This window comes from Aulonocara sp. 'chitande type north' Nkhata Bay, linkage group LG9, assembly GCF_057382095.1.
Source record: "Aulonocara sp. 'chitande type north' Nkhata Bay isolate Kocher_YH1m ecotype deep benthic linkage group LG9, A_spYH_male_GT1.1, whole genome shotgun sequence".
Classification (NCBI taxonomy): Eukaryota; Metazoa; Chordata; class Actinopteri; order Cichliformes; family Cichlidae; genus Aulonocara; species Aulonocara sp. 'chitande type north' Nkhata Bay.
In genome coordinates, this window is record NC_141352.1 from 6169014 (window position 1) to 6241102 (window position 72089).

The 72089-nt window shown below is 37.3% G+C and overlaps 1 long non-coding RNA gene across 9 annotated transcripts; it reads right to left on the reverse strand.

Annotated features, from left to right (window-relative positions):
- Positions 1-25084: 25084 nt before the first annotated feature.
- Positions 25085-35175, reverse strand: LOC147321495 (uncharacterized). Of its 9 annotated transcripts, none has more exons than XR_015130948.1 (9): positions 34806-35169; positions 32720-33582; positions 32359-32467; positions 32134-32253; positions 31830-31991; positions 27837-27950; positions 26952-27109; positions 26467-26524; positions 25085-25527 (listed from the first exon to the last, which is right to left on the reverse strand). It is a non-coding gene; the product is annotated as an uncharacterized LOC147321495 (long non-coding RNA). The 9 variants fall into 9 exon arrangements; XR_015130947.1 differs by having other exon boundaries at positions 25086-25527; positions 32720-34886; positions 35092-35175; XR_015130953.1 differs by having other exon boundaries at positions 25095-25527; positions 32720-32876; positions 33422-35169.
- Between the last annotated feature and the right edge of the window lie 36914 nt (positions 35176-72089).

Consider the following 72089-nt stretch of genomic DNA (forward strand, 5'->3'; position numbering starts at 1 on the left):
TAAGTCTTCTATCAAAAGTTACAGCGATTTATATGAAGTTGTTCAAAAACGCTTTATTTCGCCAAGACAATGCGTTTCTCACTGTTACATGCATTTGAATGGGAAACTCGCCTGAAACAAAGTATAGGTTTTCATCATGTGAATAATTTTAAAATCTTAGCTCAAACGGCTGCAAAACCTGTTTGCCCAGCTCGGGGATATTGAGTTCTATAAGATAAAGCCATAAACATGTTTGTCTGAGTCTTCTATCAAAAGTTACAGCGATTTATATGAAGTTGTTCAAAAACGCTTTATTTCGCCAAGACAGTGTGTTTCTCACTGTTACATGCATTTGAATGGGAAACTCGCCTGAAACAAAGTATAGGTTTTCATTATGTGAATAATTTTAAAATCTTAGCTCAAACGGCTGCAAAACCTGTTTGCCCAGCACGGGGATATTGAGTTCTATAAGATAAAGCCATAAACATGTTTGTCTGAGTCTTCTATCAAAAGTTACAGCGATTTATATGAAGTTGTTCAAAAACGCTTTATTTCGCCAAGACAATGCGTTTCTCACTGTTACATGCATTTGAATGGGAAACTCGCCTGAAACAAAGTATAGGTTTTCATTATGTGAATAATTTTAAAATCTTAGCTCAAACGGCTGCAAAACCTGTTCTGTTTGCCCAGCACGGGGATATTGAGTTCTATAAGATAAAGCCATAAACATGTTTGTCTGAGTCTTCTATCAAAAGTTACAGCGATTTATATGAAGTTGTACAAAAACGCTTTATTTCGCCAAGACAGTGTGTTTCTCACTGTTACATGCATTTGAATGGGAAACTCGCCTGAGACAAAGTATAGGTTTTCATTATGTGAATAATTTTAAAATCTTAGCTCAAACGGCTGCAAAACCTGTTTGCCCAGCACGGGGATATTGAGTTCTATAAGATAAAGCCATAAACATGTTTGTCTAAGTCTTCTATCAAAAGTTACAGCGATTTATATGAAGTTGTTCAAAAACGCTTTATTTCGCCAAGACAATGCGTTTCTCACTGTTACATGCATTTGAATGGGAAACTCGCCTGAAACAAAGTATAGGTTTTCATCATGTGAATAATTTTAAAATCTTAGCTCAAACGGCTGAAAAACCTGTTTGCCCAGCTCGGGGATATTGAGTTCTATAAGATAAAGCCATAAACATGTTTGTCTGAGTCTTCTATCAAAAGTTACAGCGATTTATATGAAGTTGTTCAAAAACGCTTTATTTCGCCAAGACAGTGTGTTTCTCACTGTTACATGCATTTGAATGGGAAACTCGCCTGAAACAAAGTATAGGTTTTCATTATGTGAATAATTTTAAAATCTTAGCTCAAACGGCTGCAAAACCTGTTTGCCCAGCACGGGGATATTGAGTTCTATAAGATAAAGCCATAAACATGTTTGTCTAAGTCTTCTATCAAAAGTTACAGCGATTTATATGAAGTTGTTCAAAAACGCTTTATTTCGCCAAGACAATGCGTTTCTCACTGTTACATGCATTTGAATGGGAAACTCGCCTGAAACAAAGTATAGGTTTTCATCATGTGAATAATTTTAAAATCTTAGCTCAAACGGCTGCAAAACCTGTTTGCCCAGCTCGGGGATATTGAGTTCTATAAGATAAAGTCATAAACATGTTTGTCTGAGTCTTCTATCAAAAGTTACAGCGATTTATATGAAGTTGTTCAAAAACGCTTTATTTCGCCAAGACAATGCGTTTCTCACTGTTACATGCATTTGAATGGGAAACTCGCCTGAAACAAAGTATAGGTTTTCATTATGTGAATAATTTTAAAATCTTAGCTCAAACGGCTGCAAAACCTGTTCTGTTTGCCCAGCACGGGGATATTGAGTTCTATAAGATAAAGCCATAAACATGTTTGTCTGAGTCTTCTATCAAAAGTTACAGCGATTTATATGAAGTTGTTCAAAAACGCTTTATTTCGCCAAGACAATGCGTTTCTCACTGTTACATGCATTTGAATGGGAAACTCGCCTGAAACAAAGTATAGGTTTTCATTATGTGAATAATTTTAAAATCTTAGCTCAAACGGCTGCAAAACCTGTTTGCCCAGCACGGGGATATTGAGTTCTATAAGATAAAGCCATAAACATGTTTGTCTAAGTCTTCTATCAAAAGTTACAGCGATTTATATGAAGTTGTTCAAAAACGCTTTATTTCGCCAAGACAATGCGTTTCTCACTGTTACATGCATTTGAATGGGAAACTCGCCTGAAACAAAGTATAGGTTTTCATTATGTGAATAATTTTAAAATCTTAGCTCAAACGGCTGCAAAACCTGTTCTGTTTGCCCAGCACGGGGATATTGAGTTCTATAAGATAAAGCCATAAACATGTTTGTCTGAGTCTTCTATCAAAAGTTACAGCGATTTATATGAAGTTGTTCAAAAACGCTTTATTTCGCCAAGACAATGCGTTTCTCACTGTTACATGCATTTGAATGGGAAACTCGCCTGAAACAAAGTATAGGTTTTCATCATGTGAATAATTTTAAAATCTTAGCTCAAACGGCTGCAAAACCTGTTTGCCCAGCTCGGGGATATTGAGTTCTATAAGATAAAGCCATAAACATGTTTGTCTGAGTCTTCTATCAAAAGTTACAGCGATTTATATGAAGTTGTTCAAAAACGCTTTATTTCGCCAAGACAGTGTGTTTCTCACTGTTACATGCATTTGAATGGGAAACTCGCCTGAAACAAAGTATAGGTTTTCATTATGTGAATAATTTTAAAATCTTAGCTCAAACGGCTGCAAAACCTGTTTGCCCAGCACGGGGATATTGAGTTCTATAAGATAAAGCCATAAACATGTTTGTCTGAGTCTTCTATCAAAAGTTACAGCGATTTATATGAAGTTGTTCAAAAACGCTTTATTTCGCCAAGACAATGCGTTTCTCACTGTTACATGCATTTGAATGGGAAACTCGCCTGAAACAAAGTATAGGTTTTCATTATGTGAATAATTTTAAAATCTTAGCTCAAACGGCTGCAAAACCTGTTCTGTTTGCCCAGCACGGGGATATTGAGTTCTATAAGATAAAGCCATAAACATGTTTGTCTGAGTCTTCTATCAAAAGTTACAGCGATTTATATGAAGTTGTTCAAAAACGCTTTATTTCGCCAAGACAATGCGTTTCTCACTGTTACATGCATTTGAATGGGAAACTCGCCTGAAACAAAGTATAGGTTTTCATTATGTGAATAATTTTAAAATCTTAGCTCAAACGGCTGCAAAACCTGTTTGCCCAGCACAGGGATATTGAGTTCTATAAGATAAAGCCATAAACATGTTTGTCTGAGTCTTCTATCAAAAGTTACAGCGATTTATATGAAGTTGTACAAAAACGCTTTATTTCGCCAAGACAGTGTGTTTCTCACTGTTACATGCATTTGAATGAGAAACTCGCCTGAAACAAAGTATAGGTTTTCATTATATGAATAATTTTAAAATCTTAGCTCAAACGGCTGCAAAACCTGTTCTGTTTGCCCAGCACGGGGATATTGAGTTCTATAAGATAAAGCCATAAACATGTTTGTCTGAGTCTTCTATCAAAAGTTACAGCGATTTATATGAAGTTGTTCAAAAACGCTTTATTTCGCCAAGACAGTGTGTTTCTCACTGTTACATGCATTTGAATGGGAAACTCGCCTGAGACAAAGTATAGGTTTTCATTATGTGAATAATTTTAAAATCTTAGCTCAAACGGCTGCAAAACCTGTTCTGTTTGCCCAGCACGGGGATATTGAGTTCTATAAGATAAAGCCATAAACATGTTTGTCTGAGTCTTCTATCAAAAGTTACAGCGATTTATATGAAGTTGTTCAAAAACGCTTTATTTCGCCAAGACAATGCGTTTCTCACTGTTACATGCATTTGAATGGGAAACTCGCCTGAAACAAAGTATAGGTTTTCATTATGTGAATAATTTTAAAATCTTAGCTCAAACGGCTGCAAAACCTGTTTGCCCAGCACGGGGATATTGAGTTCTATAAGATAAAGCCATAAACATGTTTGTCTAAGTCTTCTATCAAAAGTTACAGCGATTTATATGAAGTTGTTCAAAAACGCTTTATTTCGCCAAGACAATGCGTTTCTCACTGTTACATGCATTTGAATGGGAAACTCGCCTGAAACAAAGTATAGGTTTTCATTATGTGAATAATTTTAAAATCTTAGCTCAAACGGCTGCAAAACCTGTTCTGTTTGCCCAGCACGGGGATATTGAGTTCTATAAGATAAAGCCATAAACATGTTTGTCTGAGTCTTCTATCAAAAGTTACAGCGATTTATATGAAGTTGTACAAAAACGCTTTATTTCGCCAAGACAGTGTGTTTCTCACTGTTACATGCATTTGAATGGGAAACTCGCCTGAAACAAAGTATAGGTTTTCATTGTGTGAATAATTTTAAAATCTTAGCTCAAACGGCTGCAAAACCTGTTTGCCCAGCACAGGGATATTGAGTTCTATAAGATAAAGCCATAAACATGTTTGTCTGAGTCTTCTATCAAAAGTTACAGCGATTTATATGAAGTTGTTCAAAAACGCTTTATTTCGCCAAGACAATGCGTTTCTCACTGTTACATGCATTTGAATGGGAAACTCGCCTGAAACAAAGTATAGGTTTTCATTATGTGAATAATTTTAAAATCTTAGCTCAAACGGCTGCAAAACCTGTTTGCCCAGCACAGGGATATTGAGTTCTATAAGATAAAGCCATAAACATGTTTGTCTGAGTCTTCTATCAAAAGTTACAGCGATTTATATGAAGTTGTTCAAAAACGCTTTATTTCGCCAAGACAATGCGTTTCTCACTGTTACATGCATTTGAATGGGAAACTCGCCTGAAACAAAGTATAGGTTTTCATCATGTGAATAATTTTAAAATCTTAGCTCAAACGGCTGCAAAACCTGTTTGCCCAGCACGGGGATATTGAGTTCTATAAGATAAAGCCATAAACATGTTTGTCTAAGTCTTCTATCAAAAGTTACAGCGATTTATATGAAGTTGTTCAAAAACGCTTTATTTCGCCAAGACAATGCGTTTCTCACTGTTACATGCATTTGAATGGGAAACTCGCCTGAAACAAAGTATAGGTTTTCATTATGTGAATAATTTTAAAATCTTAGCTCAAACGGCTGCAAAACCTGTTCTGTTTGCCCAGCACAGGGATATTGAGTTCTATAAGATAAAGCCATAAACATGTTTGTCTGAGTCTTCTATCAAAAGTTACAGCGATTTATATGAAGTTGTACAAAAACGCTTTATTTCGCCAAGACAGTGTGTTTCTCACTGTTACATGCATTTGAATGGGAAACTCGCCTGAAACAAAGTATAGGTTTTCATTGTGTGAATAATTTTAAAATCTTAGCTCAAACGGCTGCAAAACCTGTTTGCCCAGCACAGGGATATTGAGTTCTATAAGATAAAGCCATAAACATGTTTGTCTGAGTCTTCTATCAAAAGTTACAGCGATTTATATGAAGTTGTTCAAAAACGCTTTATTTCGCCAAGACAATGCGTTTCTCACTGTTACATGCATTTGAATGGGAAAATCGCCTGAAACAAAGTATAGGTTTTCATTATGTGAATAATTTTAAAATCTTAGCTCAAACGGCTGCAAAACCTGTTTGCCCAGCACAGGGATATTGAGTTCTATAAGATAAAGCCATAAACATGTTTGTCTGAGTCTTCTATCAAAAGTTACAGCGATTTATATGAAGTTGTTCAAAAACGCTTTATTTCGCCAAGACAATGCGTTTCTCACTGTTACATGCATTTGAATGGGAAACTCGCCTGAAACAAAGTATAGGTTTTCATTATGTGAATAATTTTAAAATCTTAGCTCAAACGGCTGCAAAACCTGTTTGCCCAGCACGGGGATATTGAGTTCTATAAGATAAAGCCATAAACATGTTTGTCTGAGTCTTCTATCAAAAGTTACAGCGATTTATATGAAGTTGTTCAAAAACGCTTTATTTCGCCAAGACAGTGTGTTTCTCACTGTTACATGCATTTGAATGGGAAACTCGCCTGAAACAAAGTATAGGTTTTCATTATGTGAATAATTTTAAAATCTTAGCTCAAACGGCTGCAAAACCTGTTTGCCCAGCACAGGGATATTGAGTTCTATAAGATAAAGCCATAAACATGTTTGTCTGAGTCTTCTATCAAAAGTTACAGCGATTTATATGAAGTTGTACAAAAACGCTTTATTTCGCCAAGACAGTGTGTTTCTCACTGTTACATGCATTTGAATGAGAAACTCGCCTGAAACAAAGTATAGGTTTTCATTATGTGAATAATTTTAAAATCTTAGCTCAAACGGCTGCAAAACCTGTTCTGTTTGCCCAGCACGGGGATATTGAGTTCTATAAGATAAAGCCATAAACATGTTTGTCTAAGTCTTCTATCAAAAGTTACAGCGATTTATATGAAGTTGTTCAAAAACGCTTTATTTCGCCAAGACAATGCGTTTCTCACTGTTACATGCATTTGAATGGGAAACTCGCCTGAAACAAAGTATAGGTTTTCATTATGTGAATAATTTTAAAATCTTAGCTCAAACGGCTGCAAAACCTGTTTGCCCAGCACGGGGATATTGAGTTCTATAAGATAAAGCCATAAACATGTTTGTCTAAGTCTTCTATCAAAAGTTACAGCGATTTATATGAAGTTGTTCAAAAACGCTTTATTTCGCCAAGACAGTGTGTTTCTCACTGTTACATGCATTTGAATGGGAAACTCGCCTGAAACAAAGTATAGGTTTTCATTATGTGAATAATTTTAAAATCTTAGCTCAAACGGCTGCAAAACCTGTTTGCCCAGCACGGGGATATTGAGTTCTATAAGATAAAGCCATAAACATGTTTGTCTAAGTCTTCTATCAAAAGTTACAGCGATTTATATGAAGTTGTTCAAAAACGCTTTATTTCGCCAAGACAATGCGTTTCTCACTGTTACATGCATTTGAATGGGAAACTCGCCTGAAACAAAGTATAGGTTTTCGTCATGTGAATAATTTTAAAATCTTAGCTCAAACGGCTGCAAAACCTGTTTGCCCAGCTCGGGGATATTGAGTTCTATAAGATAAAGCCATAAACATGTTTGTCTGAGTCTTCTATCAAAAGTTACAGCGATTTATATGAAGTTGTTCAAAAACGCTTTATTTCGCCAAGACAATGCGTTTCTCACTGTTACATGCATTTGAATGGGAAACTCGCCTGAAACAAAGTATAGGTTTTCATTATGTGAATAATTTTAAAATCTTAGCTCAAACGGCTGCAAAACCTGTTCTGTTTGCCCAGCACGGGGATATTGAGTTCTATAAGATAAAGCCATAAACATGTTTGTCTGAGTCTTCTATCAAAAGTTACAGCGATTTATATGAAGTTGTACAAAAACGCTTTATTTCGCCAAGACAGTGTGTTTCTCACTGTTACATGCATTTGAATGGGAAACTCGCCTGAGACAAAGTATAGGTTTTCATTATGTGAATAATTTTAAAATCTTAGCTCAAACGGCTGCAAAACCTGTTTGCCCAGCACGGGGATATTGAGTTCTATAAGATAAAGCCATAAACATGTTTGTCTAAGTCTTCTATCAAAAGTTACAGCGATTTATATGAAGTTGTTCAAAAACGCTTTATTTCGCCAAGACAATGCGTTTCTCACTGTTACATGCATTTGAATGGGAAACTCGCCTGAAACAAAGTATAGGTTTTCATTATGTGAATAATTTTAAAATCTTAGCTCAAACGGCTGCAAAACCTGTTTGCCCAGCACGGGGATATTGAGTTCTATAAGATAAAGCCATAAACATGTTTGTCTGAGTCTTCTATCAAAAGTTACAGCGATTTATATGAAGTTGTTCAAAAACGCTTTATTTCGCCAAGACAATGCGTTTCTCACTGTTACATGCATTTGAATGGGAAACTCGCCTGAAACAAAGTATAGGTTTTCATTATGTGAATAATTTTAAAATCTTAGCTCAAACGGCTGCAAAACCTGTTCTGTTTGCCCAGCACGGGGATATTGAGTTCTATAAGATAAAGCCATAAACATGTTTGTCTGAGTCTTCTATCAAAAGTTACAGCGATTTATATGAAGTTGTACAAAAACGCTTTATTTCGCCAAGACAATGCGTTTCTCACTGTTACATGCATTTGAATGGGAAACTCGCCTGAAACAAAGTATAGGTTTTCATTATGTGAATAATTTTAAAATCTTAGCTCAAACGGCTGCAAAACCTGTTCTGTTTGCCCAGCACGGGGATATTGAGTTCTATAAGATAAAGCCATAAACATGTTTGTCTGAGTCTTCTATCAAAAGTTACAGCGATTTATATGAAGTTGTTCAAAAACGCTTTATTTCGCCAAGACAATGCGTTTCTCACTGTTACATGCATTTGAATGGGAAACTCGCCTGAAACAAAGTATAGGTTTTCATTATGTGAATAATTTTAAAATCTTAGCTCAAACGGCTGCAAAACCTGTTCTGTTTGCCCAGCACAGGGATATTGAGTTCTATAAGATAAAGCCATAAACATGTTTGTCTGAGTCTTCTATCAAAAGTTACAGCGATTTATATGAAGTTGTACAAAAACGCTTTATTTCGCCAAGACAGTGTGTTTCTCACTGTTACATGCATTTGAATGGGAAACTCGCCTGAAACAAAGTATAGGTTTTCATTGTGTGAATAATTTTAAAATCTTAGCTCAAACGGCTGCAAAACCTGTTTGCCCAGCACAGGGATATTGAGTTCTATAAGATAAAGCCATAAACATGTTTGTCTGAGTCTTCTATCAAAAGTTACAGCGATTTATATGAAGTTGTTCAAAAACGCTTTATTTCGCCAAGACAATGCGTTTCTCACTGTTACATGCATTTGAATGGGAAACTCGCCTGAAACAAAGTATAGGTTTTCATTATGTGAATAATTTTAAAATCTTAGCTCAAACGGCTGCAAAACCTGTTCTGTTTGCCCAGCACGGGGATATTGAGTTCTATAAGATAAAGCCATAAACATGTTTGTCTGAGTCTTCTATCAAAAGTTACAGCGATTTATATGAAGTTGTTCAAAAACGCTTTATTTCGCCAAGACAATGCGTTTCTCACTGTTACATGCATTTGAATGGGAAACTCGCCTGAAACAAAGTATAGGTTTTCATCATGTGAATAATTTTAAAATCTTAGCTCAAACGGCTGCAAAACCTGTTTGCCCAGCACGGGGATATTGAGTTCTATAAGATAAAGCCATAAACATGTTTGTCTAAGTCTTCTATCAAAAGTTACAGCGATTTATATGAAGTTGTTCAAAAACGCTTTATTTCGCCAAGACAATGCGTTTCTCACTGTTACATGCATTTGAATGGGAAACTCGCCTGAAACAAAGTATAGGTTTTCATTATGTGAATAATTTTAAAATCTTAGCTCAAACGGCTGCAAAACCTGTTCTGTTTGCCCAGCACGGGGATATTGAGTTCTATAAGATAAAGCCATAAACATGTTTGTCTGAGTCTTCTATCAAAAGTTACAGCGATTTATATGAAGTTGTTCAAAAACGCTTTATTTCGCCAAGACAATGCGTTTCTCACTGTTACATGCATTTGAATGGGAAACTCGCCTGAAACAAAGTATAGGTTTTCATTATGTGAATAATTTTAAAATCTTAGCTCAAACGGCTGCAAAACCTGTTCTGTTTGCCCAGCACAGGGATATTGAGTTCTATAAGATAAAGCCATAAACATGTTTGTCTGAGTCTTCTATCAAAAGTTACAGCGATTTATATGAAGTTGTACAAAAACGCTTTATTTCGCCAAGACAGTGTGTTTCTCACTGTTACATGCATTTGAATGGGAAACTCGCCTGAAACAAAGTATAGGTTTTCATTGTGTGAATAATTTTAAAATCTTAGCTCAAACGGCTGCAAAACCTGTTTGCCCAGCACAGGGATATTGAGTTCTATAAGATAAAGCCATAAACATGTTTGTCTGAGTCTTCTATCAAAAGTTACAGCGATTTATATGAAGTTGTTCAAAAACGCTTTATTTCGCCAAGACAATGCGTTTCTCACTGTTACATGCATTTGAATGGGAAACTCGCCTGAAACAAAGTATAGGTTTTCATTATGTGAATAATTTTAAAATCTTAGCTCAAACAGCTGCAAAACCTGTTCTGTTTGCCCAGCACGGGGATATTGAGTTCTATAAGATAAAGCCATAAACATGTTTGTCTGAGTCTTCTATCAAAAGTTACAGCGATTTATATGAAGTTGTTCAAAAACGCTTTATTTCGCCAAGACAATGCGTTTCTCACTGTTACATGCATTTGAATGGGAAACTCGCCTGAAACAAAGTATAGGTTTTCATCATGTGAATAATTTTAAAATCTTAGCTCAAACGGCTGCAAAACCTGTTTGCCCAGCACGGGGATATTGAGTTCTATAAGATAAAGCCATAAACATGTTTGTCTAAGTCTTCTATCAAAAGTTACAGCGATTTATATGAAGTTGTTCAAAAACGCTTTATTTCGCCAAGACAATGCGTTTCTCACTGTTACATGCATTTGAATGGGAAACTCGCCTGAAACAAAGTATAGGTTTTCATTATGTGAATAATTTTAAAATCTTAGCTCAAACGGCTGCAAAACCTGTTCTGTTTGCCCAGCACGGGGATATTGAGTTCTATAAGATAAAGCCATAAACATGTTTGTCTGAGTCTTCTATCAAAAGTTACAGCGATTTATATGAAGTTGTTCAAAAACGCTTTATTTCGCCAAGACAATGCGTTTCTCACTGTTACATGCATTTGAATGGGAAACTCGCCTGAAACAAAGTATAGGTTTTCATTATGTGAATAATTTTAAAATCTTAGCTCAAACGGCTGCAAAACCTGTTCTGTTTGCCCAGCACAGGGATATTGAGTTCTATAAGATAAAGCCATAAACATGTTTGTCTGAGTCTTCTATCAAAAGTTACAGCGATTTATATGAAGTTGTACAAAAACGCTTTATTTCGCCAAGACAGTGTGTTTCTCACTGTTACATGCATTTGAATGGGAAACTCGCCTGAAACAAAGTATAGGTTTTCATTGTGTGAATAATTTTAAAATCTTAGCTCAAACGGCTGCAAAACCTGTTTGCCCAGCACAGGGATATTGAGTTCTATAAGATAAAGCCATAAACATGTTTGTCTGAGTCTTCTATCAAAAGTTACAGCGATTTATATGAAGTTGTTCAAAAACGCTTTATTTCGCCAAGACAATGCGTTTCTCACTGTTACATGCATTTGAATGGGAAACTCGCCTGAAACAAAGTATAGGTTTTCATTATGTGAATAATTTTAAAATCTTAGCTCAAACGGCTGCAAAACCTGTTTGCCCAGCACAGGGATATTGAGTTCTATAAGATAAAGCCATAAACATGTTTGTCTGAGTCTTCTATCAAAAGTTACAGCGATTTATATGAAGTTGTTCAAAAACGCTTTATTTCGCCAAGACAATGCGTTTCTCACTGTTACATGCATTTGAATGGGAAACTCGCCTGAAACAAAGTATAGGTTTTCATTATGTGAATAATTTTAAAATCTTAGCTCAAACGGCTGCAAAACCTGTTTGCCCAGCACGGGGATATTGAGTTCTATAAGATAAAGCCATAAACATGTTTGTCTGAGTCTTCTATCAAAAGTTACAGCGATTTATATGAAGTTGTTCAAAAACGCTTTATTTCGCCAAGACAGTGTGTTTCTCACTGTTACATGCATTTGAATGGGAAACTCGCCTGAAACAAAGTATAGGTTTTCATTATGTGAATAATTTTAAAATCTTAGCTCAAACGGCTGCAAAACCTGTTTGCCCAGCACAGGGATATTGAGTTCTATAAGATAAAGCCATAAACATGTTTGTCTGAGTCTTCTATCAAAAGTTACAGCGATTTATATGAAGTTGTACAAAAACGCTTTATTTCGCCAAGACAGTGTGTTTCTCACTGTTACATGCATTTGAATGAGAAACTCGCCTGAAACAAAGTATAGGTTTTCATTATGTGAATAATTTTAAAATCTTAGCTCAAACGGCTGCAAAACCTGTTCTGTTTGCCCAGCACGGGGATATTGAGTTCTATAAGATAAAGCCATAAACATGTTTGTCTGAGTCTTCTATCAAAAGTTACAGCGATTTATATGAAGTTGTTCAAAAACGCTTTCTTTCGCCAAGACAGTGTGTTTCTCACTGTTACATGCATTTGAATGGGAAACTCGCCTGAAACAAAGTATAGGTTTTCATTATGTGAATAATTTTAAAATCTTAGCTCAAACGGCTGCAAAACCTGTTTGCCCAGCACGGGGATATTGAGTTCTATAAGATAAAGCCATAAACATGTTTGTCTAAGTCTTCTATCAAAAGTTACAGCGATTTATATGAAGTTGTTCAAAAACGCTTTATTTCGCCAAGACAATGCGTTTCTCACTGTTACATGCATTTGAATGGGAAACTCGCCTGAAACAAAGTATAGGTTTTCATTATGTGAATAATTTTAAAATCTTAGCTCAAACGGCTGCAAAACCTGTTTGCCCAGCACGGGGATATTGAGTTCTATAAGATAAAGCCATAAACATGTTTGTCTAAGTCTTCTATCAAAAGTTACAGCGATTTATATGAAGTTGTTCAAAAACGCTTTATTTCGCCAAGACAATGCGTTTCTCACTGTTACATGCATTTGAATGGGAAACTCGCCTGAAACAAAGTATAGGTTTTCATCATGTGAATAATTTTAAAATCTTAGCTCAAACGGCTGCAAAACCTGTTTGCCCAGCTCGGGGATATTGAGTTCTATAAGATAAAGCCATAAACATGTTTGTCTGAGTCTTCTATCAAAAGTTACAGCGATTTATATGAAGTTGTTCAAAAACGCTTTATTTCGCCAAGACAATGCGTTTCTCACTGTTACATGCATTTGAATGGGAAACTCGCCTGAAACAAAGTATAGGTTTTCATTATGTGAATAATTTTAAAATCTTAGCTCAAACGGCTGCAAAACCTGTTCTGTTTGCCCAGCACGGGGATATTGAGTTCTATAAGATAAAGCCATAAACATGTTTGTCTGAGTCTTCTATCAAAAGTTACAGCGATTTATATGAAGTTGTTCAAAAACGCTTTATTTCGCCAAGACAATGCGTTTCTCACTGTTACATGCATTTGAATGGGAAACTCGCCTGAAACAAAGTATAGGTTTTCATCATGTGAATAATTTTAAAATCTTAGCTCAAACGGCTGCAAAACCTGTTTGCCCAGCTCGGGGATATTGAGTTCTATAAGATAAAGCCATAAACATGTTTGTCTGAGTCTTCTATCAAAAGTTACAGCGATTTATATGAAGTTGTTCAAAAACGCTTTATTTCGCCAAGACAATGCGTTTCTCACTGTTACATGCATTTGAATGGGAAACTCGCCTGAAACAAAGTATAGGTTTTCATTATGTGAATAATTTTAAAATCTTAGCTCAAACGGCTGCAAAACCTGTTCTGTTTGCCCAGCACGGGGATATTGAGTTCTATAAGATAAAGCCATAAACATGTTTGTCTGAGTCTTCTATCAAAAGTTACAGCGATTTATATGAAGTTGTACAAAAACGCTTTATTTCGCCAAGACAGTGTGTTTCTCACTGTTACATGCATTTGAATGGGAAACTCGCCTGAGACAAAGTATAGGTTTTCATTATGTGAATAATTTTAAAATCTTAGCTCAAACGGCTGCAAAACCTGTTTGCCCAGCACGGGGATATTGAGTTCTATAAGATAAAGCCATAAACATGTTTGTCTAAGTCTTCTATCAAAAGTTACAGCGATTTATATGAAGTTGTTCAAAAACGCTTTATTTCGCCAAGACAATGCGTTTCTCACTGTTACATGCATTTGAATGGGAAACTCGCCTGAAACAAAGTATAGGTTTTCATTATGTGAATAATTTTAAAATCTTAGCTCAAACGGCTGCAAAACCTGTTTGCCCAGCACGGGGATATTGAGTTCTATAAGATAAAGCCATAAACATGTTTGTCTGAGTCTTCTATCAAAAGTTACAGCGATTTATATGAAGTTGTTCAAAAACGCTTTCTTTCGCCAAGACAATGCGTTTCTCACTGTTACATGCATTTGAATGGGAAACTCGCCTGAAACAAAGTATAGGTTTTCATTATGTGAATAATTTTAAAATCTTAGCTCAAACGGCTGCAAAACCTGTTTGCCCAGCACGGGGATATTGAGTTCTATAAGATAAAGCCATAAACATGTTTGTCTGAGTCTTCTATCAAAAGTTACAGCGATTTATATGAAGTTGTTCAAAAACGCTTTATTTCGCCAAGACAATGCGTTTCTCACTGTTACATGCATTTGAATGGGAAACTCGCCTGAAACAAAGTATAGGTTTTCATTATGTGAATAATTTTAAAATCTTAGCTCAAACGGCTGCAAAACCTGTTCTGTTTGCCCAGCACGGGGATATTGAGTTCTATAAGATAAAGCCATAAACATGTTTGTCTGAGTCTTCTATCAAAAGTTACAGCGATTTATATGAAGTTGTACAAAAACGCTTTATTTCGCCAAGACAGTGTGTTTCTCACTGTTACATGCATTTGAATGGTAAACTCGCCTGAGACAAAGTATAGGTTTTCATTATGTGAATAATTTTAAAATCTTAGCTCAAACGGCTGCAAAACCTGTTTGCCCAGCACGGGGATATTGAGTTCTATAAGATAAAGCCATAAACATGTTTGTCTAAGTCTTCTATCAAAAGTTACAGCGATTTATATGAAGTTGTTCAAAAACGCTTTATTTCGCCAAGACAATGCGTTTCTCACTGTTACATGCATTTGAATGGGAAACTCGCCTGAAACAAAGTATAGGTTTTCATTATGTGAATAATTTTAAAATCTTAGCTCAAACGGCTGCAAAACCTGTTTGCCCAGCTCGGGGATATTGAGTTCTATAAGATAAAGCCATAAACATGTTTGTCTGAGTCTTCTATCAAAAGTTACAGCGATTTATATGAAGTTGTTCAAAAACGCTTTATTTCGCCAAGACAGTGTGTTTCTCACTGTTACATGCATTTGAATGGGAAACTCGCCTGAAACAAAGTATAGGTTTTCATCATGTGAATAATTTTAAAATCTTAGCTCAAACGGCTGAAAAACCTGTTTGCCCAGCACGGGGATATTGAGTTCTATAAGATAAAGCCATAAACATGTTTGTCTGAGTCTTCTATCAAAAGTTACAGCGATTTATATGAAGTTGTTCAAAAACGCTTTATTTCGCCAAGACAGTGTGTTTCTCACTGTTACATGCATTTGAATGGGAAACTCGCCTGAAACAAAGTATAGGTTTTCATTATGTGAATAATTTTAAAATCTTAGCTCAAACGGCTGCAAAACCTGTTTGCCCAGCACGGGGATATTGAGTTCTATAAGATAAAGCCATAAACATGTTTGTCTAAGTCTTCTATCAAAAGTTACAGCGATTTATATGAAGTTGTTCAAAAACGCTTTATTTCGCCAAGACAATGCGTTTCTCACTGTTACATGCATTTGAATGGGAAACTCGCCTGAAACAAAGTATAGGTTTTCATTATGTGAATAATTTTAAAATCTTAGCTCAAACGGCTGCAAAACCTGTTTGCCCAGCACGGGGATATTGAGTTCTATAAGATAAAGCCATAAACATGTTTGTCTAAGTCTTCTATCAAAAGTTACAGCGATTTATATGAAGTTGTTCAAAAACGCTTTATTTCGCCAAGACAATGCGTTTCTCACTGTTACATGCATTTGAATGGGAAACTCGCCTGAAACAAAGTATAGGTTTTCATCATGTGAATAATTTTAAAATCTTAGCTCAAACGGCTGCAAAACCTGTTTGCCCAGCTCGGGGATATTGAGTTCTATAAGATAAAGCCATAAACATGTTTGTCTGAGTCTTCTATCAAAAGTTACAGCGATTTATATGAAGTTGTTCAAAAACGCTTTCTTTCGCCAAGACAGTGTGTTTCTCACTGTTACATGCATTTGAATGGGAAACTCGCCTGAAACAAAGTATAGGTTTTCATTATGTGAATAATTTTAAAATCTTAGCTCAAACGGCTGCAAAACCTGTTTGCCCAGCACGGGGATATTGAGTTCTATAAGATAAAGCCATAAACATGTTTGTCTAAGTCTTCTATCAAAAGTTACAGCGATTTATATGAAGTTGTTCAAAAACGCTTTATTTCGCCAAGACAATGCGTTTCTCACTGTTACATGCATTTGAATGGGAAACTCGCCTGAAACAAAGTATAGGTTTTCATCATGTGAATAATTTTAAAATCTTAGCTCAAACGGCTGCAAAACCTGTTTGCCCAGCACGGGGATATTGAGTTCTATAAGATAAAGCCATAAACATGTTTGTCTGAGTCTTCTATCAAAAGTTACAGCGATTTATATGAAGTTGTTCAAAAACGCTTTATTTCGCCAAGACAATGCGTTTCTCACTGTTACATGCATTTGAATGGGAAACTCGCCTGAAACAAAGTATAGGTTTTCATTATGTGAATAATTTTAAAATCTTAGCTCAAACGGCTGCAAAACCTGTTCTGTTTGCCCAGCACGGGGATATTGAGTTCTATAAGATAAAGCCATAAACATGTTTGTCTGAGTCTTCTATCAAAAGTTACAGCGATTTATATGAAGTTGTACAAAAACGCTTTATTTCGCCAAGACAGTGTGTTTCTCACTGTTACATGCATTTGAATGGGAAACTCGCCTGAGACAAAGTATAGGTTTTCATTATGTGAATAATTTTAAAATCTTAGCTCAAACGGCTGCAAAACCTGTTTGCCCAGCACGGGGATATTGAGTTCTATAAGATAAAGCCATAAACATGTTTGTCTAAGTCTTCTATCAAAAGTTACAGCGATTTATATGAAGTTGTTCAAAAACGCTTTATTTCGCCAAGACAATGCGTTTCTCACTGTTACATGCATTTGAATGGGAAACTCGCCTGAAACAAAGTATAGGTTTTCATTATGTGAATAATTTTAAAATCTTAGCTCAAACGGCTGCAAAACCTGTTTGCCCAGCACGGGGATATTGAGTTCTATAAGATAAAGCCATAAACATGTTTGTCTGAGTCTTCTATCAAAAGTTACAGCGATTTATATGAAGTTGTTCAAAAACGCTTTATTTCGCCAAGACAATGCGTTTCTCACTGTTACATGCATTTGAATGGGAAACTCGCCTGAAACAAAGTATAGGTTTTCATTATGTGAATAATTTTAAAATCTTAGCTCAAACGGCTGCAAAACCTGTTTGCCCAGCACGGGGATATTGAGTTCTATAAGATAAAGCCATAAACATGTTTGTCTAAGTCTTCTATCAAAAGTTACAGCGATTTATATGAAGTTGTTCAAAAACGCTTTATTTCGCCAAGACAATGCGTTTCTCACTGTTACATGCATTTGAATGGGAAACTCGCCTGAAACAAAGTATAGGTTTTCATCATGTGAATAATTTTAAAATCTTAGCTCAAACGGCTGCAAAACCTGTTTGCCCAGCTCGGGGATATTGAGTTCTATAAGATAAAGCCATAAACATGTTTGTCTGAGTCTTCTATCAAATGTTACAGCGATTTATATGAAGTTGTTCAAAAACGCTTTATTTCGCCAAGACAATGCGTTTCTCACTGTTACATGCATTTGAATGGGAAACTCGCCTGAAACAAAGTATAGGTTTTCATTATGTGAATAATTTTAAAATCTTAGCTCAAACGGCTGCAAAACCTGTTTGCCCAGCACGGGGATATTGAGTTCTATAAGATAAAGCCATAAACATGTTTGTCTGAGTCTTCTATCAAAAGTTACAGCGATTTATATGAAGTTGTTCAAAAACGCTTTATTTCGCCAAGACAGTGTGTTTCTCACTGTTACATGCATTTGAATGGGAAACTCGCCTGAAACAAAGTATAGGTTTTCATTATGTGAATAATTTTAAAATCTTAGCTCAAACGGCTGCAAAACCTGTTTGCCCAGCACAGGGATATTGAGTTCTATAAGATAAAGCCATAAACATGTTTGTCTGAGTCTTCTATCAAAAGTTACAGCGATTTATATGAAGTTGTACAAAAACGCTTTATTTCGCCAAGACAGTGTGTTTCTCACTGTTACATGCATTTGAATGAGAAACTCGCCTGAAACAAAGTATAGGTTTTCATTATGTGAATAATTTTAAAATCTTAGCTCAAACGGCTGCAAAACCTGTTCTGTTTGCCCAGCACGGGGATATTGAGTTCTATAAGATAAAGCCATAAACATGTTTGTCTGAGTCTTCTATCAAAAGTTACAGCGATTTATATGAAGTTGTTCAAAAACGCTTTATTTCGCCAAGACAGTGTGTTTCTCACTGTTACATGCATTTGAATGGGAAACTCGCCTGAAACAAAGTATAGGTTTTCATTATGTGAATAATTTTAAAATCTTAGCTCAAACGGCTGCAAAACCTGTTTGCCCAGCACGGGGATATTGAGTTCTATAAGATAAAGCCATAAACATGTTTGTCTAAGTCTTCTATCAAAAGTTACAGCGATTTATATGAAGTTGTTCAAAAACGCTTTATTTCGCCAAGACAATGCGTTTCTCACTGTTACATGCATTTGAATGGGAAACTCGCCTGAAACAAAGTATAGGTTTTCATTATGTGAATAATTTTAAAATCTTAGCTCAAACGGCTGCAAAACCTGTTTGCCCAGCACGGGGATATTGAGTTCTATAAGATAAAGCCATAAACATGTTTGTCTAAGTCTTCTATCAAAAGTTACAGCGATTTATATGAAGTTGTTCAAAAACGCTTTATTTCGCCAAGACAGTGTGTTTCTCACTGTTACATGCATTTGAATGGGAAACTCGCCTGAAACAAAGTATAGGTTTTCATTATGTGAATAATTTTAAAATCTTAGCTCAAACGGCTGCAAAACCTGTTCTGTTTGCCCAGCACGGGGATATTGAGTTCTATAAGATAAAGCCATAAACATGTTTGTCTGAGTCTTCTATCAAAAGTTACAGCGATTTATATGAAGTTGTACAAAAACGCTTTATTTCGCCAAGACAGTGTGTTTCTCACTGTTACATGCATTTGAATGGGAAACTCGCCTGAGACAAAGTATAGGTTTTCATTATGTGAATAATTTTAAAATCTTAGCTCAAACGGCTGCAAAACCTGTTTGCCCAGCACGGGGATATTGAGTTCTATAAGATAAAGCCATAAACATGTTTGTCTAAGTCTTCTATCAAAAGTTACAGCGATTTATATGAAGTTGTTCAAAAACGCTTTATTTCGCCAAGACAATGCGTTTCTCACTGTTACATGCATTTGAATGGGAAACTCGCCTGAAACAAAGTATAGGTTTTCATTATGTGAATAATTTTAAAATCTTAGCTCAAACGGCTGCAAAACCTGTTTGCCCAGCACGGGGATATTGAGTTCTATAAGATAAAGCCATAAACATGTTTGTCTGAGTCTTCTATCAAAAGTTACAGCGATTTATATGAAGTTGTTCAAAAACGCTTTATTTCGCCAAGACAATGCGTTTCTCACTGTTACATGCATTTGAATGGGAAACTCGCCTGAAACAAAGTATAGGTTTTCATTATGTGAATAATTTTAAAATCTTAGCTCAAACGGCTGCAAAACCTGTTTGCCCAGCACGGGGATATTGAGTTCTATAAGATAAAGCCATAAACATGTTTGTCTAAGTCTTCTATCAAAAGTTACAGCGATTTATATGAAGTTGTTCAAAAACGCTTTATTTCGCCAAGACAATGCGTTTCTCACTGTTACATGCATTTGAATGGGAAACTCGCCTGAAACAAAGTATAGGTTTTCATCATGTGAATAATTTTAAAATCTTAGCTCAAACGGCTGCAAAACCTGTTTGCCCAGCTCGGGGATATTGAGTTCTATAAGATAAAGCCATAAACATGTTTGTCTGAGTCTTCTATCAAAAGTTACAGCGATTTATATGAAGTTGTTCAAAAACGCTTTCTTTCGCCAAGACAGTGTGTTTCTCACTGTTACATGCATTTGAATGGGAAACTCGCCTGAAACAAAGTATAGGTTTTCATTATGTGAATAATTTTAAAATCTTAGCTCAAACGGCTGCAAAACCTGTTTGCCCAGCACGGGGATATTGAGTTCTATAAGATAAAGCCATAAACATGTTTGTCTGAGTCTTCTATCAAAAGTTACAGCGATTTATATGAAGTTGTTCAAAAACGCTTTATTTCGCCAAGACAATGCGTTTCTCACTGTTACATGCATTTGAATGGGAAACTCGCCTGAAACAAAGTATAGGTTTTCATTATGTGAATAATTTTAAAATCTTAGCTCAAACGGCTGCAAAACCTGTTCTGTTTGCCCAGCACGGGGATATTGAGTTCTATAAGATAAAGCCATAAACATGTTTGTCTGAGTCTTCTATCAAAAGTTACAGCGATTTATATGAAGTTGTACAAAAACGCTTTATTTCGCCAAGACAGTGTGTTTCTCACTGTTACATGCATTTGAATGGGAAACTCGCCTGAGACAAAGTATAGGTTTTCATTATGTGAATAATTTTAAAATCTTAGCTCAAACGGCTGCAAAACCTGTTTGCCCAGCACGGGGATATTGAGTTCTATAAGATAAAGCCATAAACATGTTTGTCTAAGTCTTCTATCAAAAGTTACAGCGATTTATATGAAGTTGTTCAAAAACGCTTTATTTCGCCAAGACAATGCGTTTCTCACTGTTACATGCATTTGAATGGGAAACTCGCCTGAAACAAAGTATAGGTTTTCATTATGTGAATAATTTTAAAATCTTAGCTCAAACGGCTGCAAAACCTGTTTGCCCAGCACGGGGATATTGAGTTCTATAAGATAAAGCCATAAACATGTTTGTCTAAGTCTTCTATCAAAAGTTACAGCGATTTATATGAAGTTGTTCAAAAACGCTTTATTTCGCCAAGACAATGCGTTTCTCACTGTTACATGCATTTGAATGGGAAACTCGCCTGAAACAAAGTATAGGTTTTCATCATGTGAATAATTTTAAAATCTTAGCTCAAACGGCTGCAAAACCTGTTTGCCCAGCTCGGGGATATTGAGTTCTATAAGATAAAGCCATAAACATGTTTGTCTGAGTCTTCTATCAAAAGTTACAGCGATTTATATGAAGTTGTTCAAAAACGCTTTATTTCGCCAAGACAGTGTGTTTCTCACTGTTACATGCATTTGAATGGGAAACTCGCCTGAAACAAAGTATAGGTTTTCATCATGTGAATAATTTTAAAATCTTAGCTCAAACGGCTGAAAAACCTGTTTGCCCAGCACGGGGATATTGAGTTCTATAAGATAAAGCCATAAACATGTTTGTCTGAGTCTTCTATCAAAAGTTACAGCGATTTATATGAAGTTGTTCAAAAACGCTTTATTTCGCCAAGACAGTGTGTTTCTCACTGTTACATGCATTTGAATGGGAAACTCGCCTGAAACAAAGTATAGGTTTTCATTATGTGAATAATTTTAAAATCTTAGCTCAAACGGCTGCAAAACCTGTTTGCCCAGCACGGGGATATTGAGTTCTATAAGATAAAGCCATAAACATGTTTGTCTAAGTCTTCTATCAAAAGTTACAGCGATTTATATGAAGTTGTTCAAAAACGCTTTATTTCGCCAAGACAATGCGTTTCTCACTGTTACATGCATTTGAATGGGAAACTCGCCTGAAACAAAGTATAGGTTTTCATTATGTGAATAATTTTAAAATCTTAGCTCAAACGGCTGCAAAACCTGTTTGCCCAGCTCGGGGATATTGAGTTCTATAAGATAAAGCCATAAACATGTTTGTCTAAGTCTTCTATCAAAAGTTACAGCGATTTATATGAAGTTGTTCAAAAACGCTTTATTTCGTCAAGACAATGCGTTTCTCACTGTTACATGCATTTGAATGGGAAACTCGCCTGAAACAAAGTATAGGTTTTCATCATGTGAATAATTTTAAAATCTTAGCTCAAACGGCTGCAAAACCTGTTTGCCCAGCTCGGGGATATTGAGTTCTATAAGATAAAGCCATAAACATGTTTGTCTGAGTCTTCTATCAAAAGTTACAGCGATTTATATGAAGTTGTTCAAAAACGCTTTCTTTCGCCAAGACAGTGTGTTTCTCACTGTTACATGCATTTGAATGGGAAACTCGCCTGAAACAAAGTATAGGTTTTCATTATGTGAATAATTTTAAAATCTTAGCTCAAACGGCTGCAAAACCTGTTTGCCCAGCACGGGGATATTGAGTTCTATAAGATAAAGCCATAAACATGTTTGTCTAAGTCTTCTATCAAAAGTTACAGCGATTTATATGAAGTTGTTCAAAAACGCTTTATTTCGCCAAGACAATGCGTTTCTCACTGTTACATGCATTTGAATGGGAAACTCGCCTGAAACAAAGTATAGGTTTTCATCATGTGAATAATTTTAAAATCTTAGCTCAAACGGCTGCAAAACCTGTTTGCCCAGCACGGGGATATTGAGTTCTATAAGATAAAGCCATAAACATGTTTGTCTGAGTCTTCTATCAAAAGTTACAGCGATTTATATGAAGTTGTTCAAAAACGCTTTATTTCGCCAAGACAATGCGTTTCTCACTGTTACATGCATTTGAATGGGAAACTCGCCTGAAACAAAGTATAGGTTTTCATTATGTGAATAATTTTAAAATCTTAGCTCAAACGGCTGCAAAACCTGTTCTGTTTGCCCAGCACGGGGATATTGAGTTCTATAAGATAAAGCCATAAACATGTTTGTCTGAGTCTTCTATCAAAAGTTACAGCGATTTATATGAAGTTGTACAAAAACGCTTTATTTCGCCAAGACAGTGTGTTTCTCACTGTTACATGCATTTGAATGGGAAACTCGCCTGAGACAAAGTATAGGTTTTCATTATGTGAATAATTTTAAAATCTTAGCTCAAACGGCTGCAAAACCTGTTTGCCCAGCACGGGGATATTGAGTTCTATAAGATAAAGCCATAAACATGTTTGTCTAAGTCTTCTATCAAAAGTTACAGCGATTTATATGAAGTTGTTCAAAAACGCTTTATTTCGCCAAGACAATGCGTTTCTCACTGTTACATGCATTTGAATGGGAAACTCGCCTGAAACAAAGTATAGGTTTTCATTATGTGAATAATTTTAAAATCTTAGCTCAAACGGCTGCAAAACCTGTTTGCCCAGCACGGGGATATTGAGTTCTATAAGATAAAGCCATAAACATGTTTGTCTAAGTCTTCTATCAAAAGTTACAGCGATTTATATGAAGTTGTTCAAAAACGCTTTATTTCGCCAAGACAATGCGTTTCTCACTGTTACATGCATTTGAATGGGAAACTCGCCTGAAACAAAGTATAGGTTTTCATCATGTGAATAATTTTAAAATCTTAGCTCAAACGGCTGAAAAACCTGTTTGCCCAGCACGGGGATATTGAGTTCTATAAGATAAAGCCATAAACATGTTTGTCTGAGTCTTCTATCAAAAGTTACAGCGATTTATATGAAGTTGTTCAAAAACGCTTTATTTCGCCAAGACAATGCGTTTCTCACTGTTACATGCATTTGAATGGGAAACTCGCCTGAAACAAAGTATAGGTTTTCATCATGTGAATAATTTTAAAATCTTAGCTCAAACGGCTGAAAAACCTGTTTGCCCAGCACGGGGATATTGAGTTCTATAAGATAAAGCCATAAACATGTTTGTCTGAGTCTTCTATCAAAAGTTACAGCGATTTATATGAAGTTGTTCAAAAACGCTTTATTTCGCCAAGACAGTGTGTTTCTCACTGTTACATGCATTTGAATGGGAAACTCGCTTGAAACAAAGTATAGGTTTTCATTATGTGAATAATTTTAAAATCTTAGCTCAAACGGCTGCAAAACCTGTTTGCCCAGCACGGGGATATTGAGTTCTATAAGATAAAGCCATAAACATGTTTGTCTAAGTCTTCTATCAAAAGTTACAGCGATTTATATGAAGTTGTTCAAAAACGCTTTATTTCGCCAAGACAATGCGTTTCTCACTGTTACATGCATTTGAATGGGAAACTCGCCTGAAACAAAGTATAGGTTTTCATTATGTGAATAATTTTAAAATCTTAGCTCAAACGGCTGCAAAACCTGTTTGCCCAGCACGGGGATATTGAGTTCTATAAGATAAAGCCATAAACATGTTTGTCTAAGTCTTCTATCAAAAGTTACAGCGATTTATATGAAGTTGTACAAAAACGCTTTATTTTGTCAAGACAGTGGGTTTTAGAGTCTTTATCATTACATCTCTGGTTGCTTCATTTTTCTATCCTATATCAGATATTTTAAAGGTTAGCTTAGGTAAAGTTCCATTCTCATGGTGAGGCAAAGTGCTTTATGTGTGTGTGTGCGTGTCATGAACGGCTATAAAAGGCCTATAATTAAAGAACAAAGCGGGGTTGCTTTGTTCGAGTTGCGGCAGACTGTCACTACTTGTATATGGAACACAGCCTTCCTACGGCGGACAGCTAATAACAGGAATCGGACGCGGTCCAGCCAAGTCCACAGCAACCACCATAGCAACCGCCTAGCATGACCTTAAAAACATATTCTGTCTTCATAACTATCAAAATCGTGAAATGATTTGCAAAGTGTGAAAGTGTTACAGCTGCAGAGAGCTATGGAAGCTGTTTACATAGCTAATAATATACGATGTAACCATGGAGACAGTCAGTCACGTTTTCTACAGTGAATAAGGTGATTGAGTGCACAGCGTCCACACTCTGCAGGGGGTAAAGACATTACTTCAATATTGTTTTATATTGATATATATTTGCCTTCTGTTGACCATCACCTCAGGTTCACCATTATAGTTTCAGCATACAAATGCACACTGTCTAAACACATTCAAAAACTCATGTCTCAGAGATAAGCACAGCTGTTCATGTTTGTCATTAGAGTTTTATTTGTAAGAAAATTATGAACTTCATATTGTGCATTAAATAAAAGAACATTTCACAACTCTGAGTCAACAGAAACAGGTAACAGAAATGTCTCTAATGTGTACAGTGTAGTGTAAGCATTAAAAGATCATAAAGGAAAAACTAACATTTATGTGAAACTAATTGTAATAAAAAATGAGCAGGTGCTTTATAGATTTAAAAGAAAGAATCTGAAAACAACACTTTTTTGGTCTAAGTGATCAAAGTAGAAAACAGAACTGATGTTCAAGAACAAACCGTAGCTGCACTAATATTACACATCTCGATCGTTGTACTGAACAGACATGTTGCTTTTAAAACCACATGCAGTGTGTGACCATGACTGTTCACTGAGACCATGAACGCCACTTCGCTGAAGCATTCTTCTTCTTCTTCTTGCCATTAAATTGGAAGCAGAAGCAGCACGAGCTGATTTGATCTACTGAAAGGAAAAAGCAGAACCAGTCAGCTGAAATCATTAAGACAGGAACAAATTCAATGCAGTGTCTCAAGTGGCTTAGCCTGTTACAACTGTTGATACAAGCTAAATACGGTTAACACACAGTGTCAGGGAGCTCCAGTGTGGGAACTAGTGGCTTTAGGTTTGTAGTCATTTAACTTTCATCCATTCATTCATTTAATTCAGGAGGAAGAAATGCCAGGTTGGTGCAGGCTGGTTACATGCATTTGGTCCCATGCTGTCTTTAATTAAATGACTTGGTTCATTTTATGGCTGGGCTGTATGTGGGGTTATATCATGTTATTTGGGCAGGAGTACCTGTCCCCTGTTAGACTTAGAAAGTTTCTCCATAAGTAGAGTTTCTAACTCTTCTAGCACATCTGTGGCTGACAGCTTTTTGGTGGCTCTTTTTACCCCACACTGGTTGTGAGTGTGTAAATAGCCCCACTAGTTATTTTGGGTTGCAGTTAACTAGGGAGGAAGGGGTGGGTATGCCATGATTAGGTGAATAACAATTATATGTGATACATAAATTTCACAATGCATGCATATATCTCTATCAATTAAACCTGGCCTGAGGGCTGCCATTTTTTACATTCAGTTATTTCTCTTAGAAATGTTGGAACTAAATAATGAATGTGTTACAGTTAAAGTGAAACACTGGTCAGTGTAAATGGCTCATTGGGACACAGAAACCTTTAAATTAAACCTGATATCTAGTGTCAAACAATATCAAAGCTGTAAAAGATGTTTACATTCAGAATTTATAAAACTATGATTGTAAATAAATTCAAACAAGTGAGCTTTTCTCTTTGTGCTGAATATCAACACTGTGGTTTCTTAGACTGTAAGCTTTACTTTAGTGCAACCAGTTGCAGAAGCTGCCACTCCAAATGTCTTTTGATAACAAGAAAAAAATACCTTTTCAGTACACGGCCTGAAGTTCTTCTCCGACATCTTCTGCAATCGGCTTTGTCTGCTGGTTTGAAGACAATAAACCACAAAAAAGATGATTTAGTCACTTTGTCTGTGTCATGCAGCTCGAATGTGTCGTGTAACGATGTTGAATAGCCGTCGTTATCCCTCTGCTGCGTCAGTAGGATTGTACTGTACAGCATCTCATTGATATGTGAGGAATGCTAATGTAACACGATAACAGACTTACATCATTAAAATATAAAGTGCAGGAGATATTTAGATATTTTTTATATTTATATTACATTTTATAGCTGACGGATATTACTAAATAGATAGAATTTACTAAATAGCTGGATGAACATGAAAAATATGTCTATAATAACAAATGACCATGAGAGCCAGTAGAATTAATTCAGCTGGACACTCAAAAGACGTCCTTAAATGCTCTTTAAGTGGCAGAACAGATGAACAAACAGTTAATCGCTTACTTGAGATGAAATCTGCTCAGCTACTTTGAAAACAGCTTCTAACTTGTTCCTCCTTTAACAGGATGACTGCTCAGGGGTAAGGCCATCATGCAATCCAGCAACCTTTATGGTTCTGCTTTGATTCACCAGGAACTATTAGGGAAACCTTCCAGCGCCTCCTGTGAAAGACACAGGCATAAACACACAAACATTTATTAACATGTTCCACAGTGTTCCAGTTTGATTTTCTTATCCTGTGGACAACAACGTACATGGATGCAGGTTTATTGTTAACTTTTGTAAGGTTTATTTAATGAACATATCCAGCTGCAGCTCCACTGTGATCCTGAACTGGATAAGCACTTAAGAAAATGTGTCAATAAATGGACAAACATCAACTTACTATATTTATCCAAACAGACGGGACCAATAATGCTTCGCTGAGTTAGAGACTTTAACAGACTCTTCTATGTAAGAATGTCTCGTGCTGATATACCTGCAATACTTGACAACAAAGGTTTTTCAGACTACATGTAGCTGTCCTCTATGTCAGCTAACACATTTACATTTATGTCACACTTATTTCTGCTTTCCCATTTTATAATTATTACTTACATTTTGATTAGATACCTTGAGTTTGTAAATGATCAGATTACATAATTGGAATACAATGTATCCAATTCAGGGTTGCGGGAGGATGAAGCCTATCCCAGCTGATACAGGACAAAGACAGGCTGCCAGTTTATTGCAGGGCTAATACAATATGTGTAACAGAAAATCCACTTAAATGTTTGATATTTCTTATAATAATCATAATTATGACTATTATTTAAAGGTTTCTTCATAAATACATTTTGATTTTTTATAACCCCTAAAATATAAACCTGAGCTGTTTCAGATTCTGACCTCTGACCTCAGTGACCTGGCTGTGTCCTCACTGCAGCTCCCTCTTGGAAGTACGTCTGCTTCTTGTCTTCCCCCAGTGTTGACCGCCTGATATCAAGATATCACGTACTGTAACTGAGGAACAAAAAAGGACAAACACTTGCATTCATTTAAAAGTACATTCATACAGAGATAATCTATGGAAACACACTAGTTCACAGTTTGGGAGGAACCAGTTCCTGTGAAACATTTCTGTATATGAACATCATGTGGAGAATGAATGAAATGAGTTCTTCAGGTGACTCAGCAGTCCCACACTGACAAATGAAATCTAGTTAAACTATTAAGCATATTTGCTCTTCTGAAATCTGTGTTAAACAACAACAAACATAAATTAGTAACAAAAACTACAGCTGAGTATAGGCTTTACAAACCACCAGCAGCCATAATGCTAAATTTTAATCTTCAAATGTTTCTGAGCTGTCTTCAACCTGCTTTTAGCACATTAAAGTCTCAATAAATAAAGTCAATGCAGACTCAATCCTAAATGTTCAGCACACAGAGACACAGAGGTACTGTTTAAAGTTTAGTGTTAACTTGAGTCACTGATCATTCACAGTATTACAGAGTCTGGCAGTCTTTGCATGATGTCCACGTCACTGTAAGTTTCTAGCTGACTCTCAGGTGTGCCAGCAGGAAAGAGTAATAATAACCTGCATCCTGAGGTTTGTCATGCAGGATTAAAGGAGCCAAGCTTTGTTCACACAGCTAGGATTGTATTTTACACTGACCCTGGGTCAGTATCAACTTCAAGAAGACAGCTGTAACTGTTGATAGAAGAATCACACACACATATTTATGGCTTTGCCTTATAGAATTCAGCATCTCAGTGCTCAGGAAATAGGTTTTGCAGCTGTTTGAGCTAAGATTTTCAAGTTATTCACAAATTAAAACCTATACTTTGTGTCGGGCAAGAACTAAATTCAAATGCATGTAACAGTGAGAAACGCACTGTCTTGGCGAAGTAAAGCGTTTCTCATCAACTTCATAGAGCTTGCTGTAACTTTTGATAGAAGACTCAGACAAACATATTCATGGCTTTATCTTATAGACTTCAATATCCCCCCAATGTGTGTGTGAGTCTTCTCTCAAAATTTACAGCTGTCTTTATGAAGTTTATGGAAAAACGCTTTATTTCACCACGTTAGTGCGTTTCTCACTATTACATGCATTTGAATGGAGTTCTCGCCCGACACAAAGTATAGGTTTTCAATTTGTGAATAACTTGAAAATCTTAGCTCAAACAGCTGCAAAACCTATTTCCTCAGCACGGAGATGCTGAATTCTATAAGGCAAAGCCATAAATATGTGTGTGTGTGTGAGTCCTCTATCAAAAGTTACAGCTGTCTTCATGAAGTTGATACTGACCCAGGGTCAGTGTAAAATACAAGTTATTCACATAATGAAAACTTATACTTTGTTTCGTGCAAGAACTCCATTCAAATGCATGTAATAGTCAGAAACGCACTGTCTCGGCGAAATGAAGCCTTTTTGTACAACTTCATGAAGTTAGCTGTAACTTTTGATAAAAGGCTCAAAGCAGAGGGATAACGACGGCTATTCAACATCGTTACACGACACATTCGAGCTGCATGACGCAGACAAAGTGACTAAATCATCTTTTTTGTGGTTTATTGTCTTCAAACCAGCAGACAAAGCCGATTGCAGAAGATGTCGGAGAAGAACTTCAGGCCGTGTACTGAAAAGGTATTTTTTTCTTGTTATCAAAAGACATTTGGAGTGGCAGCTTCTGCAACTGGTTGCACTAAAGTAAAGCTTACAGTCTAAGAAACCACAGTGTTGATATTCAGCACAAAGAGAAAAGCTCACTTGTTTGAATTTATTTACAATCATAGTTTTATAAATTCTGAATGTAAACATCTTTTACAGCTTTGATATTGTTTGACACTAGATATCAGGTTTAATTTAAAGGTTTCTGTGTCCCAATGAGCCATTTACACTGACCAGTGTTTCACTTTAACTGTAACACATTCATTATTTAGTTCCAACATTTCTAAGAGAAATAACTGAATGTAAAAAATGGCAGCCCTCAGGCCAGGTTTAATTGATAGAGATATATGCATGCATTGTGAAATTTATGTATCACATATAATTGTTATTCACCTAATCATGGCATACCCACCCCTTCCTCCCTAGTTAACTGCAACCCAAAATAACTAGTGGGGCTATTTACACACTCACAACCAGTGTGGGGTAAAAAGAGCCACCAAAAAGCTGTCAGCCACAGATGTGCTAGAAGAGTTAGAAACTCTACTTATGGAGAAACTTTCTAAGTCTAACAGGGGACAGGTACTCCTGCCCAAATAACATGATATAACCCCACATACAGCCCAGCCATAAAATGAACCAAGTCATTTAATTAAAGACAGCATGGGACCAAATGCATGTAACCAGCCTGCACCAACCTGGCATTTCTTCCTCCTGAATTAAATGAATGAATGGATGAAAGTTAAATGACTACAAACCTAAAGCCACTAGTTCCCACACTGGAGCTCCCTGACACTGTGTGTTAACCGTATTTAACTTGTATCAACAGTTGTAACAGGCTAAGCCACTTGAGACACTGCATTGAATTTGTTCCTGTCTTAATGATTTCAGCTGACTGGTTTCAACTCAGATGTTCTGCTTTTTCCTTTCAGTAGATCAAATCAGCTCGTGCTGCTTCTGCTTCCAATTTAATGGCAAGAAGAAGAAGAAGAATGCCTCAGCGAAGTGGCGTTCATGGTCTCAGTGAACAGTCATGGTCACACACTGCATGTGGTTTTAAAAGCAACATGTCTGTTCAGTACAACGATCGAGATGTGTAATATTAGTGCAGCTACGGTTTGTTCTTGAACATCAGTTCTGTTTTCTACTTTGATCACTTAGACCAAAAAAGTGTTGTTTTCAGATTCTTTCTTTTAAATCTATAAAGCACCTGCTCATTTTTTATTACAATTAGTTTCACATAAATGTTAGTTTTTCCTTTATGATCTTTTAATGCTTCACTACACTGTACACATTAGAGACATTTCTGTTACCTGTTTCTGTTGACTCAGAGTTGTGAAATGTTCTTTTATTTAATGCACAATATGAAGTTCATAATTTTCTTACAAATAAAACTCTAATGACAAACATGAACAGCTGTGCTTATTTCTGAGACATGAGTTTTTGAATGTGTTTAGACAGTGTGCATCTGTAATCTGAAACTGTAATGGTGAACCTGAGGTGATGGTCAACAGAAGGCTAATATATATCAATATAAAACAATATTGAAGTAATGTCTTTACCCCCTGCAGAGTGTGGACGCTGTGCACTCAATCACCTTATTCACTGTAGTAAACATGCACCGCTAGCTCAAGTGACTGACTGTCTCCATGGTTACATCGTATATTATTAGCTATGTAAACAGCTTCCATAGATACCGCCATAGCTCTCTGCAGCTGTAACACTTTCACACTTTGCAAATCATTTCACGATTTTGATAGTTATGAAGACAGAATATGTTTTTAAGGTCATGCTAGGCGGTTGCTATGGTGGTTGCTGTGGACTTGGCTGGACCGCGTCCGATTCCTGTTATTAGCTGTCCGCCGTAGGAAGGCTGCGTTCCATTTACAAGTAGTGACAGTCTGCCGCAACTCGAACTCAAACCCCGCTTTGTTCTTTAATTATAGGCCTTTTATAGCCGTTCATGACACGCACACACACACATAAAGCACTTTGCCTCACCATGAGAATGGAACTTTACCTAAGCTAACCTTTAAAATATCTGATATAGGATAGAAAAAATGAAGCAACCAGAGATTTAATGATGAAGACTCTGGGTTCTGTAGTGACCTGAATGACTCTTTGCATACAATTTATTGAAGAGGACTTTAGAATGCACTTTACATTTAGACTGTTGCTGTTTAATTTTTTACATTGTTGCGGTGTTATGTCATGAATAAAGTTCACCTGCTGGGGGTTTGATGGATCAGATCATCATAATCAATGGGTCCTGAGGTGGGCGGGACTGTCTCTGGTGATGTCACCATGAAGGAACAGCATCTGGCACGTGTTGCTGAAACATCCCAGTACACTGGTGTAGTTTCCTCTCCAGCTGTTTGACATTTGACACTTCAACATTAAGGGGAAGAAGAAGAAACAGTGTTAGGTCAGGTGACCACATGGTTTCTAAAGTAACTGACAGGAAGTAACCAGGCCGTTAGAAATGGATGGCATGTGTTTAGAGTTACTGGAGTTGGGTAACTCTACTTACCAAAAGCAGAAGCACACAGATGAAGGATCAGATGCTGAATGTTGCAGGAACATGCTCGTGCGGTGGTCATTCAGTGCTGCTCCGGCAGGTTAGACAGTCCAAGACTGATATACTGCCCATCTGAGAGTTTGAAAACACACATGCAAAGATTTATTTTGTATTACAGTCAAAGTTGGATGTTCATTTTTGTCCTTTAAAAATGTTTGTGTATTTGAAAGCGCTAACATTTAAGGATGACTTGGATCGTCTCCTTTAAAGGGGAGACAAGTGTATCCACTGATCCACGTCACTTTACCTGGATGATGACTCCTCTCCCCCTCACTCAGAATCGCTCCTAATATAACCAAGCAAATAAATAATATTGAAGATTTACTTACATCATTACAAAAACAGGAAAAACATCTCCCTTTGATTCTATTTCTCCATTCCTGCTGAACATCAGGCAACAAATATCTCAATAAATCACAGTAAAATGTAAAGCACATGTTTTCTCTGCTTTGTCTAACCTCTGCAGAGCCTCTGTCAAGAAAAACATATCTGTAAGCATAAAACAAATATACATTTCATAACACGTCACTGGACAAACCTCGGTCAGTTGATTTCCTCTGTGCAGTGCAGACGAACATCAGTCAGCAAGTCAAGGTGGTGAGATGGACTGGTGTCCTTTGTGACTCTGCTGGTTCTTCTGAGGAAATACCACCGTCTCTCCACACCGTCACCATCTGTGAGCACAAACTGCTGCTCTGCTCTGCCAGCATGTAGGAAATCACATATCACACACACAGGGGTGAAGAAACATTAGAACTCAACTTTGGATACTTTAGATCTAAACAGATCAAAGTAGCTCTTAGCTTCAACAATCAGTGAACAGACAAACAATGATACCATACTGATTCTGTATGAATACAATATGGTATTTTCAATACAGGTGTCAAATTAATTTACTAAAACTAATACAGATATATGTTGTTGTTTTTTTTTGATAAATTCGTTTGCTAAATTATAAGAATATATATTTTTTCATTTAACAATTGCAACTGAAAGAAATTAAATATTGAACAAAAATATATTGTCACATTCTGAGCATGCTCAGCATGCTGACAGACTTGAAGTTGCTACAGATTTTAAGAAGTGATAATTATAGGGAAAAAACTTCTCTTTTTCATCCGTTTAATCAAACATTTGATGCCTTAGATGTCTCAGTCCTATAGCATTCTGCAACTACAACTAAGCTGAAGCTTGGATTTGGCTGCAGGTGCCCTGTACATCCTTCTCAACATGTGGGTACCATTTAATCACACTTCTTCCTGAGCTTTGCTTCATCACAAGACCAAAGGTGGCATCCCGTGTCACGGTCATATCATCATCCAGAAGAAACATTTGAAGAAACATCATGGAGAAGAAACATTTACGCGCCTCCCGGTTTTGTTTTCTGATCCTGCAAAAAGACTTGAGGACAACCAAGCCCAGAGAACACGAGATACACAACATCCAACATTCAGACTCAACAGCCTCCATAAATGAAGAGCACCAGGTTGGTTCAGTTATAGTAGATGTCATGGAATTTTTTAAATAAAGTCTGCAACACAGAAAGAGCTGTGATCATGCTATTTATTACTGTGCACAGGAGAGCAAACACACATCAAACATCACAGTTCAGTCATGTCAGCTCTGCCACTTCACGTGTCTCGCTATGAAACCTAACGGATCAATGGTTATGCTGTTTTGTGCCCTTGACGTTATCAGCACCTGTAAAGGGAGTTGTTTTCTCAAACTGCTGAAGTAAGTTCATCTAGTTTTAGAAACTTTCATTGAACAGTCTATAACAGTGTCACAACTAAGCATATGCATAAGCACTTAAATGCTTTAAATGAGAATAACATAAAATTTCTATTACAGGAGCTAGAGCCTGTCCCAGTAGTCATAGGTAGAGCACACCTGGACAGGTCACCAGTCTGTCAGAGGACTAACACAGATGCAGCCTGACTCAATCCTAAATGTTCAGCACACAGAGACACAGAGGTACCGTTTAAAGTTTAGTTAGTAGTTAACTTGAGTCACTGATCATTTGCAGTATTACAGAGTCTGGCAGTCTTTGCATGATGTCCACGTCACTGTAAGTTTCTAGCTGACTCTCAGGTGTGACAGGTGTGCCAGCAGGAAAGAGTAATAATAGCCTGCATCCTGAGGTTTTTCATGCAGGATTAAAGGAGCCAGGCTTTGTTCACACAGCTAGGATTGTATTTTACACTGACCCTGGGTCAGTATAAGTATCATACAGTTTAAACGAAGCACTGAAACTTGCACATATTTATTACAGATGCACTGAAGCTAATCGAGATATTTGCTGTCAGTCTGTGGCTGCGATTAAACACTTTACTGGAAACTTTATTAACTAGTAACTTCGTCAGTCATGACAGAAGCTAATATTTCTGTGCTAACATCGTTTAAACAGTAACAGCTTTACTCCAATATAAGCTAACGTTTACACCGTAACTTTAAGCTAGCACCATAAAGACGATAAAACACGTAATAACATCTACAAATGCATCTTAAAGCTGTTATATTAGCACTCGGTGTATTACTAACATAACCACATTAACATTATTGACACTCGCTGGTCTGACTTTTAATAGTCATTCTATAAATGCTGTCCGTTTAAACGGTCTTACCTGTAAACACTGCTGTATCCACCGGATTGCAGCCAGAGTGGATTCTGGAGTCTTCCCACGCTCCTGTTAGTGATCCTCCATCTGGATGGATGATAACAACCTTCTGAACAATCTAGCAGGAGATGGTCCATATCTAGGGGATATGGACTGATAACAGCCGAAGCGGGTGAATAAAGTCACCCAGTCGCTAGCTGTGCGATTACCCAGCATACACCAGCACAATATTAGGCACAGCACCACCATAGACATTTTCAGTGGTTTTGAATGCAGGACATGGTTATCTTACCTTGTAAAATGCATGACAATAAAACAGCTAACCACCATAAAATGGTATTGTGTATGTATGTATGTGCATGTGTGTGTGTGTGTGTGAGAGAGAGAGAGAGAGAGAGAGAGAGAGAGAGAGGGGGGGGGGGGGAGAGAGAGATCAAAGGCGTGCGCTTATGTTTTTTCTTGATCAAGAGTGTGCCTCCTCTCTCTTATTGGATGTATGGTATAGCATGTTTATTCAGGTGCACCTTTGAAGTCTATGAGAATACTTTGCAGCCTGGTCTGAGTGGTCATTTCTGCACAGACACAATGAAGCGTGCACTCAGTTTAGAGGAGGCTGTTGCTGCAGTTTTGCACTCTCCACAAGCAGTGGAGATACTTCTGACAGCGAAGAAGAATTTTTGCCAGGCACTGAGGAGCTTTGCAGCTCATGTGAGGAGGAGGAGAAGGAGAAGGAGGAAGAAGAGCAGGAGGAAGAGACAAGACTGGAGGATGGCCAGTGGAGATCTAAAAATGGAGAAATCATGTGGCAACCCACACGCGAAGAGGTCCTGCCATTTTTTCCTCCCCCCATTTTAACCCCAGGACCAACCCATTATGCAATTCGTATAGGATCAGCAGCCCTGTGAGCACTTTCCATCTTTTTTTTGCAGAGGACATTATGCAGCTAATCCTGCATTTCACCAACCTGCAGGGGCAACAGGTCAGTAAAAGACTGGAAGGACATAGATGAGGCTTACATGGGGCTTTTGATGCTGGCTGGCCTGTACAGGTCTCAACATGAAACGACAACAAGCCTGTGAAATGGGGAGACAGGGCTCTTCTGTTTCATGCTACCATGTCAAAAAAAAAGAAAAAAAGATTTGAGCAAATTAATCGGGCAGTAAGATTCGATGATCGTCTCTCCCGTCCAGGTCGCTACAGGGGGGGCAAGGCTGTGGTTTCCTACATCCCCAAGCAAAGAAAAAAGGTTGTCTTATTGAGCACCGGGCACCGTGAGCTACAAGTCCAGGACTCTGGGAAGAGAAAGCCCCACATCATCCTGGATTATAACAAATGCAAAGGGACTGTGGATCATTTGGACCAGGTAAGCACAATTATAAGTAATTTATTTGCCAAATTGTTCACCGTTTCTCATTGTTATAACTGATAAAGTCATATAATGTGATTATAATAGTTTTGATATGAGATGATAGTTTTAGACTATGATAGTTTTGATAGTTACAGTAAGGAGGGGGGGGGGGGGGGGTCCAGTTTGACGCCCACAGGCAGGAAGAATCTCTTGCTTATGGCTGTATAAATCTGTTCATGTCACCTGATCATTTCTTTTTGTTTTGCAGGTTTGTGGCAACTACTCCTGCCGTAGAAGGACACGTAGGTGGCCCATGTGTCTGTTCTACCACATGATCGAGGTGAGCTGCTATAATGCTTTCATTCAAGACAGCTGTAACTTTTGATAGAAGACGCATATAAACATATTTATGGCTTTATCTTATAAAGTTCGATATCCCCGTGTTGAGCAAACAGGTTTTGCAGCTGTTTGATCTAAGATTTTCAAGTTATTCACAAAATGAATACCTATACTTTGTTTCGTGCGACAACTCCATTCAAATGCATGTAATAGTCAGAAACGCACTGTCTTGGCGAAATAAAGCGTTTACAACTTCATGAAGACAGCTCTAACTTTTGATAGGAGACTCAGATATGCGTATTTATGGCTTTATCTTATCGAATTCAATATCCCCGTGTTGAGCAAACAGTTTTAAAGCTATGTGAGCTAAGATTTTCAAGTTATTCACAAGATGAAAACCTATACTTTGTTTCGTGCGAGAACTCCATTCAAATGCATGTAATAGTCAGAAACGCACGGTCTCGGCAAAATAAAGTGTTTTTGTACAGCTTCATGAAGTTACCTGTAACTTTTGATAGAAGGCCCAGACACACATCAATATGGCTTTGCCTTATACAATTCAGCATCTCCTGCTGGGGAAACAGGTTTTGCAGCTGTTTGAGCCAAGAGCTTCCAGTTATTGAAAAAATGAAAGCCTATACTTTGTTTCGTGCGAGAACTCCATTCAAATAAAAGGGTTTACAACTTCATGAAGACAGCTGTAACTTTTGATAGGAAACTCAGATATACGTATTTATGGCTTTATCTTATAGAATTCAATATCCCCGTTGAGAAAACAGTTTTAAAGCTATTTGAGCTAAGATTTTTAAGTTATTCACAAAATAAAAAGCTATACTTTGTTTCGTGTGAGAACTCCATTTATGTTACGCCCCTAATCTAGGCGTGTAGGGACGCACATAAGGTTGGAGGAGAGAGAGACAAATCCCCGCCCTGGTTCCCAAGCCAAACATCCAAACCAGTTGTGAGTAAAAAAAAGGTGATTTTATTTAAGGACAAGAAGCATAGCTCCAGGGTGAGCCCAGGCCAAAATAATAAACAAAACCAACTAAGACCCACCAGAAAAGACTAACTAAACCCTAGGAAAGAAAAAGAACAAACAAATGACAGAGCTATCCCTCGCTCCCTGACCAAGAAAACAGGAGAAAACGATTCCAAAAGAAAAGGCAGCTCACCCCTTCCGCTTCAGCCCACGAGTGCCTAAGCTCTCAGCTAATGCACTAGGAGCGGCTTTTACAATTCACCCTCACACAAATACACAAGATAAGCACAGGCTGGGAAAACCACGCGGTCCTGACCATGGTTTTCCCAGCCTGTAGCCTGACAGCCGCGACGGCTGTCAGGCTACTCGCTCGTTGCACACACTCTCTCTCTCCCCTCTGGAGCTGTCAGAGCGGCTTTTTGAACGTGGTCACCTGTTCCATGGTCCAATCAGCTGCTCACTACTCTTCATTAGGGGAGGAACCTGTAAAGTGTCTTAAACACAGTAAAGAGACACATGTCTCGCATGTAATAGTCAGAAACGCACTATCTTTGCAAAATAAAGCCTTTTTGTACAACTTCATGAAGTTAGCTATAACTTTTGATAGAAGATTCAGATTTACATAGTTATGGCTTTATCTTATAATATTCAGTATCCCCGTGTTGAGCAAACAGGTTTGAGCTAAGATTTTCGAGTTATTCACATAATGAAAACCTATACTTTGTTTCGTGCGAGAACTGCATTCAAATGCATGTAATAGTCAGAAACGCACTGTCTCGGCGAAATAAAGTGTTTTTGTACAGCTTCATGAAGACAGCTGTAACTTTTGATAGAAGGCTCAGATTTACGTATTTATGGTTTTATCTTATAGAACTCAATATCCCCGTGCTGGGCAAACAGAACAGGTTTTGCAGCCGTTTGAGCTAAGATTTTAAAATTATTCACATAATGAAAACCTATTCTTTGTTTCGGTCGAGTTCCCCATTCAAATGCATGTAACAGTGACAAACGCACTGTCTTGGCGAAATAAAGCGTTTTTGTACAACTTCATATAAATACCTGTAACTTTTGATAGAAGACTCAGACAAACATGTTTATGGCTTTATCTTAGAGAACTCAAGGTCCCCGTGCTGGGAAAACAGGTTTTGCAGCTGTTTGAGCTAAGATGTCCAAGTTATACACATAATGAAAACCTATACTTTGTTTCGGTCGAGTTCCCCATTCAAATGCATGTAACAGTGACAAACGCACTGTCTTGGCGAAAGAAAGCGTTTTTGTACAACTTCATATAAATAGCTGTAACTTTTGATAGAAGACTCGGACAAACATGTTTATGGCTTTATCTTATAGAACTCAAGGTCCCCGTGCTGGGAAAACAGGATTTGCAGCTGTTTGAGCTAAGATGTCCAAGTTATACATATAATGAAAACCTATACTTTGTTTTGGTCAAGTTCCCCATTCAAATGCATGTAACAGTGACAAACGCACTGTCTTGGCGAAATAAAGCGTTTTTGTACAACTTCATATAAATAGCTGTAACTTTTGATAGAAGACTCAGACAAACATGTTTATGGCTTTATCTTATAGAACTCAAGGTCCCCGTGCTGGGAAAACAGGATTTGCAGCTGTGTGAGCTAAGATTTCCAAGTTATACACATAATGAAAACCTATACTTTGTTTCGGTCGAGTTCCCCATTCAAATGCATGTAACAGTGAGAAACGCACTGTCTTGGCGAAATAAAGCGTTTTTGTACAACTTCATATAAATAGCTGTAACTTTTGATAGAAGACTCGGATACACATGTTTATGGCTTTATCTTATAGAACTCAAGGTCCCCGTGCTGGGAAAACAGGCTTTGCAGCTGTTTGAGCTAAGATTTTCAAGTTATACACATAATGAAAACCTATACTTTGTTTCGGTCGAGTTCCCCATTCAAATGCATGTAACAGTGACAAACGCACTGTCTTGGCGAAAGAAAGCGTTTTTGTACAACTTCATATAAATAGCTGTAACTTTTGATAGAAGACTCAGACAAACATGTTTATGGCGTTACCTTATAGAACTCAATATCCCCGTGCTGGGAAAACAGGATTTGCAGCTGTTTGAGCTAAGATGTCCAAGTTATACACATAATGAAAACCTATACTTTGTTTCGGTCGAGTTCCCCATTCAAATGCATGTAACAGTGACAAACGCACTGTCTTGGCGAAAGAAAGCGTTTTTGTACAACTTCATATAAATAGCTGTAACTTTTGATAGAAGACTCAGACAAACATGTTTATGGCTTTATCTTATAGAACTCAAGGTCCCCGTGCTGGGAAAACAGGTTTTGCAGCTGTTTGAGCTAAGATTTCCAAGTTATACACATAATGAAAACCTATACTTTGTTTCGGTCGAGTTCCCCATTCAAATGCATGTAACAGTGACAAACGCACTGTCTTGGCGAAATAAAGCGTTTTTGTACAACTTCATATAAATCGCTGTAACTTTTGATAGAAGACTCGGATACACATGTTTATGGCTTTATCTTATAGAACTCAAGGTCCCCGTGCTGGGAAAACAGGTTTTGCAGCTGTTTGAGCTAAGATTTCCAAGTTATACACATAATGAAAACCTATACTTTGTTTCGCTCGAGTTCCCCATTCAAATGCATGTAACAGTGACAAACGCACTGTCTTGGCGAAATAAAGCGTTTTTGTACAACTTCATATAAATAGCTGTAACTTTTGATAGAAGACTCAGACAAACATGTTTATGGCTTTATCTTATAGAACTCAAGGTCCCCGTGCTGGGAAAACAGGATTTGCAGCTGTTTGAGCTAAGATTTTCAAGTTATACACATAATGAAAACCTATACTTTGTTTCGGTCAAGTTCCCCATTCAAATGCATGTAACAGTGACAAACGCACTGTCTTGGCGAAAGAAAGCGTTTTTGTACAACTTCATATAAATAGCTGTAACTTTTGATAGAAGACTCAGACAAACATGTTTATGGCTTTATCTTATAGAACTCACGGTCCTCGTGCTGGGAAAACAGGTTTTGCAGCTGTTTGAGCTAAGATTTCCAAGTTATACACATAATGAAAACCTATACTTTGTTTCGGTCGAGTTCCCCATTCAAATGCATGTAACAGTGACAAACGCACTGTCTTGGCAAAAGAAAGCGTTTTTGTACAACTTCATATAAATAGCTGTAACTTTTGATAGAAGACTCAGACAAACATGTTTATGGCTTTATCTTATAGAACTCAAGGTCCCCGTGCTGGGAAAACAGGATTTGCAGCTGTTTGAGCTAACATTTTCAAGTTATACACATAATGAAAACCTATACTTTGTTTCGGTCAAGTTCCCCATTCAAATGCATGTAACAGCGACAAACGCACTATCTTGGCGAAAGAAAGCGTTTTTGTACAACTTGATATAAATAGCTGTAACTTTTGATAGAAGACTCAGACAAACATGTTTATGGCTTTATCTTATAGAACTCAAGGTCCCTGTGCTGGGAAAACAGGATTTGCAGCTGTTTGAGCTAAGATGTCCAAGTTATACACATAATGAAAACCTATACTTTGTTTCGGTCAAGTTCCCCATTCAAATGCATGTAACAGTGACAAACGCACTGTCTTGGCGAAATAAAGCGTTTTTTGTACAACTTCATATAAATAGCTGTAACTTTTGATAGAAGACTCAGACAAACATGTTTATGGCTTTATCTTATAGAACTCAAGGTCCCCGTGCTGGGAAAACAGGATTTGCAGCTGTTTGAGCTAAGATTTTAAAATTATTCACATAATGAAAACCTATACTTTGTTTCGGTCGAGTTCCTAATTCAAATGCATGTAACAGTGAGAAACGCACTGTCTTGGCGAAATAAAGCGTTTTTTGTACAACTTCATATAAATAGCTGTAACTTTTGATAGAAGACTCGGATACACATGTTTATGGCTTTATCTTATAGAACTCAAGGTCCCCGTGCTGGGAAAACAGGATTTGCAGCTGTGTGATCTAAGATTTCCAAGCTATACACATAATGAAAACCTATACTTTGTTTCGGTCGAGTTCCCCATTCAAATGCATGTAACAGTGACAAACGCACTGTCTTGGCGAAAGAAAGCGTTTTTTTGTACAACTTCATATAAATAGCTGTAACTTTTGATAGAAGACTCAGACAAACATGTTTATGGCTTTATCTTATAGAACTCAATATCCCCGTGCTGGGAAAACAGGATTTGCAGCTGTTTGAGCTAAGATGTCCAAGTTATACACATAATGAAAACCTATACTTTGTTTCGGTCGAGTTCCCCATTCAAATGCATGTAACAGTGACAAACGCACTGTCTTGGCGAAAGAAAGCGTTTTTGTACAACTTCATATAAATAGCTGTAACTTTTGATAGAAGACTCAGACAAACATGTTTATGGCTTTATCTTATAGAACTCAAGGTCCCCGTGCTGGGAAAACAGGTTTTGCAGCTGTTTGAGCTAAGATGTCCAAGTTATACACATAATGAAAACCTATACTTTGTTTCGGTCAAGTTCCCCATTCAAATGCATGTAATAGTCAGAAACGCACTGTCTTGGCGAAATAAAGCGTTTTTGTACAACTTCATATAAATAGCTGTAACTTTTGATAGAAGACTCAGACAAACATGTTTATGGCTTTATCTTATAGAACTCAAGGTCCCCGTGCTGGGAAAACAGGATTTGCAGCTGTTTGAGCTAAGATGTCCAAGTTATACACATAATGAAAACCTATACTTTGTTTCGGTCGAGTTCCCCATTCAAATGCATGTAACAGTGACAAACGCACTGTCTTGGCAAAAGAAAGCGTTTTTGTACAACTTCATATAAATAGCTGTAACTTTTGATAGAAGACTCAGACAAACATGTTTATGGCTTTATCTTATAGAACTCAAGGTCCCCGTGCTGGGAAAACAGGATTTGCAGCTGTTTGAGCTAAGATGTCCAAGTTATACACATAATGAAAACCTATACTTTGTTTCGGTCAAGTTCCCCATTCAAATGCATGTAACAGTGACAAACGCACTGTCTTGGCGAAAGAAAGCGTTTTTGTACAACTTCATATAAATAGCTGTAACTTTTGATAGAAGACTCAGACAAACATGTTTATGGCTTTATCTTATAGAACTCAAGGTCCCCGTGCTGGGAAAACAGGATTTGCAGCTGTTTGAGCTAAGATGTCCAAGTTATACACATAATGAAAACCTATACTTTGTTTCGGTCAAGTTCCCCATTCAAATGCATGTAATAGTCAGAAACGCACTGTCTTGGCGAAAGAAAGCGTTTTTGAACAACTTCATATAAATAGCTGTAACTTTTGATAGAAGACTCAGACAAACATGTTTATGGCTTTATCTTATAGAACTCAAGGTCCCCGTGCTGGGAAAACAGGATTTGCAGCTGTTTGAGCTAAGATTTCCAAGTTATACACATAATGAAAACCTATACTTTGTTTCGGTCGAGTTCCCCATTCAAATGCATGTAACAGTGACAAACGCACTGTCTTGGCGAAATAAAGCGTTTTTGTACAACTTCATATAAATCGCTGTAACTTTTGATAGAAGACTCGGATACACATGTTTATGGCTTTATCTTATAGAACTCAAGGTCCCCGTGCTGGGAAAACAGGTTTTGCAGCTGTTTGAGCTAAGATTTTAAAATTATTCACATAATGAAAACCTATACTTTGTTTCGGTCGAGTTCCTAATTCAAATGCATGTAACAGTGAGAAACGCACTGTCTTGGCGAAATAAAGCGTTTTTTGTACAACTTCATATAAATAGCTGTAACTTTTGATAGAAGACTCGGATACACATGTTTATGGCTTTATCTTATAGAACTCAAGGTCCCCGTGCTGGGAAAACAGGATTTGCAGCTGTGTGATCTAAGATTTCCAAGCTATACACATAATGAAAACCTATACTTTGTTTCGGTCGAGTTCCCCATTCAAATGCATGTAACAGTGACAAACGCACTGTCTTGGCGAAAGAAAGCGTTTTTTTGTACAACTTCATATAAATAGCTGTAACTTTTGATAGAAGACTCAGACAAACATGTTTATGGCTTTATCTTATAGAACTCAATATCCCCGTGCTGGGAAAACAGGATTTGCAGCTGTTTGAGCTAAGATGTCCAAGTTATACACATAATGAAAACCTATACTTTGTTTCGGTCGAGTTCCCCATTCAAATGCATGTAACAGTGACAAACGCACTGTCTTGGCGAAAGAAAGCGTTTTTGTACAACTTCATATAAATAGCTGTAACTTTTGATAGAAGACTCAGACAAACATGTTTATGGCTTTATCTTATAGAACTCAAGGTCCCCGTGCTGGGAAAACAGGTTTTGCAGCTGTTTGAGCTAAGATGTCCAAGTTATACACATAATGAAAACCTATACTTTGTTTCGGTCAAGTTCCCCATTCAAATGCATGTAATAGTCAGAAACGCACTGTCTTGGCGAAATAAAGCGTTTTTGTACAACTTCATATAAATAGCTGTAACTTTTGATAGAAGACTCAGACAAACATGTTTATGGCTTTATCTTATAGAACTCAATGTCCCCGTGCTGGGAAAACAGGATTTGCAGCTGTTTGAGCTAAGATGTCCAAGTTATACACATAATGAAAACCTATACTTTGTTTCGGTCGAGTTCCCCATTCAAATGCATGTAACAGTGACAAACGCACTGTCTTGGCAAAAGAAAGCGTTTTTGTACAACTTCATATAAATAGCTGTAACTTTTGATAGAAGACTCAGACAAACATGTTTATGGCTTTATCTTATAGAACTCAAGGTCCCCGTGCTGGGAAAACAGGATTTGCAGCTGTTTGAGCTAAGATGTCCAAGTTATACACATAATGAAAACCTATACTTTGTTTCGGTCAAGTTCCCCATTCAAATGCATGTAACAGTGACAAACGCACTGTCTTGGCGAAAGAAAGCGTTTTTGTACAACTTGATATAAATAGCTGTAACTTTTGATAGAAGACTCAGACAAACATGTTTATGGCTTTATCTTATAGAACTCAAGGTCCCCGTGCTGGGAAAACAGGATTTGCAGCTGTTTGAGCTAAGATTTCCAAGTTATACACATAATGAAAACCTATACTTTGTTTCGGTCGAGTTCCCCATTCAAATGCATGTAACAGTGACAAACGCACTGTCTTGGCGAAATAAAGCGTTTTTGTACAACTTCATATAAATCGCTGTAACTTTTGATAGAAGACTCGGATACACATGTTTATGGCTTTATCTTATAGAACTCAAGGTCCCCGTGCTGGGAAAACAGGTTTTGCAGCTGTTTGAGCTAAGATTTTAAAATTATACACATAATGAAAACCTATACTTTGTTTCGGTCAAGTTCCCCATTCAAATGCATGTAACAGTGACAAACGCACTGTCTTGGCGAAATAAAGCGTTTTTGTACAACTTCATATAAATAATCGCTGTAACTTTTGATAGAAGACTCGGATACACATGTTTATGGCTTTATCTTATAGAACTCAAGGTCCCCGTGCTGGGAAAACAGGATTTGCAGCTGTTTGAGCTAAGATGTCCAAGTTATACACATAATGAAAACCTATACTTTGTTTCGGTCGAGTTCCTAATTCAAATGCATGTAACAGTGAGAAACGCACTGTCTTGGCGAAATAAAGCGTTTTTTGTACAACTTCATATAAATAGCTGTAACTTTTGATAGAAGACTCGGATACACATGTTTATGGCTTTATCTTATAGAACTCAAGGTCCCCGTGCTGGGAAAACAGGATTTGCAGCTGTGTGATCTAAGATTTCCAAGTTATACACATAATGAAAACCTATACTTTGTTTCGGTCAAGTTCCCCATTCAAATGCATGTAACAGTGACAAACGCACTGTCTTGGCGAAAGAAAGCGTTTTTGTACAACTTCATATAAATAGCTGTAACTTTTGATAGAAGACTCAGACAAACATGTTTATGGCTTTATCTTATAGAACTCAATATCCCCGTGCTGGGAAAATAGGATTTGCAGCTGTTTGAGCTAAGATGTCCAAGTTATACACATAATGAAAACCTATACTTTGTTTCGGTCGAGTTCCCCATTCAAATGCATGTAATAGTGACAAACGCACTGTCTTGGCGAAAGAAAGCGTGTTTGTACAACTTCATATAAATAGCTGTAACTTTTGATAGAAGACTCAGACAAACATGTTTATGGCTTTATCTTATAGAACTCAAGGTCCCCGTGCTGGGAAAACAGGATTTGCAGCTGTTTGAGCTAAGATTTCCAAGTTATACACATAATGAAAACCTATACTTTGTTTCGGTCGAGTTCCCCATTCAAATGCATGTAACAGTGACAAACGCACTGTCTTGGCGAAATAAAGCGTTTTTGTACAACTTCATATAAATCGCTGTAACTTTTGATAGAAGACTCGGATACACATGTTTATGGCTTTATCTTATAGAACTCAAGGTCCCCGTGCTGGGAAAACAGGTTTTGCAGCTGTTTGAGCTAAGATTTTAAAATTATACACATAATGAAAACCTATACTTTGTTTCGGTCAAGTTCCCCATTCAAATGCATGTAACAGTGACAAACGCACTGTCTTGGCGAAATAAAGCGTTTTTGTACAACTTCATATAAATAATCGCTGTAACTTTTGATAGAAGACTCGGATACACATGTTTATGGCTTTATCTTATAGAACTCAAGGTCCCCGTGCTGGGAAAACAGGATTTGCAGCTGTTTGAGCTAAGATGTCCAAGTTATACACATAATGAAAACCTATACTTTGTTTCGGTCGAGTTCCTAATTCAAATGCATGTAACAGTGAGAAACGCACTGTCTTGGCGAAATAAAGCGTTTTTTGTACAACTTCATATAAATAGCTGTAACTTTTGATAGAAGACTCGGATACACATGTTTATGGCTTTATCTTATAGAACTCAAGGTCCCCGTGCTGGGAAAACAGGATTTGCAGCTGTGTGATCTAAGATTTCCAAGTTATACACATAATGAAAACCTATACTTTGTTTCGGTCGAGTTCCCCATTCAAATGCATGTAACAGTGACAAACGCACTGTCTTGGCGAAAGAAAGCGTTTTTGTACAACTTCATATAAATAGCTGTAACTTTTGATAGAAGACTCAGACAAACATGTTTATGGCTTTATCTTATAGAACTCAATATCCCCGTGCTGGGAAAATAGGATTTGCAGCTGTTTGAGCTAAGATGTCCAAGTTATACACATAATGAAAACCTATACTTTGTTTCGGTCGAGTTCCCCATTCAAATGCATGTAACAGTGACAAACGCACTGTCTTGGCGAAAGAAAGCGTGTTTGTACAACTTCATATAAATAGCTGTAACTTTTGATAGAAGACTCAGACAAACATGTTTATGGCTTTATCTTATAGAACTCAAGGTCCCCGTGCTGGGAAAACAGACTTTGCAGCTGTTTGAGCTAAGATGTCCAAGTTATACACATAATGAAAACCTATACTTTGTTTCGGTCGAGTTCCCCATTCAAATGCATGTAACAGTGACAAACGCACTGTCTTGGCGAAAGAAAGCGTTTTTGTACAACTTCATATAAATAGCTGTAACTTTTGATAGAAGACTCAGACAAACATGTTTATGGCTTTATCTTATAGAACTCAAGGTCCCCGTGCTGGGAAAACAGGATTTGCAGCTGTTTGAGCTAAGATTTTCAAGTTATACACATAATGAAAACCTATACTTTGTTTCGGTCGAGTTCCCCATTCAAATGCATGTAACAGTGACAAACGCACTGTCTTGGCGAAATAAAGCGTTTTTGTACAACTTCATATAAATCGCTGTAACTTTTGATAGAAGACTCGGATACACATGTTTATGGCTTTATCTTATAGAACTCAAGGTCCCCGTGCTGGGAAAACAGGTTTTGCAGCTGTTTGAGCTAAGATTTTAAAATTATACACATAATGAAAACCTATACTTTGTTTCGGTCAAGTTCCCCATTCAAATGCATGTAACAGTGACAAACGCACTGTCTTGGCGAAATAAAGCGTTTTTGTACAACTTCATATAAATAATCGCTGTAACTTTTGATAGAAGACTCGGATACACATGTTTATGGCTTTATCTTATAGAACTCAAGGTCCCCGTGCTGGGAAAACAGGATTTGCAGCTGTTTGAGCTAAGATGTCCAAGTTATACACATAATGAAAACCTATACTTTGTTTCGGTCGAGTTCCTAATTCAAATGCATGTAACAGTGAGAAACGCACTGTCTTGGCGAAATAAAGCGTTTTTTGTACAACTTCATATAAATAGCTGTAACTTTTGATAGAAGACTCGGATACACATGTTTATGGCTTTATCTTATAGAACTCAAGGTCCCCGTGCTGGGAAAACAGGATTTGCAGCTGTGTGATCTAAGATTTCCAAGTTATACACATAATGAAAACCTATACTTTGTTTCGGTCGAGTTCCCCATTCAAATGCATGTAACAGTGACAAACGCACTGTCTTGGCGAAAGAAAGCGTTTTTGTACAACTTCATATAAATAGCTGTAACTTTTGATAGAAGACTCAGACAAACATGTTTATGGCTTTATCTTATAGAACTCAATATCCCCGTGCTGGGAAAATAGGATTTGCAGCTGTTTGAGCTAAGATGTCCAAGTTATACACATAATGAAAACCTATACTTTGTTTCGGTCGAGTTCCCCATTCAAATGCATGTAACAGTGACAAACGCACTGTCTTGGCGAAAGAAAGCGTGTTTGTACAACTTCATATAAATAGCTGTAACTTTTGATAGAAGACTCAGACAAACATGTTTATGGCTTTATCTTATAGAACTCAAGGTCCCCGTGCTGGGAAAACAGACTTTGCAGCTGTTTGAGCTAAGATGTCCAAGTTATACACATAATGAAAACCTATACTTTGTTTCGGTCGAGTTCCCCATTCAAATGCATGTAACAGTGACAAACGCACTGTCTTGGCGAAAGAAAGCGTTTTTGTACAACTTCATATAAATAGCTGTAACTTTTGATAGAAGACTCAGACAAACATGTTTATGGCTTTATCTTATAGAACTCAAGGTCCCCGTGCTGGGAAAACAGGATTTGCAGCTGTTTGAGCTAAGATTTTCAAGTTATACACATAATGAAAACCTATACTTTGTTTCGGTCGAGTTCCCCATTCAAATGCATGTAACAGTGACAAACGTACTGTCTTGGCGAAAGAAAGCGTTTTTGTACAACTTGATATAAATAGCTGTAACTTTTGATAGAAGACTCAGACAAACATGTTTATGGCTTTATCTTATAGAACTCAAGGTCCCCGTGCTGGGAAAACAGGATTTGCAGCTGTTTGAGCTAAGATGTCCAAGTTATACACATAATGAAAACCTATACTTTGTTTCGGTCAAGTTCCCCATTCAAATGCATTTAATGGTCAGAAACGCACTGTCTTGGCGAAATAAAGCGTTTTTGTACAACTTCATATAAATAGCTGTAACTTTTGATAGAAGACTCGGATACACACATAAAGCGTTTTTGTACAACTTGATATAAATAGCTGTAACTTTTGATAGAAGACTCAGACAAACATGTTTATGGCTTTATCTTATAGAACTCAAGGTCCCCGTGCTGGGAAAACAGGATTTGCAGCTGTTTGAGCTAAGATTTCCAAGTTATACACATAATGAAAACCTATACTTTGTTTCGGTCGAGTTCCCCATTCAAATGCATGTAACAGTGACAAACGCACTGTCTTGGCGAAATAAAGCGTTTTTGTACAACTTCATATAAATCGCTGTAACTTTTGATAGAAGACTCGGATACACATGTTTATGGCTTTATCTTATAGAACTCAAGGTCCCCGTGCTGGGAAAACAGGTTTTGCAGCTGTTTGAGCTAAGATTTTAAAATTATACACATAATGAAAACCTATACTTTGTTTCGGTCAAGTTCCCCATTCAAATGCATGTAACAGTGACAAACGCACTGTCTTGGCGAAATAAAGCGTTTTTGTACAACTTCATATAAATAATCGCTGTAACTTTTGATAGAAGACTCGGATACACATGTTTATGGCTTTATCTTATAGAACTCAAGGTCCCCGTGCTGGGAAAACAGGATTTGCAGCTGTTTGAGCTAAGATGTCCAAGTTATACACATAATGAAAACCTATACTTTGTTTCGGTCGAGTTCCTAATTCAAATGCATGTAACAGTGAGAAACGCACTGTCTTGGCGAAATAAAGCGTTTTTTGTACAACTTCATATAAATAGCTGTAACTTTTGATAGAAGACTCAGATACACATGTTTATGGCTTTATCTTATAGAACTCAAGGTCCCCGTGCTGGGAAAACAGGATTTGCAGCTGTGTGATCTAAGATTTCCAAGTTATACACATAATGAAAACCTATACTTTGTTTCGGTCGAGTTCCCCATTCAAATGCATGTAACAGTGACAAACGCACTGTCTTGGCGAAAGAAAGCGTTTTTGTACAACTTCATATAAATAGCTGTAACTTTTGATAGAAGACTCAGACAAACATGTTTATGGCTTTATCTTATAGAACTCAATATCCCCGTGCTGGGAAAATAGGATTTGCAGCTGTTTGAGCTAAGATGTCCAAGTTATACACATAATGAAAACCTATACTTTGTTTCGGTCGAGTTCCCCATTCAAATGCATGTAATAGTGACAAACGCACTGTCTTGGCGAAAGAAAGCGTGTTTGTACAACTTCATATAAATAGCTGTAACTTTTGATAGAAGACTCAGACAAACATGTTTATGGCTTTATCTTATAGAACTCAAGGTCCCCGTGCTGGGAAAACAGACTTTGCAGCTGTTTGAGCTAAGATGTCCAAGTTATACACATAATGAAAACCTATACTTTGTTTCGGTCGAGTTCCCCATTCAAATGCATGTAACAGTGACAAACGCACTGTCTTGGCGAAATAAAGCGTTTTTGTACAACTTGATATAAATAGCTGTAACTTTTGATAGAAGACTCAGACAAACATGTTTATGGCTTTATCTTATAGAACTCAAGGTCCCCGTGCTGGGAAAACAGGATTTGCAGCTGTTTGAGCTAAGATTTTCAAGTTATACACATAATGAAAACCTATACTTTGTTTCGGTCGAGTTCCCCATTCAAATGCATGTAACAGTGACAAACGTACTGTCTTGGCGAAAGAAAGCGTTTTTGTACAACTTCATATAAATAGCTGTAACTTTTGATAGAAGACTCAGACAAACATGTTTATGGCTTTATCTTATAGAACTCAAGGTCCCCGTGCTGGGAAAACAGGATTTGCAGCTGTTTGAGCTAAGATGTCCAAGTTATACACATAATGAAAACCTATACTTTGTTTCGGTCGAGTTCCCCATTCAAATGCATGTAACAGTGACAAACGCACTGTCTTGGCGTTTTTGTACAACTTGATATAAATAGCTGTAACTTTTGATAGAAGACTCGGATACACACATAAAGCGTTTTTGTACAACTTGATATAAATAGCTGTAACTTTTGATAGAAGACTCAGACAAACATGTTTATGGCTTTATCTTATAGAACTCAAGGTCCCCGTGCTGGGAAAACAGGATTTGCAGCTGTTTGAGCTAAGATGTCCAAGTTATACACATAATGAAAACCTATACTTTGTTTCGGTCAAGTTCCCCATTCAAATGCATTTAATAGTCAGAAACGCACTGTCTTGGCGAAATAAAGCGTTTTTGTACAACTTCATATAAATAGCTGTAACTTTTGATAGAAGACTCGGATACACACATAAAACGTTTTTGTACAACTTGATATAAATAGCTGTAACTTTTGATAGAAGACTCAGACAAACATGTTTATGGCTTTATCTTATAGAACTCAAGGTCCCCGTGCTGGGAAAACAGGATTTGCAGCTGTTTGAGCTAAGATTTCCAAGTTATACACATAATGAAAACCTATACTTTGTTTCGGTCGAGTTCCCCATTCAAATGCATGTAACAGTGACAAACGCACTGTCTTGGCGAAATAAAGCGTTTTTGTACAACTTCATATAAATCGCTGTAACTTTTGATAGAAGACTCGGATACACATGTTTATGGCTTTATCTTATAGAACTCAAGGTCCCCGTGCTGGGAAAACAGGTTTTGCAGCTGTTTGAGCTAAGATTTTAAAATTATACACATAATGAAAACCTATACTTTGTTTCGGTCAAGTTCCCCATTCAAATGCATGTAACAGTGACAAACGCACTGTCTTGGCGAAATAAAGCGTTTTTGTACAACTTCATATAAATAATCGCTGTAACTTTTGATAGAAGACTCGGATACACATGTTTATGGCTTTATCTTATAGAACTCAAGGTCCCCGTGCTGGGAAAACAGGATTTGCAGCTGTTTGAGCTAAGATGTCCAAGTTATACACATAATGAAAACCTATACTTTGTTTCGGTCGAGTTCCTAATTCAAATGCATGTAACAGTGAGAAACGCACTGTCTTGGCGAAATAAAGCGTTTTTTGTACAACTTCATATAAATAGCTGTAACTTTTGATAGAAGACTCGGATACACATGTTTATGGCTTTATCTTATAGAACTCAAGGTCCCCGTGCTGGGAAAACAGGATTTGCAGCTGTGTGATCTAAGATTTCCAAGTTATACACATAATGAAAACCTATACTTTGTTTCGGTCGAGTTCCCCATTCAAATGCATGTAACAGTGACAAACGCACTGTCTTGGCGAAAGAAAGCGTTTTTGTACAACTTCATATAAATAGCTGTAACTTTTGATAGAAGACTCAGACAAACATGTTTATGGCTTTATCTTATAGAACTCAATATCCCCGTGCTGGGAAAATAGGATTTGCAGCTGTTTGAGCTAAGATGTCCAAGTTATACACATAATGAAAACCTATACTTTGTTTCGGTCGAGTTCCCCATTCAAATGCATGTAATAGTGACAAACGCACTGTCTTGGCGAAAGAAAGCGTGTTTGTACAACTTCATATAAATAGCTGTAACTTTTGATAGAAGACTCAGACAAACATGTTTATGGCTTTATCTTATAGAACTCAAGGTCCCCGTGCTGGGAAAACAGACTTTGCAGCTGTTTGAGCTAAGATGTCCAAGTTATACACATAATGAAAACCTATACTTTGTTTCGGTCGAGTTCCCCATTCAAATGCATGTAACAGTGACAAACGCACTGTCTTGGCGAAATAAAGCGTTTTTGTACAACTTGATATAAATAGCTGTAACTTTTGATAGAAGACTCAGACAAACATGTTTATGGCTCTATCTTATAGAACTCAAGGTCCCCGTGCTGGGAAAACAGGATTTGCAGCTGTTTGAGCTAAGATTTTCAAGTTATACACATAATGAAAACCTATACTTTGTTTCGGTCGAGTTCCCCATTCAAATGCATGTAACAGTGACAAACGTACTGTCTTGGCGAAAGAAAGCGTTTTTGTACAACTTCATATAAATAGCTGTAACTTTTGATAGAAGACTCAGACAAACATGTTTATGGCTTTATCTTATAGAACTCAAGGTCCCCGTGCTGGGAAAACAGGATTTGCAGCTGTTTGAGCTAAGATGTCCAAGTTATACACATAATGAAAACCTATACTTTGTTTCGGTCGAGTTCCCCATTCAAATGCATGTAACAGTGACAAACGCACTGTCTTGGCGTTTTTGTACAACTTGATATAAATAGCTGTAACTTTTGATAGAAGACTCGGATACACACATAAAGCGTTTTTGTACAACTTGATATAAATAGCTGTAACTTTTGATAGAAGACTCAGACAAACATGTTTATGGCTTTATCTTATAGAACTCAAGGTCCCCGTGCTGGGAAAACAGGATTTGCAGCTGTTTGAGCTAAGATGTCCAAGTTATACACATAATGAAAACCTATACTTTGTTTCGGTCAAGTTCCCCATTCAAATGCATTTAATAGTCAGAAACGCACTGTCTTGGCGAAATAAAGCGTTTTTGTACAACTTCATATAAATAGCTGTAACTTTTGATAGAAGACTCGGATACACACATAAAGCGTTTTTGTACAACTTGATATAAATAGCTGTAACTTTTGATAGAAGACTCAGACAAACATGTTTATGGCTTTATCTTATAGAACTCAAGGTCCCCGTGCTGGGAAAACAGGATTTGCAGCTGTTTGAGCTAAGATTTCCAAGTTATACACATAATGAAAACCTATACTTTGTTTCGGTCGAGTTCCCCATTCAAATGCATGTAACAGTGACAAACGCACTGTCTTGGCGAAATAAAGCGTTTTTGTACAACTTCATATAAATCGCTGTAACTTTTGATAGAAGACTCGGATACACATGTTTATGGCTTTATCTTATAGAACTCAAGGTCCACGTGCTGGGAAAACAGGTTTTGCAGCTGTTTGAGCTAAGATTTTAAAATTATACACATAATGAAAACCTATACTTTGTTTCGGTCAAGTTCCCCATTCAAATGCATGTAACAGTGACAAACGCACTGTCTTGGCGAAATAAAGCGTTTTTGTACAACTTCATATAAATAATCGCTGTAACTTTTGATAGAAGACTCGGATACACATGTTTATGGCTTTATCTTATAGAACTCAAGGTCCCCGTGCTGGGAAAACAGGATTTGCAGCTGTTTGAGCTAAGATGTCCAAGTTATACACATAATGAAAACCTATACTTTGTTTCGGTCGAGTTCCTAATTCAAATGCATGTAACAGTGAGAAACGCACTGTCTTGGCGAAATAAAGCGTTTTTTGTACAACTTCATATAAATAGCTGTAACTTTTGATAGAAGACTCGGATACACATGTTTATGGCTTTATCTTATAGAACTCAAGGTCCCCGTGCTGGGAAAACAGGATTTGCAGCTGTGTGATCTAAGATTTCCAAGTTATACACATAATGAAAACCTATACTTTGTTTCGGTCGAGTTCCCCATTCAAATGCATGTAACAGTGACAAACACACTGTCTTGGCGAAAGAAAGCGTTTTTGTACAACTTCATATAAATAGCTGTAACTTTTGATAGAAGACTCAGACAAACATGTTTATGGCTTTATCTTATAGAACTCAATATCCCCGTGCTGGGAAAATAGGATTTGCAGCTGTTTGAGCTAAGATGTCCAAGTTATACACATAATGAAAACCTATACTTTGTTTCGGTCGAGTTCCCCATTCAAATGCATGTAACAGTGACAAACGCACTGTCTTGGCGAAAGAAAGCGTGTTTGTACAACTTCATATAAATAGCTGTAACTTTTGATAGAAGACTCAGACAAACATGTTTATGGCTTTATCTTATAGAACTCAAGGTCCCCGTGCTGGGAAAACAGACTTTGCAGCTGTTTGAGCTAAGATGTCCAAGTTATACACATAATGAAAACCTATACTTTGTTTCGGTCGAGTTCCCCATTCAAATGCATGTAACAGTGACAAACGCACTGTCTTGGCGAAAGAAAGCGTTTTTGTACAACTTCATATAAATAGCTGTAACTTTTGATAGAAGACTCAGACAAACATGTTTATGGCTTTATCTTATAGAACTCAAGGTCCCCGTGCTGGGAAAACAGGATTTGCAGCTGTTTGAGCTAAGATTTCCAAGTTATACACATAATGAAAACCTATACTTTGTTTCGGTCGAGTTCCCCATTCAAATGCATGTAACAGTGACAAACGCACTGTCTTGGCGAAATAAAGCGTTTTTGTACAACTTCATATAAATCGCTGTAACTTTTGATAGAAGACTCGGATACACATGTTTATGGCTTTATCTTATAGAACTCAAGGTCCACGTGCTGGGAAAACAGGTTTTGCAGCTGTTTGAGCTAAGATTTTAAAATTATACACATAATGAAAACCTATACTTTGTTTCGGTCAAGTTCCCCATTCAAATGCATGTAACAGTGACAAACGCACTGTCTTGGCGAAATAAAGCGTTTTTGTACAACTTCATATAAATAATCGCTGTAACTTTTGATAGAAGACTCGGATACACATGTTTATGGCTTTATCTTATAGAACTCAAGGTCCCCGTGCTGGGAAAACAGGATTTGCAGCTGTTTGAGCTAAGATGTCCAAGTTATACACATAATGAAAACCTATACTTTGTTTCGGTCGAGTTCCTAATTCAAATGCATGTAACAGTGAGAAACGCACTGTCTTGGCGAAATAAAGCGTTTTTTGTACAACTTCATATAAATAGCTGTAACTTTTGATAGAAGACTCGGATACACATGTTTATGGCTTTATCTTATAGAACTCAAGGTCCCCGTGCTGGGAAAACAGGATTTGCAGCTGTGTGATCTAAGATTTCCAAGTTATACACATAATGAAAACCTATACTTTGTTTCGGTCGAGTTCCCCATTCAAATGCATGTAACAGTGACAAACACACTGTCTTGGCGAAAGAAAGCGTTTTTGTACAACTTCATATAAATAGCTGTAACTTTTGATAGAAGACTCAGACAAACATGTTTATGGCTTTATCTTATAGAACTCAATATCCCCGTGCTGGGAAAATAGGATTTGCAGCTGTTTGAGCTAAGATGTCCAAGTTATACACATAATGAAAACCTATACTTTGTTTCGGTCGAGTTCCCCATTCAAATGCATGTAACAGTGACAAACGCACTGTCTTGGCGAAAGAAAGCGTGTTTGTACAACTTCATATAAATAGCTGTAACTTTTGATAGAAGACTCAGACAAACATGTTTATGGCTTTATCTTATAGAACTCAAGGTCCCCGTGCTGGGAAAACAGACTTTGCAGCTGTTTGAGCTAAGATGTCCAAGTTATACACATAATGAAAACCTATACTTTGTTTCGGTCGAGTTCCCCATTCAAATGCATGTAACAGTGACAAACGCACTGTCTTGGCGAAAGAAAGCGTTTTTGTACAACTTCATATAAATAGCTGTAACTTTTGATAGAAGACTCAGACAAACATGTTTATGGCTTTATCTTATAGAACTCAAGGTCCCCGTGCTGGGAAAACAGGATTTGCAGCTGTTTGAGCTAAGATTTTCAAGTTATACACATAATGAAAACCTATACTTTGTTTCGGTCGAGTTCCCCATTCAAATGCATGTAACAGTGACAAACGTACTGTCTTGGCGAAAGAAAGCGTTTTTCTACAACTTCATATAAATAGCTGTAACTTTTGATAGAAGACTCAGACAAACATGTTTATGGCTTTATCTTATAGAACTCAAGGTCCCCGTGCTGGGAAAACAGGATTTGCAGCTGTTTGAGCTAAGATGTCCAAGTTATACACATAATGAAAACCTATACTTTGTTTCGGTCGAGTTCCCCATTCAAATGCATGTAACAGTGACAAACGCACTGTCTTGGCGTTTTTGTACAACTTGATATAAATAGCTGTAACTTTTGATAGAAGACTCGGATACACACATAAAGCGTTTTTGTACAACTTGATATAAATAGCTGTAACTTTTGATAGAAGACTCAGACAAACATGTTTATGGCTTTATCTTATAGAACTCAAGGTCCCCGTGCTGGGAAAACAGGTTTTGCAGCTGTTTGAGCTAAGATGTCCAAGTTATACACATAATGAAAACCTATACTTTGTTTCGATCAAATTCCCCATTCAAATGCATGTAATAGTCAGAAACGCACTGTCTTGGCGAAATAAAGCGTTTTTGTACAACTTCATATAAATAGCTGTAACTTTTGATAGAAGACTCAGACAAACATGTTTATGGCTTTATCTTATAGAACTCAAGGTCCCCGTGCTGGGAAAACAGGATTTGCAGCTGTTTGAGCTAAGATGTCCAAGTTATACACATAATGAAAACCTATACTTTGTTTCGGTCAAGTTCCCCATTCAAATGCATTTAATAGTCAGAAACGCACTGTCTTGGCGAAATAAAGCGTTTTTGTACAACTTGATATAAATAGCTGTAACTTTTGATAGAAGACTCGGATACACACATAAAGCGTTTTTGTACAACTTGATATAAATAGCTGTAACTTTTGATAGAAGACTCAGACAAACATGTTTATGGCTTTATCTTATAGAACTCAAGGTCCCCGTGCTGGGAAAACAGGATTTGCAGCTGTTTGAGCTAAGATTTCCAAGTTATACACATAATGAAAACCTATACTTTGTTTCGGTCGAGTTCCCCATTCAAATGCATGTAACAGTGACAAACGCACTGTCTTGGCGAAATAAAGCGTTTTTGTACAACTTCATATAAATCGCTGTAACTTTTGATAGAAGACTCGGATACACATGTTTATGGCTTTATCTTATAGAACTCAAGGTCCCCGTGCTGGGAAAACAGGTTTTGCAGCTGTTTGAGCTAAGATTTTAAAATTATACACATAATGAAAACCTATACTTTGTTTCGGTCAAGTTCCCCATTCAAATGCATGTAACAGTGACAAACGCACTGTCTTGGCGAAATAAAGCGTTTTTGTACAACTTCATATAAATAATCGCTGTAACTTTTGATAGAAGACTCGGATACACATGTTTATGGCTTTATCTTATAGAACTCAAGGTCCCCGTGCTGGGAAAACAGGATTTGCAGCTGTTTGAGCTAAGATGTCCAAGTTATACACATAATGAAAACCTATACTTTGTTTCGGTCGAGTTCCTAATTCAAATGCATGTAACAGTGAGAAACGCACTGTCTTGGCGAAATAAAGCGTTTTTTGTACAACTTCATATAAATAGCTGTAACTTTTGATAGAAGACTCGGATACACATGTTTATGGCTTTATCTTATAGAACTCAAGGTCCCCGTGCTGGGAAAACAGGATTTGCAGCTGTGTGATCTAAGATTTCCAAGTTATACACATAATGAAAACCTATACTTTGTTTCGGTCGAGTTCCCCATTCAAATGCATGTAATAGTGACAAACGCACTGTCTTGGCGAAAGAAAGCGTGTTTGTACAACTTCATATAAATAGCTGTAACTTTTGATAGAAGACTCAGACAAACATGTTTATGGCTTTATCTTATAGAACTCAAGGTCCCCGTGCTGGGAAAACAGACTTTGCAGCTGTTTGAGCTAAGATGTCCAAGTTATACACATAATGAAAACCTATACTTTGTTTCGGTCAAGTTCCCCATTCAAATGCATGTAACAGTGACAAACGCACTGTCTTGGCGAAATAAAGCGTTTTTGTACAACTTCATATAAATCGCTGTAACTTTTGATAGAAGACTCGGATACACAAGTTTATGGCTTTATCTTATAGAACTCAAGGTCCCCGTGCTGGGAAAACAGGTTTCGCAGCTGTTTGAGCTAAGATTTTCAAGTTATACACATAATGAAAACCTATACTTTGTTTCGGTCGAGTTCCCCATTCAAATGCATGTAACAGTGACAAACGCACTGTCTTGGCGAAAGAAAGCGTTTTTGTACAACTTCATATAAATAGCTGTAACCTTTGATAGAAGACTCGGATACACATGTTTATGGCTTTATCTTATAGAACTCAAGGTCCCCGTGCTGGGAAAACAGGATTTGCAGCTGTTTGAGCTAAGATGTCCAAGTTATACACATAATGAAAACCTATACTTTGTTTCGGTCGAGTTCCCCATTCAAATGCATGTAACAGTGACAAACGCACTGTCTTGGCGAAAGAAAGCGTTTTTGTACAACTTCATATAAATAGCTGTAACTTTTGATAGAAGACTCAGACAAACATGTTTATGGCTTTTTATCTTATAGAACTCAATTTCCCGTGCTGGGAAAACAGGATTTGCAGCTGTTTGAGCTAAGATGTCCAAGTTATACACATAATGAAAACCTATACTTTGTTTCGGTCGAGTTCCCCATTCAAATGCATGTAACAGTGACAAACGCACTGTCTTGGCGAAATAAAGCGTTTTTGTACAACTTCATATAAATCGCTGTAACTTTTGATAGAAGACTCGGATACACATGTTTATGGCTTTATCTTATAGAACTCAAGGTCCCCGTGCTGGGAAAACAGGTTTCGCAGCTGTTTGAGCTAAGATGTCCAAGTTATACACATAATGAAAACCTATACTTTGTTTCGGTCGAGTTCCCCATTCAAATGCATGTAACAGTGACAAACGCACTGTCTTGGCGAAAGAAAGCGTTTTTGTACAACTTCATATAAATAGCTGTAACTTTTGATAGAAGACTCAGACAAACATGTTTATGGCTTTATCTTATAGAACTCAAGGTCCCCGTGCTGGGAAAACAGGATTTGCAGCTGTTTGAGCTAAGATTTCCAAGTTATACACATAATGAAAACCTATACTTTGTTTCGGTCGAGTTCCCCATTCAAATGCATGTAACAGTGACAAACGCACTGTCTTGGCGAAATAAAGCGTTTTTGTACAACTTCATATAAATCGCTGTAACTTTTGATAGAAGACTCGGATACACATGTTTATGGCTTTATCTTATAGAACTCAAGGTCCCCGTGCTGGGAAAACAGGTTTTGCAGCTGTTTGAGCTAAGATTTTAAAATTATACACATAATGAAAACCTATACTTTGTTTCGGTCAAGTTCCCCATTCAAATGCATGTAACAGTGACAAACGCACTGTCTTGGCGAAATAAAGCGTTTTTGTACAACTTCATATAAATAATCGCTGTAACTTTTGATAGAAGACTCGGATACACATGTTTATGGCTTTATCTTATAGAACTCAAGGTCCCCGTGCTGGGAAAACAGGATTTGCAGCTGTTTGAGCTAAGATGTCCAAGTTATACACATAATGAAAACCTATACTTTGTTTCGGTCGAGTTCCTAATTCAAATGCATGTAACAGTGAGAAACGCACTGTCTTGGCGAAATAAAGCGTTTTTTGTACAACTTCATATAAATAGCTGTAACTTTTGATAGAAGACTTGGATACACATGTTTATGGCTTTATCTTATAGAACTCAAGGTCCCCGTGCTGGGAAAACAGGATTTGCAGCTGTGTGATCTAAGATTTCCAAGTTATACACATAATGAAAACCTATACTTTGTTTCGGTCGAGTTCCCCATTCAAATGCATGTAACAGTGACAAACACACTGTCTTGGCGAAAGAAAGCGTTTTTGTACAACTTCATATAAATAGCTGTAACTTTTGATAGAAGACTCAGACAAACATGTTTATGGCTTTATCTTATAGAACTCAATATCCCCGTGCTGGGAAAATAGGATTTGCAGCTGTTTGAGCTAAGATGTCCAAGTTATACACATAATGAAAACCTATACTTTGTTTCGGTCGAGTTCCCCATTCAAATGCATGTAACAGTGACAAACGCACTGTCTTGGCGAAAGAAAGCGTGTTTGTACAACTTCATATAAATAGCTGTAACTTTTGATAGAAGACTCAGACAAACATGTTTATGGCTTTATCTTATAGAACTCAAGGTCCCCGTGCTGGGAAAACAGACTTTGCAGCTGTTTGAGCTAAGATGTCCAAGTTATACACATAATGAAAACCTATACTTTGTTTCGGTCGAGTTCCCCATTCAAATGCATGTAACAGTGACAAACGCACTGTCTTGGCGTTTTTGTACAACTTGATATAAATAGCTGTAACTTTTGATAGAAGACTCGGATACACACATAAAGCGTTTTTGTACAACTTGATATAAATAGCTGTAACTTTTGATAGAAGACTCAGACAAACATGTTTATGGCTTTATCTTATAGAACTCAAGGTCCCCGTGCTGGGAAAACAGGTTTTGCAGCTGTTTGAGCTAAGATGTCCAAGTTATACACATAATGAAAACCTATACTTTGTTTCGATCAAGTTCCCCATTCAAATGCATGTAATAGTCAGAAACGCACTGTCTTGGCGAAATAAAGCGTTTTTGTACAACTTCATATAAATAGCTGTAACTTTTGATAGAAGACTCAGACAAACATGTTTATGGCTTTATCTTATAGAACTCAAGGTCCCCGTGCTGGGAAAACAGGATTTGCAGCTGTTTGAGCTAAGATGTCCAAGTTATACACATAATGAAAACCTATACTTTGTTTCGGTCAAGTTCCCCATTCAAATGCATTTAATAGTCAGAAACGCACTGTCTTGGCGAAATAAAGCGTTTTTGTACAACTTGATATAAATAGCTGTAACTTTTGATAGAAGACTCGGATACACACATAAAGCGTTTTTGTACAACTTGATATAAATAGCTGTAACTTTTGATAGAAGACTCAGACAAACATGTTTATGGCTTTATCTTATAGAACTCAAGGTCCCCGTGCTGGGAAAACAGGATTTGCAGCTGTTTGAGCTAAGATTTCCAAGTTATACACATAATGAAAACCTATACTTTGTTTCGGTCGAGTTCCCCATTCAAATGCATGTAACAGTGACAAACGCACTGTCTTGGCGAAATAAAGCGTTTTTGTACAACTTCATATAAATCGCTGTAACTTTTGATAGAAGACTCGGATACACAAGTTTATGGCTTTATCTTATAGAACTCAAGGTCCCCGTGCTGGGAAAACAGGTTTCGCAGCTGTTTGAGCTAGGATTTTCAAGTTATACACATAATGAAAACCTATACTTTGTTTCGGTCGAGTTCCCCATTCAAATGCATGTAACAGTGACAAACGCACTGTCTTGGCGAAAGAAAGCGTTTTTGTACAACTTCATATAAATAGCTGTAACTTTTGATAAAAGACTCAGACAAACATGTTTATGGCTTTATCTTATAGAACTCAATATCCCCGTGCTGGGAAAACAGGATTTGCAGCTGTTTGAGCTAAGATGTCCAAGTTATACACATAATGAAAACCTATACTTTGTTTCGGTCGAGTTCCTAATTCAAATGCATGTAACAGTGACAAACGCACTGTCTTGGCGAAATAAAGCGTTTTTGTACAACTTCATATAAATAGCTGTAACTTTTGATAGAAGACTCAGACAAACATGTTTATGGCTTTATCTTATAGAACTCAAGGTCCCTGTGCTGGGAAAACAGGATTTGCAGCTGTTTGAGCTAAGATGTCCAAGTTATACACATAATGAAAACCTATACTTTGTTTCGGTCGAGTTCCCCATTCAAATGCATGTAACAGTGACAAACGCACTGTCTTGGCGAAAGAAAGCGTTTTTGTACAACTTGATATAAATAGCTGTAACTTTTGATAGAAGACTCAGACAAACATGTTTATGGCTTTATCTTATAGAACTCAAGGTCCCCGTGCTGGGAAAACAGGATTTGCAGCTGTTTGAGCTAAGATGTCCAAGTTATACACATAATGAAAACCTATACTTTGTTTCGGTCGAGTTCCCCATTCAAATGCATGTAACAGTGACAAACGCACTGTCTTGGCGAAAGAAAGCGTTTTTGTACAACTTCATATAAATAGCTGTAACTTTTGATAGAAGACTCAGACAAACATGTTTATGGCTTTATCTTATAGAACTCAAGGTCCCCGTGCTGGGAAACCAGGTTTTGCAGCTGTTTGAGCTAAGATTTCAAGTTATACACATAATGAAAACCTATACTTTGTTTCGGTCGAGTTCCCCATTCAAATGCATGTAACAGTGACAAACGCACTGTCTTGGCGAAATAAAGCGTTTTTGTACAACTTCATATAAATCGCTGTAACTTTTGATAGAAGACTCGGATACACAAGTTTATGGCTTTATCTTATAGAACTCAAGGTCCCCGTGCTGGGAAACCAGGTTTTGCAGCTGTTTGAGCTAAGATTTCAAGTTATACACATAATGAAAACCTATACTTTGTTTCGGTCGAGTTCCCCATTCAAATGCATGTAACAGTGACAAACGCACTGTCTTGGCGAAATAAAGCGTTTTTGTACAACTTCATATAAATAGCTGTAACTTTTGATAGAAGACTCAGACAAACATGTTTATGGCTTTATCTTATAGAACTCAAGGTCCCCGTGCTGGGAAAACAGGATTTGCAGCTGTTTGAGCTAAGATGTCCAAGTTATACACATAATGAAAACCTATACTTTGTTTCGGTCGAGTTTGTTTCGGTCGAGTTCCCCATTCAAATATAAGATAAAGTTTATGGCTTTATCTTATAGAACTCAAGGTCCCCGTGCTGGGAAAACAGGATTTGCAGCTGTTTGAGCTAAGATGTCCAAGTTATACACATAATGAAAACCTATACTTTGTTTCGGTCGAGTTCCCCATTCAAATGCATGTAACAGTGACAAACGCACTGTCTTGGCGAAAGAAAGCGTTTTTGTACAACTTGATATAAATAGCTGTAACTTTTGATAGAAGACTCAGACAGACATGTTTATGGCTTCATCTTATAGAACTCAAGGTCCCCGTGCTGGGAAAACAGGATTTGCAGCTGTTTGAGCTAAGATGTCCAAGTTATACACATAATGAAAACCTATACTTTGTTTCGGTCGAGTTCCCCATTCAAATGCATGTAACAGTGACAAACGCACTGTCTTGGCGAAATAAAGCGTTTTTGTACAACTTCATATAAATCGCTGTAACTTTTGATAGAAGACTCGGATACACAAGTTTATGGCTTTATCTTATAGAACTCAAGGTCCCCGTGCTGGGAAAACAGGTTTCGCAGCTGTTTGAGCTAAGATTTTCAAGTTATACACATAATGAAAACCTATACTTTGTTTCGGTCGAGTTCCCCATTCAAATGCATGTAACAGTGACAAACGCACTGTCTTGGCGAAAGAAAGCGTTTTTGTACAACTTCATATAAATAGCTGTAACCTTTGATAGAAGACTCGGATACACATGTTTATGGCTTTATCTTATAGAACTCAAGGTCCCCGTGCTGGGAAAACAGGATTTGCAGCTGTTTGAGCTAAGATGTCCAAGTTATACACATAATGAAAACCTATACTTTGTTTCGGTCGAGTTCCCCATTCAAATGCATGTAACAGTGACAAACGCACTGTCTTGGCGAAAGAAAGCGTTTTTGTACAACTTCATATAAATAGCTGTAACTTTTGATAGAAGACTCGGATACACACATAAAACGTTTTTGTACAACTTGATATAAATAGCTGTAACTTTTGATAGAAGACTCAGACAAACATGTTTATGGCTTTATCTTATAGAACTCAAGGTCCCCGTGCTGGGAAAACAGGATTTGCAGCTGTTTGAGCTAAGATTTCCAAGTTATACACATAATGAAAACCTATACTTTGTTTCGGTCGAGTTCCCCATTCAAATGCATGTAACAGTGACAAACGCACTGTCTTGGCGAAATAAAGCGTTTTTGTACAACTTCATATAAATCGCTGTAACTTTTGATAGAAGACTCGGATACACATGTTTATGGCTTTATCTTATAGAACTCAAGGTCCCCGTGCTGGGAAAACAGGTTTTGCAGCTGTTTGAGCTAAGATTTTAAAATTATACACATAATGAAAACCTATACTTTGTTTCGGTCAAGTTCCCCATTCAAATGCATGTAACAGTGACAAACGCACTGTCTTGGCGAAATAAAGCGTTTTTGTACAACTTCATATAAATAATCGCTGTAACTTTTGATAGAAGACTCGGATACACATGTTTATGGCTTTATCTTATAGAACTCAAGGTCCCCGTGCTGGGAAAACAGGATTTGCAGCTGTTTGAGCTAAGATGTCCAAGTTATACACATAATGAAAACCTATACTTTGTTTCGGTCGAGTTCCTAATTCAAATGCATGTAACAGTGAGAAACGCACTGTCTTGGCGAAATAAAGCGTTTTTTGTACAACTTCATATAAATAGCTGTAACTTTTGATAGAAGACTCGGATACACATGTTTATGGCTTTATCTTATAGAACTCAAGGTCCCCGTGCTGGGAAAACAGGATTTGCAGCTGTGTGATCTAAGATTTCCAAGTTATACACATAATGAAAACCTATACTTTGTTTCGGTCGAGTTCCCCATTCAAATGCATGTAACAGTGACAAACGCACTGTCTTGGCGAAAGAAAGCGTTTTTGTACAACTTCATATAAATAGCTGTAACTTTTGATAGAAGACTCAGACAAACATGTTTATGGCTTTATCTTATAGAACTCAATATCCCCGTGCTGGGAAAATAGGATTTGCAGCTGTTTGAGCTAAGATGTCCAAGTTATACACATAATGAAAACCTATACTTTGTTTCGGTCGAGTTCCCCATTCAAATGCATGTAATAGTGACAAACGCACTGTCTTGGCGAAAGAAAGCGTGTTTGTACAACTTCATATAAATAGCTGTAACTTTTGATAGAAGACTCAGACAAACATGTTTATGGCTTTATCTTATAGAACTCAAGGTCCCCGTGCTGGGAAAACAGACTTTGCAGCTGTTTGAGCTAAGATGTCCAAGTTATACACATAATGAAAACCTATACTTTGTTTCGGTCGAGTTCCCCATTCAAATGCATGTAACAGTGACAAACGCACTGTCTTGGCGAAATAAAGCGTTTTTGTACAACTTGATATAAATAGCTGTAACTTTTGATAGAAGACTCAGACAAACATGTTTATGGCTCTATCTTATAGAACTCAAGGTCCCCGTGCTGGGAAAACAGGATTTGCAGCTGTTTGAGCTAAGATTTTCAAGTTATACACATAATGAAAACCTATACTTTGTTTCGGTCGAGTTCCCCATTCAAATGCATGTAACAGTGACAAACGTACTGTCTTGGCGAAAGAAAGCGTTTTTGTACAACTTCATATAAATAGCTGTAACTTTTGATAGAAGACTCAGACAAACATGTTTATGGCTTTATCTTATAGAACTCAAGGTCCCCGTGCTGGGAAAACAGGATTTGCAGCTGTTTGAGCTAAGATGTCCAAGTTATACACATAATGAAAACCTATACTTTGTTTCGGTCGAGTTCCCCATTCAAATGCATGTAACAGTGACAAACGCACTGTCTTGGCGTTTTTGTACAACTTGATATAAATAGCTGTAACTTTTGATAGAAGACTCGGATACACACATAAAGCGTTTTTGTACAACTTGATATAAATAGCTGTAACTTTTGATAGAAGACTCAGACAAACATGTTTATGGCTTTATCTTATAGAACTCAAGGTCCCCGTGCTGGGAAAACAGGATTTGCAGCTGTTTGAGCTAAGATGTCCAAGTTATACACATAATGAAAACCTATACTTTGTTTCGGTCAAGTTCCCCATTCAAATGCATTTAATAGTCAGAAACGCACTGTCTTGGCGAAATAAAGCGTTTTTGTACAACTTCATATAAATAGCTGTAACTTTTGATAGAAGACTCGGATACACACATAAAGCGTTTTTGTACAACTTGATATAAATAGCTGTAACTTTTGATAGAAGACTCAGACAAACATGTTTATGGCTTTATCTTATAGAACTCAAGGTCCCCGTGCTGGGAAAACAGGATTTGCAGCTGTGTGATCTAAGATTTCCAAGTTATACACATAATGAAAACCTATACTTTGTTTCGGTCGAGTTCCCCATTCAAATGCATGTAACAGTGACAAACACACTGTCTTGGCGAAAGAAAGCGTTTTTGTACAACTTCATATAAATAGCTGTAACTTTTGATAGAAGACTCAGACAAACATGTTTATGGCTTTATCTTATAGAACTCAATATCCCCGTGCTGGGAAAATAGGATTTGCAGCTGTTTGAGCTAAGATGTCCAAGTTATACACATAATGAAAACCTATACTTTGTTTCGGTCGAGTTCCCCATTCAAATGCATGTAACAGTGACAAACGCACTGTCTTGGCGAAAGAAAGCGTGTTTGTACAACTTCATATAAATAGCTGTAACTTTTGATAGAAGACTCAGACAAACATGTTTATGGCTTTATCTTATAGAACTCAAGGTCCCCGTGCTGGGAAAACAGACTTTGCAGCTGTTTGAGCTAAGATGTCCAAGTTATACACATAATGAAAACCTATACTTTGTTTCGGTCGAGTTCCCCATTCAAATGCATGTAACAGTGACAAACGCACTGTCTTGGCGAAAGAAAGCGTTTTTGTACAACTTCATATAAATAGCTGTAACTTTTGATAGAAGACTCAGACAAACATGTTTATGGCTTTATCTTATAGAACTCAAGGTCCCCGTGCTGGGAAAACAGGATTTGCAGCTGTTTGAGCTAAGATTTTCAAGTTATACACATAATGAAAACCTATACTTTGTTTCGGTCGAGTTCCCCATTCAAATGCATGTAACAGTGACAAACGTACTGTCTTGGCGAAAGAAAGCGTTTTTCTACAACTTCATATAAATAGCTGTAACTTTTGATAGAAGACTCAGACAAACATGTTTATGGCTTTATCTTATAGAACTCAAGGTCCCCGTGCTGGGAAAACAGGATTTGCAGCTGTTTGAGCTAAGATGTCCAAGTTATACACATAATGAAAACCTATACTTTGTTTCGGTCGAGTTCCCCATTCAAATGCATGTAACAGTGACAAACGCACTGTCTTGGCGTTTTTGTACAACTTGATATAAATAGCTGTAACTTTTGATAGAAGACTCGGATACACACATAAAGCGTTTTTGTACAACTTGATATAAATAGCTGTAACTTTTGATAGAAGACTCAGACAAACATGTTTATGGCTTTATCTTATAGAACTCAAGGTCCCCGTGCTGGGAAAACAGGTTTTGCAGCTGTTTGAGCTAAGATGTCCAAGTTATACACATAATGAAAACCTATACTTTGTTTCGATCAAATTCCCCATTCAAATGCATGTAATAGTCAGAAACGCACTGTCTTGGCGAAATAAAGCGTTTTTGTACAACTTCATATAAATAGCTGTAACTTTTGATAGAAGACTCAGACAAACATGTTTATGGCTTTATCTTATAGAACTCAAGGTCCCCGTGCTGGGAAAACAGGATTTGCAGCTGTTTGAGCTAAGATGTCCAAGTTATACACATAATGAAAACCTATACTTTGTTTCGGTCAAGTTCCCCATTCAAATGCATTTAATAGTCAGAAACGCACTGTCTTGGCGAAATAAAGCGTTTTTGTACAACTTGATATAAATAGCTGTAACTTTTGATAGAAGACTCGGATACACACATAAAGCGTTTTTGTACAACTTGATATAAATAGCTGTAACTTTTGATAGAAGACTCAGACAAACATGTTTATGGCTTTATCTTATAGAACTCAAGGTCCCCGTGCTGGGAAAACAGGATTTGCAGCTGTTTGAGCTAAGATTTCCAAGTTATACACATAATGAAAACCTATACTTTGTTTCGGTCGAGTTCCCCATTCAAATGCATGTAACAGTGACAAACGCACTGTCTTGGCGAAATAAAGCGTTTTTGTACAACTTCATATAAATCGCTGTAACTTTTGATAGAAGACTCGGATACACATGTTTATGGCTTTATCTTATAGAACTCAAGGTCCCCGTGCTGGGAAAACAGGTTTTGCAGCTGTTTGAGCTAAGATTTTAAAATTATACACATAATGAAAACCTATACTTTGTTTCGGTCAAGTTCCCCATTCAAATGCATGTAACAGTGACAAACGCACTGTCTTGGCGAAATAAAGCGTTTTTGTACAACTTCATATAAATAATCGCTGTAACTTTTGATAGAAGACTCGGATACACATGTTTATGGCTTTATCTTATAGAACTCAAGGTCCCCGTGCTGGGAAAACAGGATTTGCAGCTGTTTGAGCTAAGATGTCCAAGTTATACACATAATGAAAACCTATACTTTGTTTCGGTCGAGTTCCTAATTCAAATGCATGTAACAGTGAGAAACGCACTGTCTTGGCGAAATAAAGCGTTTTTTGTACAACTTCATATAAATAGCTGTAACTTTTGATAGAAGACTCGGATACACATGTTTATGGCTTTATCTTATAGAACTCAAGGTCCCCGTGCTGGGAAAACAGGATTTGCAGCTGTGTGATCTAAGATTTCCAAGTTATACACATAATGAAAACCTATACTTTGTTTCGGTCGAGTTCCCCATTCAAATGCATGTAATAGTGACAAACGCACTGTCTTGGCGAAAGAAAGCGTGTTTGTACAACTTCATATAAATAGCTGTAACTTTTGATAGAAGACTCAGACAAACATGTTTATGGCTTTATCTTATAGAACTCAAGGTCCCCGTGCTGGGAAAACAGACTTTGCAGCTGTTTGAGCTAAGATGTCCAAGTTATACACATAATGAAAACCTATACTTTGTTTCGGTCGAGTTCCCCATTCAAATGCATGTAACAGTGACAAACGCACTGTCTTGGCGAAATAAAGCGTTTTTGTACAACTTCATATAAATCGCTGTAACTTTTGATAGAAGACTCGGATACACAAGTTTATGGCTTTATCTTATAGAACTCAAGGTCCCCGTGCTGGGAAAACAGGTTTCGCAGCTGTTTGAGCTAAGATTTTCAAGTTATACACATAATGAAAACCTATACTTTGTTTCGGTCGAGTTCCCCATTCAAATGCATGTAACAGTGACAAACGCACTGTCTTGGCGAAAGAAAGCGTTTTTGTACAACTTCATATAAATAGCTGTAACCTTTGATAGAAGACTCGGATACACATGTTTATGGCTTTATCTTATAGAACTCAAGGTCCCCGTGCTGGGAAAACAGGATTTGCAGCTGTTTGAGCTAAGATGTCCAAGTTATACACATAATGAAAACCTATACTTTGTTTCGGTCGAGTTCCCCATTCAAATGCATGTAACAGTGACAAACGCACTGTCTTGGCGAAAGAAAGCGTTTTTGTACAACTTCATATAAATAGCTGTAACTTTTGATAGAAGACTCAGACAAACATGTTTATGGCTTTTTATCTTATAGAACTCAATTTCCCGTGCTGGGAAAACAGGATTTGCAGCTGTTTGAGCTAAGATGTCCAAGTTATACACATAATGAAAACCTATACTTTGTTTCGGTCGAGTTCCCCATTCAAATGCATGTAACAGTGACAAACGCACTGTCTTGGCGAAATAAAGCGTTTTTGTACAACTTCATATAAATCGCTGTAACTTTTGATAGAAGACTCGGATACACATGTTTATGGCTTTATCTTATAGAACTCAAGGTCCCCGTGCTGGGAAAACAGGTTTCGCAGCTGTTTGAGCTAAGATGTCCAAGTTATACACATAATGAAAACCTATACTTTGTTTCGGTCGAGTTCCCCATTCAAATGCATGTAACAGTGACAAACGCACTGTCTTGGCGAAAGAAAGCGTTTTTGTACAACTTCATATAAATAGCTGTAACTTTTGATAGAAGACTCAGACAAACATGTTTATGGCTTTATCTTATAGAACTCAAGGTCCCCGTGCTGGGAAAACAGGATTTGCAGCTGTTTGAGCTAAGATTTCCAAGTTATACACATAATGAAAACCTATACTTTGTTTCGGTCGAGTTCCCCATTCAAATGCATGTAACAGTGACAAACGCACTGTCTTGGCGAAATAAAGCGTTTTTGTACAACTTCATATAAATCGCTGTAACTTTTGATAGAAGACTCGGATACACATGTTTATGGCTTTATCTTATAGAACTCAAGGTCCCCGTGCTGGGAAAACAGGTTTTGCAGCTGTTTGAGCTAAGATTTTAAAATTATACACATAATGAAAACCTATACTTTGTTTCGGTCAAGTTCCCCATTCAAATGCATGTAACAGTGACAAACGCACTGTCTTGGCGAAATAAAGCGTTTTTGTACAACTTCATATAAATAATCGCTGTAACTTTTGATAGAAGACTCGGATACACATGTTTATGGCTTTATCTTATAGAACTCAAGGTCCCCGTGCTGGGAAAACAGGATTTGCAGCTGTTTGAGCTAAGATGTCCAAGTTATACACATAATGAAAACCTATACTTTGTTTCGGTCGAGTTCCTAATTCAAATGCATGTAACAGTGAGAAACGCACTGTCTTGGCGAAATAAAGCGTTTTTTGTACAACTTCATATAAATAGCTGTAACTTTTGATAGAAGACTTGGATACACATGTTTATGGCTTTATCTTATAGAACTCAAGGTCCCCGTGCTGGGAAAACAGGATTTGCAGCTGTGTGATCTAAGATTTCCAAGTTATACACATAATGAAAACCTATACTTTGTTTCGGTCGAGTTCCCCATTCAAATGCATGTAACAGTGACAAACACACTGTCTTGGCGAAAGAAAGCGTTTTTGTACAACTTCATATAAATAGCTGTAACTTTTGATAGAAGACTCAGACAAACATGTTTATGGCTTTATCTTATAGAACTCAATATCCCCGTGCTGGGAAAATAGGATTTGCAGCTGTTTGAGCTAAGATGTCCAAGTTATACACATAATGAAAACCTATACTTTGTTTCGGTCGAGTTCCCCATTCAAATGCATGTAACAGTGACAAACGCACTGTCTTGGCGAAAGAAAGCGTGTTTGTACAACTTCATATAAATAGCTGTAACTTTTGATAGAAGACTCAGACAAACATGTTTATGGCTTTATCTTATAGAACTCAAGGTCCCCGTGCTGGGAAAACAGACTTTGCAGCTGTTTGAGCTAAGATGTCCAAGTTATACACATAATGAAAACCTATACTTTGTTTCGGTCGAGTTCCCCATTCAAATGCATGTAACAGTGACAAACGCACTGTCTTGGCGTTTTTGTACAACTTGATATAAATAGCTGTAACTTTTGATAGAAGACTCGGA